We start from the raw sequence: 54,924 nt of genomic DNA, 5'->3' as shown, positions 1-54,924 counted from the left end.
CTCCACAGAAGAACTCTCGACCTCTATCAGAGTGACCATGGGGTTCTTGGTCATCTCGCTGACCAAGGCCCTTCTCCCCCGATTGCTCAGTTTGGCCAGGCGGCCAACTCTAGGAAGAGTCTTGGTGGTTCCAAACTTCTTCCATTTAAGAATGATGGAGGCCACTGTGTTCTTGGGGACTTCCAATGCTGCAGAAATGTTTTGGCATCCTTCCACAGATCTATGCCTCGACACAATCCTGTCTCAGAGCTCTACGGACAATTCCTTCGACCTCATGGCTTGGTTTTTGTTCTGACATGCACTGTCAACTGTGGGAACTTATATAGACAGCTGTGTGCCTTTCCAAATCATGTCCAATCAATTGAATTTACCACAGGTGGACTCCAATCAAGTCGTAGAAACATCTCAAGGATGATCAATGGAAACAGGATGCACCTGAGCTCAATTTCGTGTTTCATAGCAAAGGGTCTGAATACTGATGTAAATAAGGTATTTCTGTTGTTTTTTTATTCTTAAAACCTGTTTTTGCTTAGTCATTATGGGGTATTGTGTGTAGATTGCTAAGGAAAAACATGTATTTAATACATTTTAGAATAAGGCTGTAACATAACAAAATGTGGAAAAAGTCAAGGGGTCTGAATACTTTCCGAAGGCACTGTATGCACTGTGTGAATCTGATTCATAAGTTTTTGTTTAGCTATTCATCCCCACACTTCTCTTTTGTAAGTGTTTGTCTTTCTTATAGTAATTTACGGATGCAGTAATAAATGAACAATAATCCAATCCCACATGTATTACGGGGTATAGGTTAAACCATTTGATGCATTTCTCTGTCATTCATTCCAGTCATAAATGACAGACTTTAGATCACACTTCTGTGAAGGGTTAATAAAAGGGGAGGGTTTAATGTACAAACCAGAATCCCTTCATTATATTACATCATCCGCAAAATTTGTTTAGGAGCAAGGAAAATCTTCAATCATTAACTGTTTTTCTAACTTACTTTTTCAAATTTGGTTTAGATAGGATTCGAAGTTATGTTGCAAGGAATATTAAAGGTGAAAAATAGTCTTTAATCTTATCTCAATCCGAAATTGACAGGCCACGGTCGTCTGCGGCAGCGAATAGCCTAAGGTTTCGGGGCTCGACTCGCTCTTTCTTCAAGCAGTTTTGCGATCGGGAAAGCCCTTATAACTGCGATGCATCAGATAGGCTATAACCAGACTGCACCAGGCACCATATTTTGCAGCTGGGGAGTAAGCCTATTGCACGAGTAAGTATGACATTAACTTTGGCTTTTGTAGTTTTGTAGTTTATGCGTTTGTTCTTTAGTTCGTTACAATTCGTATTGTTTGTTTTCAAAACTAGATTTTTGATTGCAATAATAGGATAAGGAAGAAAGCATTTATTTATTGAAGTGGTTCCATGGATAAAAATGAAGCTGCTCACAGTATACATATTATGGCGCACAAAAGTAATTACACAATCAACACAAATCCTCTGATAGCCTATAGCACACATTAGATGGTATAATTCAAATAGATCATTATCAATATAAGTATATTCTTAAAAGTCAGAATACAGTGGTGAAAACGCTAATAGCCACATCCACAATACACTGTCTCAAATATTTGTCGCTGTTGTGTATATTATGTTTAGAAGAGGTCAATAAGTCTCGATGCAGATGCGCATAATTTCCCCACCTCTCCACAGATGATGCACCAGCACCTGTTGAACCCTGAAATGAAGACGGAAGAAACAGGATTGTGTCGTCAACAGGATTGTGTCGTCAACAGGATTGTGTCGTCAACAGGACTGTGTCGTCGGTGATCCCCAGTTTCCTTGCGTGGCATCATCCACCCGCCGTGTTGCTGCAAGGGAAATGCATTTCATTTATATTTCCCTCTGATCAAATGAAAATGAATAAGAGACCAGAGGAGATAGCATACGTGACAATCCAGAGTTGTATTATTTTTTATTTTTTTATTTCACCTTTATTTAACCAGGTAGGCCAGTTGAGAACAAGTTCTCATTTACAACTGCGACCTGGCCAAGATAAAGCAAAGCAGTGCGACACAAACAACAACACAGAGTTACACATGGAATTAACAAACGTACAGCCAATAACACAATAGAAAAGTATATTGTGTGCAAATGAAGTAAGATTAGGGAGGTAAGGCAAAAAAATAGGCCGTAGTGGCGAAATAATGACAATCTAGCAAAATAAACACAATACTAGATGTGCAGATGATGAATTGTATTAGCTGTAGTTGGCCTAGCCCAAGGGACTGAAAGAGATCATTAAGTGGTGATTGCCATCAAACCTATTGACTCTTATATTGCCTCTTATTGCAATATACTGGACTTGTCTGATTTAACTAGAATATGATCAAAAATGCATAGATCAGAAACCCGTGCGTTCTGATAATGGATAACAGTGCCCAGTGCATCCCAGACGTGTGCCTACTCAGTGCTGATACACCACCAGCCTGTCACGAGAAAGAGCAGGTGGACAAAATGGCTTTGCTGACGCAGGACTTCGTTGGAAATATACCCGAGATAACAGATCCAGACGAGAATCAAAACTTTGGGTACCAGTGTATTACGGAGACTAATGGACCACTTGTTGAAATGGACAATGGAGTGATGGGTCTTGGATTTTATAATGGTAGCCAACCAAGGGATGGCTCAGGAAATGCAAATGATGATCAAAAGCATATGTCATTAATACATTGTAATACCCCACAGCTCAACAAAGAGCAGCTCTGTTCAAAAGAGCGCGATGCGGTAGAGGAGAATTGCCGCGCACAGGCTGACGTGGCGCACAGCCTGGGATATTCCCCCTGCTGCCTGGATGACGAAACGCAAGCACAGAGCACCCCTCTCGTGTGTGAAGTCAGCGGAGGAGCTGTGAAATATCACTGTCTGATTGATAAAGCGAGTTCCCAGGTGGGGCATAAGGAGGGGAGCTCTGCGTCTGTCACCTATTGTATCGCTGCAGAAGCGCTGACAGTACATCAGCGCGGACAGCCAGGCAGTGCGGGACAGAATGATGTGTGGGGAGAAAGCGACCCAGACACTACACAGGGAAACTCAGCACTGCGGTCGAGGCAGGAAGGATGTGGATATGGAAACGGAGTCTTTGCTTCTAAAGAGGAGACGGATTTAGTGATTGAAGTGTCTGGAAAGAAACTTGAAGCGCATAAAGCCGTTTTGGCTGAGAAAAGTGACTATTTCAAGGCGCGGCAGTCCCGAGACGTATTGCGAGTGAAGGGGGTGAGTTTTAAGACTTTGACCATTTTGGTGGATTACATTTACTCATGCCGAATGGAGGTTAGTAAGGATAATATTGTAGAGGTCATCACCGGAGCTAAAATATTACAAATCCCCAGCGCGGTTCAAGCTGCTCTCGATACAATGTCGGAGCAGATTACCGCCGAGAACTGCTATGATATTTTGACAATAGCCAAAAAGCAACGTCTCAGCGAGTTGAAGGAAAAAGCCTACAAGTACATGAGTGACAATTTCTTGCAAATACTGCGGGATCCCGGTGTTTATGGGCGTTTGACCGGAGGGGAGAGAGAACTAATTATCACCAGGAGAATGGAGGGAAAGAGGGCGTTGATGGTGGCTGAAATCAACGAGGTGTATGACGGCGTCGGGAGCAGACCTACAAGTCGTGAGAACAGTCGCCCTCAGAGCCCTCTATCCATCGTGTCCCTGAATGAGAATCGTAAGATCTACTATTACAACAAGGAGACAAAGGACTGGAAAGTGCTGACGAAGATGCCAGATGAAATCAACACAAAGGGCTCTGGGATATGCACCATGTACAATTACCTATTCGTGGCAGGTGGAATCAAAAGGCAGGACGACAAAGGCAAAGTCTCGGACAAGGTGTTCTGCTACAACCCACTCACCGACAGCTGGAGCGAAATTCGACCGCTCACTGAGGGTCGGTCTCAGCTCAAGCTGGTGTCCATGGACGGCTACCTGTTTGCAATCGGAGGGGAATGTCTCTTTACGGTGGAGAAATATGACCCTCGCCTGGATAGATGGCGCCCAGTGGCGCCACTACCAAAAGGTGCTTTTGCTATTGCGCACGAGGCAACAACCTGTAATGGAGAGATGTTCGTGTCCGGAGGCTCTCTATTTTATCGTCTGCTAAGATATGACACTAAAAGAGACGACTGGGAGGAATGCCCGTTCAACAACAGCAGGAAGAAATCCACCGACATGGTGGCATTCAAAAACTTCGTCTACAGGTTTGATGTCAACCGTGATTACGGCGTCAACGTGTTCAAATACAACACCGTGGTAAAAATATGGCACAACAGTGCGTCCCTGGAGCAGACCAACCCCTTGCCCTTTCGCTGTGCTGTCATTGGCAACACCATTTACTGTGTGAACAAGTCCCAAACATTGCAGTTTGTTGTGGAAGAGGAGAATGAACAGTTTTTGCCTGAGGCACTGGCACTCAAAGCACCTGTAGAGGCAAAAGGTGCCCTTGTCCCATTTGTCCTGGCTCTGCCCAAGACAGCCTGAGACAAATGCACAATAATGACCTCTTTGGAGACTCAGTAAAAGTGGCCTCAGAATTGTCATATGAGGACAAAATATGTTGTGTTTGATAAAATACCCACAGTGCACACAACATAATTTCAACATGGATAATTGGGTAATATTTGGTTGAGAAGTTGACAAATGAGATTGCAACCCATATTCACCCACTCAAAAAGACAGCCAAAAGTGAGTTGAATTTCCAATGTGTTCTCACTCACTATGCTTTCAACCATCTAAAAGCACAACCAAATTCGAATGGAAAAACTATGATTTTTGGTTTCGTTGCCATCCAAATGGCTATCACTACGCTTTGAACCATTTAAAAGCACTGCAAAGTTAAAATGGGAATGCAATATCAGATATGTTGTTTATTTATACAACAGATGAATCTATTATCACTGTGCTTCATTCTAACAGCAGAACAAAAGTTGGATTGCAGTTGAAATGACATTAAAAGTACATGGTGCAAGTGATCAATGCCGTTCGATATTCTGCACAGATTATTATAGCAATTGGGAGGCTCTCCGCAGACCTGCAACAACCTACAGTATGCATGCTATCTTGAACATGCACGGTCTATATAATTAAATAAGAATACATTTATAGTTACAGTAACCTCAAATGTGGCCATGGATGAGTTACTCATTTTAAGGTTGAATGTTACATTGGTTTGTAAAATAGCCTTAACTTTAGGCTATTTACTGTATTTCAAAAGTAACATTTAAAGGATATTTATCTACTGCTTGGATAGTTCCATCCGAGCCACTTAATCCTATTCTTACATTTTAATTTAGGGTTTAGTTGAAGACGTGAATCCAACATGACATTTGTTTTCCTGTCAACAAGTTCATAGGCTATTTTTTGTAGTTCAAAGGTGATATTGATTTGTATTTGGATGTCAACGCAACCAAATAGCAACAGTTGAAGGAGATGTATCTTCTGCTTGCATAGTTCCATCAGTACCACTGACTAATCTGGCTTTATCCCAGTTTGTCAACAAATTAATAATTGATATGTTGGATTCACGTCTCCATCTCAACCAAAAATCAAATTTAAAGAGTAGGACTAAATCCAATCAAACTTTAAATGTACTTCAAATGAAGTTTTATTAGATTTAGTCCTATTCTTTAACTTAGATTTATGGTTCTGCCCAGCCTATAGTTTTTTTCTGATAGCAGATACATTATACTGATCAATTCATTTATATATTCATGATTAGTAGGTTATCTGTTTTAACAAACCTTTTTTATATTTGTACTTATGTATTGTGTATTGTTTGTGGTGTGGTTTTCATATAAACCCTTGGGCTTCCAACCACACATGCACACACACCAGTTGTTCTTTTTATTTGCTTTCATCTGTATATTTGTCTATTACTTGTTTTCTTTTGTGCAAATAAATAAATAAAATAAAGTTATAATGTTGAATATCTGACATTGTTTAAAGGTACAAATTCAACACATTTTATACAAGGTTTGTCTATGTTTAAATTTGGTTACCATAATGACATAATCCTGTGGTTGAAATTCCATCCTCAAAACCACAGTCGGTGACTTTTTTCAAATCCAATGCATTATCCACATACAGTGTTCCACATACAGTGTTCCACATACTGCTACAGTGCCTTCAGAAAGTATTTACACCCCCGAGTTTTTACACATGTTGTTGTGTTACAGCCTGCATTTAAAAGTTACACTTAGATTTGTTTTGCCACTGGCCTGCACACAATACCCCATAATGTCAAAGTGGAATGAATTTTTTACTAATTAATTCAAAATGAAAAGCTGAAATGTGTTGCGTGAATAAGTATTCAGCTCCTTTGTTATGGCAAGCCTAAATTGGTTCAGAAGTAAAAATGTGCTTAACAAGACTCATAATAAGTTGCATGGACTAACTATTTGCAATAATAGAGTTTACCACGATTTTTGAATGACTACCTCATGTCTATACCCCATACAGTTATCTGTAAGATCCCTCAGGCGGGCAGGGAATTTCAAATACACAGATTCAACCACAAAGGCCAGGTAAGTTTTCCAATGCCTCACAAAGAAGGGCACCAATACCTCTCACAAATAGAAGTAGTGATGAAGTCAATCTCTTCTCTCCTTTGAGCCAAGAGAGATTGACATGCATATTATTAACATGAGCTCTCTATGTACATCCAAGGGCCTGTTCTGAGCGAATTGCAATTTTCCTGAGTCCCTTTTTGTGGCACTTAACCACACGACTGGGCAGTAGTCCATGTGCGACAAAACAAGGGCCTGTAGGACCTGCCTTATTGATAGTGCTGTTAAGAAGGTAGAGCAGTGCTTTATTATGGACAGACTTCTCCCCATTTTAGCTACTGTTGTATCAATATGTTTTGACTATGACAGGGTTACTCCAAGCAGTTTAGTCACCTCAACTTGCTCAATTTCCATATTATTTATTACAATATTTAGTTTTGGGTTTAGTGAGTGATTTGTCCCAAATACAATGCTTTTCATTTTAGAAATATTTAGGACTAACTTATTCCTTGCCACCCACACTGAAACTAACTGCAGCTCTTTGTTAAGGGTTGCAGACATTTCAGTAGCTGTAGTAGCTGACGTGTATAGGGTTGAGTTATCCGCAAACATAGACACACTGGCTTTACACAAAGTCAGTGGCATGTCGTTAGTAAAGATTGAAAAAAGTAAGGGGCCTACATAGCTACCCTGGGGAATTCCTGATTCTACCTGGATTATGTTGGAGAGGCTTCCATTAAAGAACACCGTCTGTGTTCTGTTAGACAGGTAACGCTTTATCCACAATATAGCATGGGGTGTAAAGCCATAACACATACATTTTTCCAGTAGCGGATTATGATTGGTAATGTCAAAAGCCGCACTGAAGTCTAACAAAAACACTATTTTTTCCAAAAGGTTAGTAAGGGTTGGAAACAAGCTGATTGGTCAGCTATTTGAGCCAGTAAAGGGGGCATTACTATTCTTAGGTGGTGGAATTACTTTTGCTTCCCTCCAGGCCTGGGGGCACATACTTTCTAGTAGGTTTAAATTGAAAATATGGCAAATAGGAGTGGCAATATCATCCGCTATTATCCTCAGTAATTTTCCATCCAAGTTATCAGACTCCGGTGGCTTGTCATTGTTGATAGACAACAATACTTTTTTCACCTCTTCCACACTCACTTTACGGAATTCAAAATTACAATACTTGTCTTTTATAATTTGGTCAGACATTTTTTTGATTTAACTAGGCGAGTCAGTTAAGAACAAATTGTTATTTACAATGACGGCCTACCCCAATATATACTTGGATGTGTAGTGTCAGCGTTTGTTGCTGGGATGTCATGCCTAAATTTGCTAATCTTGCCAATTAAAAAAGCTTTATAGTTGGCAATATCAGTCGGTTTTGTGATGAATGAGCCATCTGATTCAATGAATGATTGAGCTGAGTTTGCCTTGCTTCACAAAATGTCATTTAAGGTGCTCCCAAGGTTTTTACTATTATTCTTTATGTAATTTATCTTTGTTTGATAGCGTAGTTTCTTCTTCTTTTTATTCAGTTTAGTCACATGATTTCTCAATTTGCAATAAGTTTGCCAATCAGTTGTGCAGCCAGACTTATTTGTCATTCCTTCTGCCTCATCCCTCTCAACCATACAATTTTTCAATTCCTCATCAATCCACGGAGATTTAACTGTTTTAACAGTCATTTTCTTAATGTGTGCATGCTTTTTACTAACTGGAATAAGCAATTTCATAAATATGTCAAGTTCCGCGTCTATTTGCTCCTCATTACACACCACGGACCAATAAATATTCTTTACATCAACAACATAGGAATCACTACAAAACTTATTGTATGACCTCTTATACACTATATTAGGCCCAGGCCTTTGGAACTGTTGGGGTAGGTTCCTTGTTCCTTGTCGAACATTGGCTTATTGGAAGCAATTGCAGACAGATGTTGACAACGGAAACACAGCATGCATGTTTCAGAGTAAATTCTTCAAAATAAAAAAGGTAAAAGTTGGTTTAATATGCTTGCAGTCAACCCCTAGTGATGTAACTGCCTATGTCAACACCTTCTACTCATGAGACCAAGCCCATGCATATACAGTTATACAAACTTGCAGGAGAGAACAGTAGTCCAGTGTTTTCTAAGGGCTCAGCAGTAATTTTCCATTCCAGTGTGGCTTACAGTGGTATGTCTGACTTGTCTCTTATCTATTTACTCCCCTGCAGGGTTCTGTGTCTATGTATCTCTTTTAGCCTTGAGGCGCTTTCTTACAGACACCCTGTTTTGACTGCAATAGCTCACACATCTCTCAGACCATTTCTTATAAGAGGCAGAGACTAGAAACTGAGACTAGAAACTGTGGAAGAGTATTAAACATTATAATGCGTATATTGCTAATCTGTGGTCCAGGACCCTATAAATGTAGTGGGGGAGGGTCTTATAGCCCTTCCCCTTCTATTAATACAACATAAGCATAATCAATTATTATAATACATCAATCATTTGGTGCAGCCCCTATCATGACCCCAAAGTGAACGCCATCATTCCCCCCTTTGAGACGAATTAGTCTCACAGCTTCATTCATAATATTCTCCTCTGAAATCAAACAGATTTGGCAAATCCCCTGGATCCATTTGATCCCAGCCTTCTAAAGGGAGAAACAACTCCTGAGGTTCCTGGAATGCTGGTGGGGTGAGTCTGTTTATATTCCCATTCCTCCTGAGTCCTGGGAAGAACCTCACGAGTTGGATGGACAATGGGATTAAGAGAAACCAGAAATGCACCAGTCTCACCTTCAGCACGATTTGTATCAGCTTGTTGATTTCGGGCTTAGGGAGGTCAGTATGGGATTGATGCTCAAGCTTCCATTTCCTAACAATTCTATCCACAGGTGCCTGCTGGGATAATTACACCGTACAGAGTGGGTAGTTCTTACCATGAAGACTGACTCACCTCTCCTGAGGTGAGTTCTAGGCCATAGAGGGATCAGCCTGCTTCCTTCTACCACATTAGGTAAGTTTGCTCCCTTCTTGTGACCACCCCAACATACATATGTCCCATGATCCCCAGCTAACCTCTCAGTTCTTCACCCAAAGAACAGTCCTGTGGTCTCCCTTCGCCTAGTAGGTTGTTTCTCATTACCTCTCTGCATAAAGTATAAAAACCCACATTCAAACTCCGTCCTTCTCATAGGCTCAACCTGACTCCCGGACAGCTCAGTGGTTGATGTAGGCTTTTTAAACACTCAAATCTGGGTTCCTGGCCTCTTAGTCTGATTTTCAATTTTTCTCACCATTTGTATCCATTTGTTGTTTTCCTCAGATCCCCCAGCGGGTCCCGTGGCTGCGCCAACAAGGAGACCCATGGAAAGGATGATGGGGAAAACAAACCACCACACCCGGTGTAGTCTCTGTTTCCTAGTTATAGAACCTGAGAGTGAAATGATGTCTCCTTCTTCTGCTCGTTGGCTAGAGCCTTCCTCATCTTTCTTTCCGGCCTTTTGGTCTGGGTCCTCTGCTTCTGTCCTTTGGCTAGGACCTTCTTCCTCTGTTAGATGTTCTCGGGGCCCTGCTCTCCCTCCCTCCAGTCGCTCATCCATGGCTTCCACTGGGAGGTGCTTGCAGTGGGAGAGATGATGCCAGCCCGACCTCTTCGCCACTAGCAGGGCTGTTGGTGTCACCATGGTTACCTGGAACGGACCCATCCATCGTGGTTGGTTCCATTTTTGTTTGTGGACTCTTGAGTTTCACCCAGTCTCCAACGTTTATGGGAAGCTTGTCAGGGTCTTCACCTGGGGGAACCTCATTTGCTTTCCTGTGGGAAGAGTGGAGAGACCTGACAATAGAGGTTAGTTCTTTCATGAACTCAATGTGATCACACTGTGCCTCAGTTATGTCTATCTGTCGGTCAGTCATAGGTCGAACACCTGGTGTGTTCATGGGTCGTCGTGTTAAGATCTCGTAAGGTGTACACCCAATGCCTTTGTTAAGGCTGCTGCACATTTTCATGAGGACAAGGGGCAAGCATTCCATCCAGCTAATTCTTGTGGAATGGCAGGCTTTTGCAAGCCCCCCTTTGATCGTTTGAATAGCCATCTCTGTAATCCCGTTACTCCGTGGGTGATAGATGGACACAAACTTCTGGTCAACACCCATCATTTTGGCCACATGGGCAACCACATCTCCTATGAGATGGGTGCCATTGTCTGCAGACAAAACCTCAGGCACTCAGAACCTGAGTATAATTTCCCTGACTAGCAATTTTGCAACTGTTCGCGCATCGCCGTTGGTGGTGGGAAATGCTTCTACACACCTGGTGAACCTGTCAATTATCACCAGGCAGCATCTCTTGCTTTCTTTTCGCTCTAACATATCTATGAAATCCATAGCAAGGTGGACTAAAAGTCCTTTTGGAGTGGGGAACTTCCCTGGTTGCAGTGGAGTTCCCTTGTCTATGTTATATAACAAACATGTCGCGCAACGGTAAATGAACTGTTTTACGTGCTGATTCAAATTTGGGCAAAACCATTGGGCTGAAACAAATTTGGGCAAAACCTTTGGGCGTAAATCTTCTCTACCATATCCCCCTTTGACGAATAGCTCACTCCATGAGCTAATCGGCAAACAGTAGAGATCATGGTTGATGGTAAACAGGGCATGCCAGACAAAATATGTAGCCATGAGCCAGACCTAGGACAGAGAGCACACCCTCCACACTTGGTGATTGAGAATAACAGCCTGCTGCTTGTTTCTCAAGATCAGTAGTTTCAGATGACACAAACGACTAAAAATAGAATGCATGTGTGTGACAACAGGAAGCAGCCAATTTGGCCGCCTCATCAGCTATGCTGTTACCAATACTAGCATAATCACTCCTGTATGCCTCAACCTTAACAATAGCCGATTTGTTAGATTTTCACATAGCTTCAATCAATTGTTCAACATAAGGTCTGTTTTTAATAGGTGTGCCTGTGGTATTAGTAAACCCTCTTGCTCTCCAAACCCCACACCAGGACAAACAATCCCCAATAGCATATGCTGAGTCTGAGTAGATAGTAAGGGCCTTCCCTTTCCCCAATTCACAAGCTGTTTTCAGAGCTAATAATTATAATTGTTGTACTAATAAATGTTCTGGTAGGGGCTGTATAACCTCAATATCACCTTCCACATATACAGTCGTGGCCAAAAGATTTGAGAATGACACAAATATTAATTTTCACAAAGTCTGCTCCCTCAGTTTGTATGATGGCAATTTGCATATACTCCAGAATGTTATGAAGAGTGATCAGATGAATTGCAATTAATTGCAAAGTCCCTCTTTGCCATGCAAATTAACTGAATCGCCCAAAAACATTTCCACTGCATTTCAACCCTGCCACAAAAGGACCAGCTGACATCATGTCAGTGATTCTCTCGTTAACACAGGTGTGAGTGTTGACGAGGACAAGGCTGGAGATCACTCTGTCATGCTGACTGAGTTAGAATAACAGACTGGAAGCTTCAAAAGGAGGGTGGTGCTTGGAATCATTGTTCTTCCTCTGTCAACCATGGTTACCTCCAAGGAAGCACGTGCTGTCATCATTGCTTTGCAACAAAAGGGCTTCACAGGCAAGGATATTGCTGCCAGTAAGGTTGCACCTAAATCAACCATTTATCAGATCGTCAAGAACTTCAAGGAGAGCGGTTCAATTGTTGTGAAGAAGGCTTCAGGGCGCCCAAGAAAGTCCAGCAAGCGCCAGGACCGTCTCCTAAAATTGATTCAGATGCGGGATCGGGGCACCACCAGTACAGAGCTTGCTCAGGAATGGCAGCAGGCAGGTGTGAGTGCATGTGCACGCACAGTGAGGCGAAGACTTTTAGAGGATGGCCTGGTGTCAAGAAGGGCAACAAAGAAGACACTTCTCTCCAGGAAAAACATCAGGGACAGACTGATACTCTGCAAAAGGTACAGGGATTGGACTGCTGAGGACTGGGGTAAAGTCATTTTCTCTGATGAATCCCCTTTCTAATTGTTTGGGGCATCCAGAAAAAAGCTTGTCCGGAGAAGACAAGGTGAGTGCTACCATCAGTCCTGTGTCATGCCAACAGTAAAGCATCCTGAGACCATTCATCTGTGGGGTTGCTTCTCAGCCAAGGGAGTGGGCTCACTCACAATTTTGCCTAAGAACACAGCCATGGATAAAGAGTGGTACCAACACATCCTCCGAGAGCAACTTCTCCCAACCATCCAGGAACAGTTTGGTGACGAACAATGCCTTTTCCAGCATGATGGAGCACCTTGCCATACGGCAAAAGTGATAACTAAGTGGCTCGGGGAACAAAACATTGATATTTTAGGTCCATGGCCAGGAAACTCCCCAGACCATAATCCCATTTAGATCTTGTGGTCAATCCTCAAGAGGCGGGTGGACAAACAAAACCTCCCAAATTCTGACAAACTCCAAGCATTGCTTATGCAAGAATGGGCTGCCATCAGTAAGGATGTGGCCCAGAGGTTAATTGACAGCATGCCAGGGCGAATTGCAGAGGTCTTGAAAAAGAAGGGTCAACACCGCAAATATTGACTCTTTGCATCAACTTCATGTAATTCTCAATAAAAGCCTGACACTTATGAAATGCTTGTAATTATACTTCAGTATTCCATAGTAACATCTGACAAAAATATCTAAAGACACTGAAGCAGCAAACTTTCTGTTGATTAATATTTGTGTCATTCTCATAACTTTTGGCCACGACTGTACTACAGCAAATCCTACATGCTTTTTTTAACCTGCACTTTGATCTATATAAGCAGAACCATCAACGAACAGCACCATGTCAGAGTCAAGCAGAGGTTCATCAAACAAGTTGTAAGGGGTGCGTAATCGGTGGCAGGGAAGTCAGACGCAGGAGAGCAGAACTTGGTAATAGCCGGAGCAGTTTAATAGCAAAACCCACAGCATAAAAATAACAAGATAAGTTGGGTACAAAAACCCGTCGCGCACCAAACAACACGTGCACAAGCACTTACAATAAACAATCCCACACAAAGACATGGGGGGAACAGAGGGTTAAATACACAACAAATGATTGAAGGAATTGAAACCAGGTGTGAGGAAAAACAAGACAAAACACATGGAAAATGAAAAGTGGATCGATGATGGCTAGAAGACCGGCGACGCCGACCGCCGAGCGCCGCCCGAACAAGGAGAGGACCCGACTTCGGCGGAAGTCGTGACACAAGTCTTTGTCCAGTACACATTTCTGTGCTGTCCCGATGCCCATGTTATTGTTACTGATGATTTGCTCAGGGACCCCGAACAACTTGTACAGGTTAGCCTAAACAGTGAGCTCCAGTATCTATTAGAAATGGTAGGCCATATCCATTAACATTAAGAGTAACCATTGGCTCTTCTCTTCTATCATTGAATTTGTACTGGGGACACATAATAGATGATTGTCGCTGAACCACCTCTTCAAAACAAAATAACTAGTATTTAACTCATAACCGGCCACCCCCGTACGATAGGGTAGCCTCAGACAGCCTCGTCAAGCCACCACTGCAAAATCATCCTACCACTCTGGAGTACTACATTTATCCATCAATCATTCATTCCATTCATCATATATTGACATCATGCATTTCACCAATAGCCAGTTAAGTAATTTCTCCAATCTAGAATTCGACTATGTCATATTCAAAGTGTATGTATATATTTTAGAGTGAGTGAGGTGCCACTTACTTGTTAGAGGGAAACCACACCAGTGAATGCCTATTAATTACAGACTTAGATTAAACAGGTGTCTGCTTACCTTGTTTAATTTGGAGCTCTGGCACCATGCTGTAGAATCTCCTCCAACTGGGGTGGACACTCACTCCTGGCTAGGTCGCCAAATGTTGGGGTAGGTTCCTTGTCAATCATTGGCTTATTGGTGAAATCAGCAATCAGACAATAGCTTCTTTAAGTAAATCAATCAAACCTTTATTAATGCAATTGCAGACAGAAGTTGACAACGGAAACACAGCACACATGTTTCAGAGTAAGTTCTGCAAAATAAAAAAGGTAAAAGTTGGTTTAACCTGTTATGGCTGCAAGGGGCAGTATTGAGTAGCCAGTTAAATCGTGCCCATTTCAAACGGCCTCGTACTCAATTCTTGCTCGTACAATATGCATATTATTATTACTATTGGATAGAAAACACTCTCTAGTTTCTAAAACCGTTTGAATTATTTCTCTGAGTGAAACAGAAGTCCAGGAAGTGGAATGTCAGAAATCGATGCTCTGTTCAACTTCCTGCCTATACATGGGCATGATACGTAAGAGTCTACATACACTTCATACACCTTCCCCTGGTTGTCAAGAAGCGGTGAGAGAAAGAATTTCGTGTTTATCTTGGTCTGAGGTGGAATTAAAGCTCTTTGTTTGACGTGACCGTCCACTTCCTGTTTCTGGAGCTCGCGAAAGAGGACTTGGATTTGCCTTCTGTTTTGCTCTCGTTATGGACGACTAACATCTCCGTCTTAGATTTTATTTGATACATGTGACCATATCATCGTAAAGTATGTTTTTTCAATATAGTTTAATCAGATTATTTAAATTTTTCCGGGAGTTTTGCCGTGTTCCGTTCTCTGACTTTGTTGACGTTGGAGAGATCCGTAGCACTTGGCAAGTGCCCATGCTAAATGAAGAGGGAAATTTGCCGTTCCAGATCCAAACAACGACTGTTCTGGACAAAGGACACCTTGTCCAACATTCTGACGGAAGATCACCAAAAGTAAGAAACATTTTATGATGCTATTTCTAATATCTGTCGTGCATGTGAACTGGTCGTCGGCGCCCAAGTGTTTCTGGCTATTGTGGCTATGCTAATATAACGCTACATTTTGTTTTCGCTGTAAAACATTTAATAAATCGGAAATATTGTCTGGAATCACAAGATGCCTGTCTTTCAATTGCTGTACACTATGTATTTTTCAGAAATGTTTTATGATGAGTAATTAGGTATTTGACGTTGGTGTCTGTAAATATTATGGCTGCTTTCGGTGCAATTTCTGATTGTAGCTGAAATGTAAACTATGATTTATACCTGAAATATGCACATTTTTCGAACAAAACATATGCTATACAATAAATATGTTATCAGACTGTCATCTGATGAAGTTGTTTCTTGGTTAGTGGCTATTTATATCTTTATTTGGTCGAATTTGTGATAGCTACTGATGGAGTAAAGAACTGATGGAGTAAGAAAAGTGGTGTCTTTTGCTAACGTGGTTAGCTAATAGATTTACATATTTTGTCTTCCCTGTAAAACATTTTAAAAATCGGACATGTTGGCTTGATTCACAAGATGTGTACCTTTCATATGCTGTATTGGACTTGTTAATGTGTGAAAGTTAAATATTAAAAAAAAAGATCTTTTGAATTTCGCGCCCTGCACTTGAGCTGGATGTTGTCATAAGTGTACCGGTGTCGGGCTGCACCCCAAAGAGGTTAATATGCTTTCAGTTAACCCCTAGTGATGTACCTGCCTACGTCAACACCTTCTACTCATGAGACCAAGCCCATGCATATACAGTTATACAAACTTGCAGGAGAGAACAGTAGTCCAGTGTTTTCTAAGGGCTCAGCAGTAATTTTCCATTCTCGTATGGCTTACAGTGGTATGTCTGACTTGTCTCTTTACTCCCCTGCAGGGTTATGTGTCTATGTATCTCTTTTAGTCTTGAGGCGCTTTCTCACAGACACCCTGTTTTGACTGCAATAACTCACACATCTCTCAGACCGTTTCTTTCAAGAGGCAGAGACTAGAAAAGAACTGTGGAACAGTATTAAAAACTTCTTATGGCTGAGATCCCGTTAACGGGATCGATATTACAACAGCCAGTGAAAGTGCAGGGCGGCAAATTCAAAACAACAGAAATCTCATAATTAAAATTCCTCAAACATATAAGTATTTTACACAATTTTAAAGATAAACTTGTTGTTAATCCCACCACAGTGTCCGATTTCAAAAAAGCTTTACGACGAATGCACACCAAACGATTATGTTAGGTCTGCACCTACTCACAGAAAAACACAGCCATTTTTCCAGCCAAAGAGAGGAGTCACAAAAAGCAGAAATAGAGATAAAATGAATCACTAACCTTTGATGATTTTCATCAGATGACACTCATAGGACTTCATGTTACACAATACATGTATGTTTTGTTCGATAAAGTGCATATTTATATCCAAAAATCTCAGTTTACATTGACGCGTTACGTTCAGTAATGTTTTGCTTCCAAAACATCCAGTGATTTTGCAGAGAGCCACATCAATTTACAGAAATAGTCATCATAAACTTTAATATAAGATACAAGTGTTATGCACAGAATTAGAGATATACTTCTCCTTAATGCAACCGCTGTCAGATTTCAAAAAAACTTTACGGAAAAAGCAAACCATGCAATAATCTGAGTACAGCGCTCAGACAACAAAACCAGCCATACAGATATCCGCCATGTTGGAGTCAACAGAAGTCAGAAATAGCGTTATATATATTCACTTACCTTTGATGATCTTCATCAGAATGCACTCCCAGGAATCCCAGTTCCACAATAAATGTTTGATTTGTTCGATAAAGTACATAATTTATGTCCAAATACCTCCTTTTTGTTCGCGCATTTAGCCCAGTAATCCAAATTCATGAGGCGCGAGCAGACGAAAAGTCCAAAAGTTCTGTTACAGTCCGTAGAAACATGTCAAACGATGTATAGACTCAATCTTTAGGATGTTTTTATCATAAATCTTCAATAATGTTTCAACCGGAGAATTCCTTTGTCTTCAGAAATGCAATGGAACGCAAGCAATGGAACGCGTGGTCAGCTCATGCCAGACTCCTGATTCAAAGAGCCCTCATTCCCCCCTCCTCACAGTAGAAGCATCAAACAAGGTTCTAAAGACTGTTGACATCTAGTGGAAACCTTAGGAAGTGCAATATGACCAATATCCCACTTCCTGGTTGGATTTTTTCTCTGGTTTTTGCCTGCCATATGAGTTCTGTTATACTCACAGACATCATTCAAACAGTTTTAGAAACTTCCGAGTGTTTTCTATCCAAATATACTAATAATATGCATATCTTAGCTTCTGGGACTGAGTAGCAGGCAGTTTACTCTGGGCACCTTATTCATCCAAGCTACTCAATACTGCCCCCAGCCATAAGAAGTTAAACCTTATAATGCGTATACTACTAATCTGTGGTCTAGGACCCTATAAATGTAGTGGGGGAGGGTCTTATAGCCCTTCCCCTTCTATTAATACAACATAAGCGTAATCAATTATTATAATACATCAATCATTTGGTGCAGCCCCTATCATGACCCCAAGGTGAACCCCATCAGAACTTTGGTTTTCTTATATATAGCTACTCTTTTGTGATCACTACATCCGATGGATCTGGATACTGCTTTCAAGCAAATTTCTGCAGCATTAGTAAAGATGTGATCAATACATGTTGATGATTTCATTCCTGTGCTGTTTGTAACTACATTGGTGGGTTGACTGATAACCTGAACCAGGATGCAGGCACTGGTTACAGTTTGAAGCTTTTTCTTGAGTGGGCAGCTTGATGAAAGTCAGTCGATATTTAAATCACCCAGAAATATACCTCTCTGTTGTTATCACATACATTATCAAGCATTTCACACATGTTATCCGGATACTGACTGTTAGTACTTTGTGGTCCATACAAGAATGGACTTTAGGTGAAGCAGATTAACCTGTAACCATATTACTTCAACAGTATTTAACATGAGATCCTCTCTAAGCTTTACAGGAATGTGGTTCTGAATATCTACAGCAACACGTCCACCATTGGCATTTCTGTCTTTTTTGTAAATGTTATAACCTACCACTGTATCATAAAAGGTATTATCTAAGTGAGTTTCAGAGATCTGTTACTAGCAAATTATTGATACCATGAACCTTGTTTCGTAAACTAATGTACATATGTTAACGTGGGCTATTTTGAGCACTTTTCTTGGATTCTTACTTGTTTTCATTGCTTTACTGGGAAGCTTAGCAGAAGTAAATATGCTCATGTTATTTATGTTAGTGCAGGGTGAGCTGCATCCAGTGGACTTCCTGCTAGGGCACACCACCTAGTTTTAGGTTTGGGGCAAATCCAATACAACACATAACTGACTACCACTCTCCATATTTTCAATTATAGTGGTGGCTGCATCATGTTATGGGTATGCTTGTAATAATTAAGTACTTGGGAGTTTTTCATGATAAAAAAGAAACGTAATGGAGCTAAGCAAAGGCAAAATCCCAGAGGAAAACCTGGTTCGGTCTGCTTTCCACCAAACACTGGGAGATGAATTCACCTATCAGCAGGACAATAACTTTAAAAAACAAGAGAAAATATACACTTGAGCAGTGGTGGAAAAGTACCCAATTGTCATACTTGAGTAAAAGTAAAGATACTTTCATAGAAAATGACTCAAGTAAAAGTGAAAGTCGCCCAGTAAATATTAAGCAAACCAGACGGCACAATTTTCTAGAAGATTTTTAAATTTACAGATAGCCAGGGGCACACTCAAACACTCAGACATAATTTACAAACAAAGCATTTGTGTTTAGTGAGTCCTCCAGATCAGAGGCAGTAGGGATAATCAGGGATGTTCTCTTGATAAGTGTGTGAATTGGACCATAATGGACATATACTTTTGGGTGTCAGGGAAAATGTATGGAGTAAAAAGTACATACTTTTCCTTACGAATGCAGTGAAGTAAAAGTTAAAATTTGTCAAAAATATGAATAGTAAAGTACAGATACCCAAATAAACTACTTAAGTAGTACTCGAGTTAACTACCGAGAAGTTTCCTGAGAGGCCGAGTTACAGTTTTGAGTTAAATCTGCTTGAAAATCTATGGCAACACCTGAACATAGTTGTCTAGCAATGACCAACAACCACTTTGACAGAGCTTGAAGAGTTTTGAATAGAGTAATGGGCAAATGTTGCACAATCCAGGTGTGAAAAGCGTTTAGAGATTTACCCAGAAAGTTTCACAGCTGTAATCCCTGCCAATGGTGCTTCGACAAATGGGTGTGAACACCTATGTAAAGGAGATATTTCTGTATTTCATTTTCAATGAATTTGCTAAAATGTCTTAAACATGTTTTCACTTTGTCATTATGGGGTATTGTGTGTAGATCCTCCTCATTAGGAGGACCCAAGATCCAAGATGGCATAGCAGTCAGACGTCCTTTGTCCTCGTCTTGTCGTGTCCCGTGTATATATATATTTAAATATTTTCTTCGCATATCTTTTTATATATATCTTTTTTTTCTTTCTAAAAACAACTTCAAAACACTCTCCTGCAACCCGCCTCACCAATAAAAAGAAAAAAAAGAAAAAGTATTATTCACCTCAAATCTGAAATCCACAACAGAAGCTAGCCAGAAGCTAGCCAGTTCACTGGCTAACGTTAGTATTCAGCTAACCACGGTTGGCGGTCATCAGCTATCCTTTAGCTCGAAAAGCTATCGCCAGTTTTGTACAACGCGACCAGAACATACCGGACCTATTTTCTCTCTATATCACCGGATTTCTACCGCAAGCTCTGGACATTTACACCTGGATCTTGCAGCAAGCTAGCTGCTATCCGAGTGACTTTTGGCTAACGTCGGTCCCGGACCAAACATCAATTATTCCGGAGCTAGCTAGATGAAGAGTTCCAGCAGCCACTCCTGGGCTACAATCATCTATCCGGACCCGTTTTACTGCCAATGCGGAGCCCCACCGGGCCTTCACGACTGGACTACCGACGTTATCTGCCCGAGGGAGTTATCCAACTGGCCCCTCCTTTGCGACGTACTTGAACGCCCATCTGCGGCCCGCTAATCGTTAGCTGTCTTATCGGCTGCTATCTGAATAGGTCTATCGGACAATTTTCTTGGCCCACTATAACTATATCTATTTTGCCAATTGAAAATGTCCCCTCTACCACACGGAACCCCACTAATCTACTGACGAAAACGCACGAGGTGACCTCCATCCTTTGCCAGCTTGCTACCCATGGCCCGGTTAGCTGTCTGAATCGCCGTGACCCCACCAACCTCACGACTCACTGGACCCTTAAGATCACTCGGCTAAGCATGCCTCTCCTTAATGTCAATATGCCTTGTCCATTGCTGTTCTGGTTAGTGTTTATTGGCATATTTCACTGTAGAGCCTCTAGCCCTGCTCATTATACCTTATCCAACCTTTCAGTTCCACCACCCACACATGCGATGACATCACTTGGTTTCAATGATGTTTCTAGAGACAATATCTCTCTCATCATCACTCAATGCCTAGGTTTACCTCCACTGTATTCACATCCTACCATACCTTTGTCTGTACATTATTATCGCCCCCAGAAACCTGCTCCTTTTACTCTCTGTTCCGGACGTCCTAGACGACCAATTCTCATAGCTTTTAGCCGTACCCTTATCCTACTCCTCCTCTGTTCCTCTGGTGATGTAGAGGTGAATCCAGGCCCTGCAGTGCATAGCTCCACTCCTATTCCCCAGGCGCTCTCTTTTGATGACTTCTGTAACCGTAATAGCCTTGGTTTCATGCATGTTAACATTAGAAGCCTCCTCCCTAAGTTTGTTTTATTCACTGCTTTAGCACACTCTGCCAACCAGGATGTCCTAGCCGTGTCTGAATCCTGGCTTAGGAAGACCACCAAAAACTCTGAAATCTCCATCCCTAACTACAACATTTTCAGACAAGATAGAACGGCCAAAGGGGGCGGTGTTGCAATCTACTGCAGAGATAGCCTGCAGAGTTCTGTCCTACTATCCAGGTCTGTACCCAAACAATTTGAACTTCTACTTTTAAAAACCCACCTCTCTAAAAACAAGTCTCTCACCGTTGCCGCCTGCTATAGACCACCCTCTGCCCCCAGCTGTGCTCTGGACACCATATGTGAACTGATTGCCCCCCATCTATCTTCAGAGCTCGTGCTGCTAGGTGACCTAAACTGGGACATGCTTAACACCCCAGCCATCCTACAATCTAAGCTTGATGCCCTCAATCTCACACAAATTATCAATGAACCTACCAGGTACCACCCCAAAGCCGTAAACACGGGCACCCTCATAGATATCATCCTAACCAACTTGCCCTCTAAATACACCTCTGCTGTTTTCAACCAAGATCTCAGCGATCACTGCCTCATTGCCTGCATCCGTAATGGGTCAGCGGTCAAACGACCTCCACTCATCACTCTCAAACGCTCCCTGAAACAATTCAGCGAGCAGGCCTTTCTAATCGACCTGGCCCGGGTATCCTGGAAGGATATTGACCTCATCCCGTCAGTAGAGGATGCCTGGTTATTTTTTTTAAATGCCTTCCTCACCATCTTAAATAAGCATGCCCCATTGAAGAAATTTAGAACCAGGAACAGATATAGCCCTTGGTTCTCTCCAGACCTGACTGCCCGTAACCAACACAAAAACATCCTATGGCGTTCTGCATTAGCATCGAACAGCCCCCGTGATATGCAACTTTTCAGGGAAGTTAGAAACCAATATACACAGTCAGAAAACCTAGAAAAGCCAAGGCTAGGTTTTTCAAGCAGAAATTTACTTCCTGTAACACAAACTCAAAAAAGTTCTGGGACACTGTAAAGTCCATGGAGAATAAGAACACCTCCTTCCAGCTGCCCACTGCACTGAGGATAGGAAACTCTGTCACCACCGATAAATCCACTATAATTGAGAATTTCAGTAAGCATTTTTCTACGGCTGGCCATGCTTTCCACCTGGCTACCCCTACCCCGGTCAACAGCACTGCACCCAAGCATTCCCCATTTCTCCTTCTCCCAAATCCAGTCAGCTGATGTTCTGAAAGAGCTGCAAAATCTGGACCCCTACAAATCAGCCGGGCTAGACAATCTGGACCCTTTCTTTCTAAAATTATCTGCCGAAATTGTTGCAACCCCTATTACTAGCCTGTTCCATCTCTCTTTCGTGTCGTCTGAGGTTCCCAAAGATTGGAAAACAGCTGCGGTCATCCCCCTCTTCAAAGGGGGGGACACTCTTGACCCAAACTGCTACAGACCTCTGTATCTATCCTACCCTGTCTTTCTAAGGTCTTCGAAAGCCAAGTCAACAAACAGATTACCGACCATTTCGAATTCCACCGCACCTTCTCCGCTATGCAATCTGGTTTCAAGCTGGTCATGGGTGCAACTTAGCCACGCTCATGGTCCTAAACGATATCTTAACCACCATCGATAAGAAACAATACTGTGCAGCCGTATTCATTTACCTGGCCAAGGCTTTCGACTCTGTCAATCACCACATCCTCATCGGCAGACTCGATAGCCTTGGTTTCTCAAATGATTGCCTCGCCTGGTTCACCAACTACTTCTCTGATAGAGTTCAGTGTGTCAAATCGGAGGGCCTGTTGTCCGGGCCTCTGGCAGTCTCTATGGGGGTGCCACAGGGTTCAATTCTTGGGCCGACTCTCTTCTCTGTATACATCAATGATGTCGGTCTTGCTGCTGGTGAGTCTCTGATCCACCTTTACGCAGACGACACCATTCTGTATACTTCTGGCCCTTCTTTGGACACTGTGTTAACAGCCCTCCAGACGAGCTTCAATGCCATACAACTCTCCTTCCGTGGCCTCCAACTGCTCTTAAATACAAGTAAAACTAAATGCATGCTCTTCAACCGATCGCTGCCTGCACCTGCCCGCCCGTCCAGCATCACTACTCTGGACGGTTCTGACTAGAATATGTGGACAACTACAAATACCTAGGTGTCTGGTTAGACTGTAAACTCTCCTTCCAGACTCACATCAAACATCTCCAATCCAAAGTTAAATCTAGAATTGGCTTCCTATTCTGCAACAAAGCATTCTTCATTCATGCTGCCAAACATACCTTCGTAAACCTGACCATCCTACTGATCCTCGACTTCGGTGATGTCATTTACAAAATAGCCTCCAATACCCTACTCAATAAATTGGATGCAGGCTATCAAAGTGCCATCCGTTTTGTCACCAAAGCCCCATATACTACCCACCATTGCGACCTGTACTTGGCTGGCCCTCGCTTCATACTCGTTGCCAAACCCACTGGCTCCAGGTCATCTACAAGACCTTGCTAGGTAAAGTCCCCCCTTATCTCAGCTCGCTGGTCACCATAGCAGCACCCACCTGTGGCACGCGCTCCAGCAGGTATATCTCTCTGGTCACCCCCAAAGCCAATTCCCCCATTAGCCGCCTCTCCTTCCAGTTCTCTACTGCCAATGACTGGAACGAACTACAAAAATCTCTGAAACTGGAAACACTTATCTCCCTCACTAGCTTTAAGCACCAGCTGTCAAAGCAGCTCTCAGATTACTGCACCTGTACATAGCCCATCTATAATTTAGCCCAAACAACTACCTCTTCCCCTACTGTATTTATTTATTTATTTATTCTGCTCCTTTCTTTCTAAAATGTTTTCTATTTCTACTTTGCACATTCTTCCACTGCAAATCTACCATTCCAGTGTTTTACTTGCTATATTGTATTTACTTCACCACTATGGCCTTTTTGTTGCCTTTACCTCCCTTATCTCACCTCATTTGCTCACATTATATATAGACTTATTTTTCTACTGTATTATTGACTGTATGTTTGTTTTACTCCAGGTGTAACTCTGTGTTGTTATATGCGTCGAACTGCTTTGCTTTATCTTGGCCAGGTCGCAATTGTAAATGAGAACTTGTTCTCAACTTGTCTACCTGGTTAAATAAAGGTGAAATAAAATAAATAAAATAAAAGATGGGTGAGAATTTTTTTTAAATCCATTTTTAATTCAGGCTGTAACACAAATGTGGAATAAGTCAAGGGGTATGAATACTTTATGTAGGCACTGTAGATTCCACGCCACAATAAGTTGACAAATTACATTAAAACAACGTTGATTTAACCTGTTTGTGCCCAGTTGGTACTGTGATGAGAATGACAAATGAAATCATATTTTTCCATTTTCATAAACAGTATTTGTAACTCCAACCAGAGGTGATTGGCTTCTCTTATCTTGCTTCTATGGCTGTACAGCTCTACAGAAACAATGCAAATTGTAGGCTTACGTGCCATCAACAGGTAGAATGTTTGCATCAAAAGCACTGCCAAAGCAAAATTAATTCCCAAGCATTTAAATCAGCACAACTATCGCATGATTATGACCTAATTGTTAGACCTAAGTGGATATGTTATAATGTTCTTTCTTAGAATGGGAATGTAACTTGCTGCAAAGCAGCTGTTGCCAAAGGCAGGCGAGATACAAACAATGTAATACAATTGGACTTGAGAATACAAATGTATTCACATTCGATATAACCTATTACGACTATTACATAGGGTGTTATTGCACAGTGAATGATAGAACACCCCACAGTATGGTAAATGATTTGCAGCAACAAGAAACTGATTTGAATCTGTAACAAAATTCTGGTGGCCAGATAATAACAGATGTTTGTTTCACATTATTGAAAGTATATGGCATCCTGAGCAACTCTTTAGCTTGACTGTCTTCTCCTGGCGAAACCCTCTCAGCCCTGATGCCCAGAAGCCCTAACCACAGTAGGACAGGCTCATTCTAGAGCTGGCCGTATTGACTGATAATGCCACTCTCCAAAATGCGCTGAGTTAGGCACTAAACATATATATATATATATTTTGGCAGTGCTACTAGATGTGTTAGTGCTTTCTTACACTTTTAGTGACACCCTTGCTTACCGAAATTGTGCAATAGGTTATGAATCAATCCATCAATGTACAGCAGTTTTTGAAACGAATGTACTTGCCAGCAGGTTGTGAAATTCACAGTTGGGATTAGTCGCTGTTGCTGCACAGCTTCCTTTTGTAGTGCCTGGAAACAGGGCTGAGGCTGTTTACAGCAGTGCCAGGGCTTTGCTCTAATGTGTGTTTTGCTTTGTCACCCAGTCCAGCCAGCAGGGACAAAGAGAGGGTAATTTACTTAGACCTCAAGGGGAATGGCTAGCTGTGAAATGAGAATATGACCCTGTCTGCTAATGAATGAAAATGCAATGTTCACACACACACACACACACACACACACACACACACACACACACACACACACACACACACACACACACACACACACACACACACACACACACACACACACACACACACACACACACACACACACACACACACACACACACACACACACACACAGTGTGAGGCCTGTGACTTACTGGCACATCTTGGCAGGCCCATATGCTGATGGTCTGTGCCCTTAGGTCTGCCATGTCTACTTAATGTAGGACTCTAAGCTCTAACAATAGTATCAAACATCCCCTCTCAGTCATATAAGATCCTGTTTCAAAGTGAATGACATCCAAAGACATATGAAGTCACTCTTACAGTATGTTGTCATTTTGTCATATTCAGTGAAGAGTGCAAACATAGCTGCTTTTCCGCGCCACACCCATTGCTGAGGGCAAGGCAAGGTTTTAATGTAACTCCAAGACCTACAGTATAATTCCTCTGTCCTTTAGGCTGTGTCTTACTGCAATAAAAATGTTTTTTCACCTGTACTATCTTTGATTGTGAGGATCATTCGTGTTTGCATTTACATGGAATAATGTAAGATCAACATTTTGAAGGGGCATTGTGCTTCAATGACAAAGATCCCGCCGCTGAACTTGAAGTCCTTCAAAGGTCTATATTCAGCTTGGGGTTGGGTCTAACCAAAAGTCTTTATGAATGAGCATGCTGTGTGAGTTACATTTGTGTGGACCACGGCAGTCGAATTGCTGGATGAATGGCAAAATGCTGATCATTCTAATGCAAGGCTCGTAAGCTTGTGAGTGATGGCGTTGGGTTTTTCAGTACGATTGAATTGCTGTAATAAAACGATTCTTTGGACCTCTCGTCTGCTCACTGGCTGTTTATTTCCCGTTTATGAATCGACAGCTTCAATTGTTTTCAACACCAGTGTGCAAGGGAATCACACAAAGTATGTGCTGCATGACAGCCTGTCAACTCCAAACCAACCGTGTTCAATACTACACTGGTTTACATGACATTCTCAATGCAATGATGTATGGTGTGCGTGTGCTTCATTTCAGTGTGCCTTATTTTCTACCTCATTTAAGCATGTGGGGTTCATGCAGGCAAAGAATGTACTGTATGTCTGCAATGCCACTGCAGCAGAATGTTAATGTGTTAAGTGTGTGACCTACATTGAAAAGCAATATAGGCCAAAGCGCTTTTCTTACTGTCATTGTCTACAGCTCTTCAGTTGCTCTGGCGTTTCAGTTCTTAATGTTTTCTCGCAAAAAATGTGTCTGTTATTGTACACTTAACAAAACATAAATAGTTACTGATTTAATTTGATCTGGATTGGTTGCTAATGGGAAGTCGGATGGCAGTGGCTGTGTTGTCTCTTGTCCTACTGGTTAAACCAGACTGAGCGCTGCACTAGTAACAGCATTCCGTCTGGTTTAACCAGGCAAGCAGGAGCCACTCTCCTTTGTCCTATTGACATACTTGGCTCCTTATAGACTCCGTATTCATAGATTGATGTGGGATTCTGCCCTCAAAGTCTCTGCCTGACAAACTATTAAAAGAAGTGTATTCAATTAGAGGCCCCAAGTAGATGTATGTGGTACTGCCTTGGGGGTGTCATTACGCTTAATTGGTCTTGGAAACTGACACAAGTTATTGCCATGGGAACAGACGGCGAGGTTTTTTGCCCAACACAATCTCACACCCTTGTGGCTTGGGTGGTGGTGTGACCAGCGGCAGGAGACACAATATTTTGACATGCCAGTGAAATAAATGACTGTGTGTGTTCCCAAAACAGACCTTTGTCTAAGGAAAAGCACTAACAACATGCTACAGCATGTACTGTACATCTACACTGTACTCGTGAGCCGTTTGCCATGTCTGAAACCCAGATTTGAATATATTGTCCCGAACCTTATGTCAGTACACACTTTAAAGGGGCAGTCTGCAAATCCTACATCCATTTTTGGACTTAATTATATATAAATTATAAAGTAATTATATACACCCATTGATTCTTGAAGAATATACAGTAACTTATAAATGCCGCATGAGCTTAGTTCAACTGTTGGTCCCCATTAGAGTCCAAAATGTAAGCTTGTTTTACTCCAAAGTTGTTTATATACAACGTAAATGTAAACAAACACTGTATAGCCTCAAAACATGGTTAAAACTATAATTTTGATATCATTGATTGTCTGTCGTTGCATCCATAGCTCAGTCTATGCATTTGAGAGTAGTTACATTTCTCCCGCTCCATCCCTCAGCTTTTTACGAAAACAGTGGTGGGGTACTGCTTTGTTATTGTTTCAACTCCAGATTTCCGCTTTAAGAAATGAATATAAGCCATAAAAAAGTATTGATTTATTTTGTCAATGAAAATTATTACACAGACATGAACCACAATTGTGCATTAACCAAAGACAGAACTGCATAAAAGCAACAACCGATACATCTTTCATATTCAACAGTAAACAGCAAACAGGAACAGTAATATTATCATTTCAATAAAGATTTTATTTTTTATTTTACATCGATTATTCCTCCCTAATAGTATTAATTAAATAAAGATGCCTGAAAGACTACACATTTTGCTTCCTTAAAACGAAATCAAAGCATTGATTATATTATATTTTTTTCCTTCCGATCTAGACAACCTACTCTAAATTAAAAAGTGAAGAAAGAAAATGATAGAATATTTTCCAAATTAATAAAAAACAAAAATAAAGATGTCTCGATTGCATTTGTCTTCACACCCCATTGCTATTTGTTGGAAGCACCTTTGGCAGCCATTTTTTAAATTTAACTAGGCAAGTCACTTAAGAACAAATTCTTATTTACAATGATAGCCTAGGAACAGTGGGTTAACTGCCTTGTTCAGGGGCAGAATGACAGATTTTTTACCTTGTCAGCTTGGGTATTCAATCTAGCAACCTTTCGGTTACTGGCCCAATGCTCTAACCACTAGGCTACCTGCCGCCCCATTACAGCTGTGAATCATTTTGAATAAGATTCTACCAACTTTGCACAACTCTTAGGAAACATATACTGTATACATTGTTTTTGTCAAAACTGCGCAAACTCAGTGATGGACAGCAATATTTAAAGGCCCAGTGCAGTTAAAAATGAGCTTTTCCTGTGTTTTATACTGTATATACTTCCACACTTTGAGGTTGGAATAATACTGTGAAATTGTAAAAATTATGATAATGCCCTTTTAGTGTAAGAGCTGTTTGAAAAGACCTGACATTTCAGCCTGTTTTGGTGGGTTGGAGTTTTGGCCTTCCATGGTGACATCACCAGGCGGTAAATGAGTTAATAGACCAATAAGAAAGAGTTCCAAACCTTTCTGCCAATAACAGCTAGGCTGAATCCCAAATGACTCCCTTCCCCTCGCCCCTCCTCGGCCCACCATTTGCGCGTTCACGCACGCCTCCACCATATGCAGAAGTTCCCCAAACTGACGGAGTTGAAATGATTGAGGCTGTTGTGGCTTCAGAGCATAGTGCTATCCTGACGCGCACCGCCATATGTTTGGAGTTTGTTCAATGTTATACAACATAATGGAGAGGTGTGACTAATTATCTGCCATGTGCATTTGTTTATGTCTGATTTCGAGACTTGATACATATAACAGATGAAATGAATCCTAAATTAAATGTTTAACTGTTACTGAGGTTTATATTTTGTAAAACGACAGGGGGAACCATGAAGTGGAACATGAATTGCATAATTCAAGTCACAAGTCTGTCCTGAAGTTGATGGGTTTATTGCTCTCCTCGTCACTCTCTGGAAGTCATCCTCTGAGGTTCGTCAGCAACAAGTGACAAGAGAGGGCCCTCCGAGCGATTTGGTAGGGACGAGGTGGTGGTTTGGTAGCAAAATACTAGCAAAATACTTGCTTTAGAAATGTCTCTATGCTAAGAAGCTATTTTTGTTTCTTTTTGACGATTTTAATTGAAAACAATCACACTAAGGTACTTAATTGTTCCCCAGAAATGATTTGATATTGAGATAAAAATGGCTGCATTGTACATTTAAACCTGTCTCTGATTCTTGATCCAATTTAAGTCAGGACTGAGATTGTTATGTGAAGTGAATACAATGTTGTGTATCCTCTTTATTTTCAAGTGTTGTGGTGGCAGCATCATGTTATGGGTATGCTTATCACTGCCAGGAACTGGGGAGTTTTTCAGGATCAAAAGAACAATGAAAGGACCAAAGCCAAGCCTCAGTCTTCTGAAAACCTAACCCTAGGATAGAGTTTTTATTTTTCAGTGGGACAATTACACAAGTTTTATAAAACGAAAGACACACCAGAATGGCATTCAAAGAGGTGTTACGTGTTCATGAATGGTCCAGTCTCAGTCTTGACTTAAATCTGCTTGAAAATCAGAGACAAGGTTTGAATATTGCGATCAATGATTCCCAACCAAATGTAATGAATTGAGCAATTTTGACAAAATGGCCTAAACTCACTAAAGGCGAGCGTGCGAGGCGTGTGTGTGAATTTATAATGTTTTGAATTATAATGACTCAACTGAAGCCGGGCAGACGGGTTGACCGCTTTGACAACTTACTCAATTATAACGTGTCTTTATTTTATTTTTTTATCACTGGAGCTGTAGTCTCACAAAACAATAAAAATGTTATTATTCACCTATTTCAAGCTCATTTGAAATTGGAAGAGGTAACTAAGGGTTGAAGCTTTAAATCTAAATGCTAAATTATACCAATTTATCCATTTATGGAAACACAAAATTGCTATCAGCAAAGATGATTGGAGATATGTACTATCCTGCTGGCATATAGTCAGTGCTCTGCCTGTCTCGTCCTTTCCACCTGCCTCACTCTGCTTACTCCACCTGCCACTTCTGAGTTTTTCACTTAGAGTTATGCAAAGTTGGTAGAATCTTATTCAAAATGATTCACAGCTGTAATGGCTGCCAAATGTGATTTCACCAAGTATTACCTCTGGGGTGTTTTTTTTTATGTTCTAAAATTGGTATTTTTCTTTGAAAATGTGGAATAGGTTGTGTAGATCAGTAGGAAAAATGCTTATCTAATCCCTTTCCCAGATTTAATTTGAAGGCAGCAAATTGTGAAGACTGTGCAAGGAATGTGTAGACTTTCACCTAGACATTGGTAAATGAAACAGACTTCGCTAGGGTTCTAAGCAACAGCAGTCTCCAACACAGGGTCTCCTCCTCACATGGTGAAAGAGGATGCGTTGTCGGTAGAGGATCCGTCCACAGACCTGCGGGCGGTGGAGACGTAGATCTCGGACTTGACCTTGGAGAAGCGTCGGACGTTCATGACCCTCTTCCCCACGCACCACACATCCTCCACAATCTTCTTGAAGTGGTTCCTGAACCTCACCCCGATGAAGGCATACAGCACCGGGTTAAGGCAGCAGTGCAGGTAGGCCACCGTCTCCGTCACCGTCTTGGCCACTTGGGTGGTGTCCATCTCCCCGCAAAACTGGGGGTTGAACATGTGGACCGTGTCGTAGAGCAGGGCAGCGTTATAGGGCAGATGACAGGCAATGAACACCACCACAACGGCCAGCACCACGCGCACTGCCTTATGTCTCTGGAAGTTCTTGACGCGCAGCAGGGTGATGATGACGCTGGCGTAGCAGAATCCCATGACCAACAGAGGCAAGAGGAAGCCCACCGCCATCTGGGTGCTGGGGACCAGGACCTTCATCTGGCGGGCCGTGGCAATGTCCGGGAACCTGAAGTTGCAAATCACAGAGTCCTCTTCTGACTCTGAGGATATAGGGTTCTTCAGACCAACAGGTGTCATAGCATTGCTGTAATCATAGAATCCATTCTCACTTACATTGTAGAAGCTGTGTGCAGGCACATAACGCTCGTAGTAGACAAAGGTGGGGACAGAGAGGAGCAGGGCCAGGCACCAGACTGTAGCACAGATGATGCGGCTGTAGAGGAGAGTGAAGGAGCGGAGCCTGAAGGAGCGGCGGGCCTGGACAATAGCGATGTACCGGTCGGTGCTAATACAGGCTAAAAGCAGCATACCACTGTACAGGTTGACACTGTAGGCCCCTCTGAGAATCTTACAGGCCACCATCCCCATGGCCCAGTCACTCTGCTCATTGTAGATGATCAGGGGCAGAGCCGCCACAAACAATATGTCGGCTATGGCCACGTTCAGAAGGTAAACGTCCGTCATGGACTTGGCCTTCTTGTAGAAGGCGTAGGTGACGATCACCAGGATGTTGCCCAGTAAACCCAGGATGCAGATGACAGAGTGGATGTAGAGTCGCACCACTCTCTCTACACTGTTGTTTTTTGTCATTTGACATGGCTCCACATAATCCATCTCACCATAGTCCTCTGTAATGACATTTGTTGACTCACTATAATCTGTACCATCCATTTTCTCCTATTCAGAGAGAGAGAGAGAGAGAGAGAGAGAACTCAGAGAAGAATAGGCCTTTAATTTACCACACTTGGAATTTGACCGAAATTATCATTTATTTTCAACATACAGTACTGTATGTACTCTAACTAAATGACATACTTAAATCTATTCTATCAATTTCAACTACTGTATACATCAATTATTCTAATTACAAAGCCTTTGGACTTTTGCAAAGATCTGAGTGTAGTTAATTAACATCCTTACGAAAGTGTGACTATAAAGTAAACTGGGGTTGAATGTGGTTAGCGATGCTGTGTGGTGTGATACAGAGATTGGAAATTTTCAGAGAAACCAGGTTATATAACCGCGACACTGAGTGACCCAATTCCCTCTGTAAATGCATGAGAGTGTGATTAAGTATCTCAAGTGAAAAAAAGTGATTTAAATTTTGTGTTCAATGACACACAATACTTTATCGCAGTAAGTTGGTAATTTTAAATATCTATGTGTTTTGAATATGAAAATGGCACAATGTTATTGACAAAGAAATAAAAGTTGTTGTTCCACCTTTGACTCTTATTACTATTCTTCCCTTCCGCATGGTGACTGTTCTCAAAGCATATCTCAAATCCAATCAGGAATTGTATATATTTTTTTTTACAAATCTTCATTTACAGTTGAAGTCGGAAGTTTACATACACTTAGGTTGGAGTCATTAAAACTTGTTTTTCAACCACTCCACAATTATCTTGTTAATAAACTATAGTTTTGGCAAGTCGGTTAGGACATCTACTTTGTGCATGACACAAGTAATTTTTCCAACAATTGTTTACAGACAGATTATTTCACTTATAATTCACTGCATCACAATTCCAGTGGGTCAGAAGTTTACATACACTAAGTTGACTGTGCCTTTAAACAGCTTGGAAAATTCCAGAAAATGATGTCAATGCTTTAGAAGCTTCTGATAGACTAATTGACAACATTTCAGTCAATTGGAGGTGTACCTGTGGATGTATTTCAAGGCCTACCTTCAAACTCAGTGCCTCTTTGCTGGACATCATGGGAAAATCAAAAGAAATCAGCCTAGACCTCAGAAAAAAATTGTAGACCTCCACAAAGTCTGGTTCATCCTTGGGAGCAATTTCAAAATGCCTGTACAAACAATAGTACGCAAGTATAAACACCATGGGACCACGCAGCCGTCATACCGCTCAGGAAGGAGACGCGTTCTGTTTCCTAGAGATGAACGTACTTTGGTGCAAAAAGTGCAAATCAATCCCAGAACAACAGCAAAGGTCCTTGTGAAGATGCTGGAGATAACAGGTACAAAAGTATCTATATCCACAGTAAAACGAGTCCTATATCGACATAACCTGAAAGCCCACTCAGCAAGGAAGATGCCACTGCTCCAAAACAGCCATAAAAAAGTCAGACTACATTTTGCAACTGAACATGGGGACAAAGATTGTACTTTTTGGAGAAATGTCCTCTGGTCTGATGAAACAAAAATAGAACTGCTTGGCCATAATGACCATCGTAATGTTTGGAGGAAAAAGGGGGAAGCTTGCAAGCCGAAGAACACCATCCCAACCGTGAAGCACGGGGGTGGGGAGCATCATGTTGTAGGGGTGCTTTGCTGCAGGAGGGACTGGTGCACATCACAAAATAGATGGCATCATGAGGAGGAAAATTATGCAGACATATTGAAGCAACATCTCAAGACATCAGTCAGGAAGTTAAAGCTTGGTCGCAAATGGGTCTTCCAAATGGACAATGACCCCAAGCATACTTCCAAAGTTGTGGCAAAATGGCTTAAGGACTACAAAGTCAAGGTATTGGAGTGGCCATCACAAAGCCCTGACCTCAATCCTATAGAAAATTTGTGGGCAGAACTAAAAAATGCATGTGCGAGCAAGGAAGCCTACAATCCTGACCCAGTTACACCAGCTCTGTCAGGAGGAATGGGCCAAAATTCACCCAATTTATTGTGAGAAGCTTGTGGAAGGCTACCCAAAACGTTTGACCCAAGTTAAACAATTTAAAGCAATGCTACCAAATACTAATTGAGTGTATGTAAACTTCTGACCGACTGGGAATGTGATGAAATAAATAAAAGCTGAAATAAATCATTCTCTCTACTATTATTCTGACATTTCACATTCTTAAAATAAAGTGGGGATCCTAACTGACCTAAAACAGGGAATTCTTACTAGGATTAAATGTCAGGAATTGTGAAAAACTGAGTTTAAATGAATTTGGTTAAGGTGTATGTAAGCTTCCGACTTCAACTGTATGTTAGATTTCTCAAACATACTGTATTTTTCCTGCATATTTTGTCTTCAATCTTATAATATACCTTTTTACCTGACAAAAGAAGTTAAGCCATATATTCACTTCCTGAATGTACCAAGGTTATTATAGTTTTGTGTTTTAATATTCGTTTTTATTTCTATTCGTTTTTCAATTTTAATTAGAAAATCAGTTTAGTGTCAGGTTTAAATTATGAAGTCAATCTCAATGTGACTTCGATTTCAGATGAATAGCGCAGACTGTTGTAAAATAGTATGGTGGAATGAAACGCTCTCTCTCCAATGTTTACACCCATCCAGTGCTTTTTAACTTGGCCAGGCTGCGGATCCGTAGGTAATCGCCCCGCCGACCCCCTTTTCCCCAGAGTTGAAGATCCGAATCTAGTTCAACACACATTTTTGTTGTCGCCCTTCCGTCACATTTCTTACTATCAGTTGTGGATGATAATTCTACACATTTAGCGGTGAAACTGCCATGCAGCATCTGATACCAACCGTTATCTCAGTCAATTTATTAATGCGGATATGCATTTAGATTTTCTTGAGTTATAGTGTTGTTCAGAAGTAGCTTAGTGTTGTTTTGAATTATGTAGCATTTTAGAGCAGATGAGACGGCGTTAAACTCTAGCATAGCCTACCTGTTTAGTTTAAATCATTAAATCAAAGCACATATTTTGCCGAGTGGCTCGTACTGTTGAGTTTTGGCATCATGAGATAAAAATGCAGCCCATTCGCAAAAAAATTAGAATTAGAAATTAGATGGTGTTTTTTTGTCTTACAGTAACGTTATACCATGCTATTATATTTGGTTATGTATAATACTATCATTAGCCCTTGTTATCGTGCAGACATTGATTCAGTTTTGATGTAACTTTATTAAACGAGCACCATTCGCCAGTAACGTTACGCTTCGAACACACCGACTGCGTCATTGCATCACTGCTGCATAACATTTTGCGCAGCTAGGCAACTATACTGATGCAGGTACCTTTTGCAAATGGTCGCATGCGGTTGGACACATGGAGGAGAGAATCATTTTCGCAGTATCCTCAAAACCGTGTCTTTTTGACACAACTGCTGACAGCTACAGGGACATAAACACAAAAAAATGCTGCTTGGAGACAAGTGTCCACGATAGTAGGATTGCCAGGTCAGTTTAGTAGTGAGCTTGTGCTAGATGTGGCTAGTTAGCGTTAGCTAGCTAGCTAACCTAGCCAATGAGGTGTGTGTGAAAGAAATAGTCATACCACCTTCCTCAACGTTGGTCTCATTGTTGAAAGAGCCTACTCTGCCTATCTTGACTATTTATTATTGCATTTCGCTCCAAAACTGCATTTGAGGGAAATTATATTATAGGCTCTCACAATTAATTTGAGGATGTCATCGAATAAATAATATACTTGGCAAATAAATAAATAAAAAATGTAAAGAAATTATGCAATCAAACTGTTTTTATGTAATCCCAAATTTTTACTGAATGTGTGCAAAAAATAAAATCTACATTCATATTTTGCTACTTTCTGTCAAGTCCACTCATACAATTTGATGCATACGTTCGATTTATCGAACGTATGCACCACACAGAACGCACTGCAACTGCCTCTGCAACGCAATGCTGCAAGGCAAATGCAGCGTTCCATTGGAAATGAATGTACTTCTGGTGTATCGAAACGAAATGACGCAGTCGGTGTGTTCGAAGCGTTATTAGCCTGTTCTCGCAGAGCCTGCGTAACGTAGCTAATCCCCCACAAGCGCACAAGCTTCAGGATCTTTAGCTGTCAAAAAAGTCCGAACAGCAGTCACTCTGTTTTAACTTTAGTCATCTAAATATAAAACCCATTTGTTTCAATTTTTCCTTTATTTTCTGAGCTATTGGTGATGGTGGGCTAATACAGACAGCTTAGTCAAAGGATTTTGAATAGGTTATGTTGTACAATATGTTTTGTGAGACATTACTTATTATTTGCATAGAGTGGGCATTTCCTTAGCTTCCCTAGCTGCAGAGTTCATGCATATTTGATTGGATATGATACATTCCAGCAAGATCCCGAGGGGATTTTTTTTCTTCAGGTAATGTGAGTTCAGACTGCATAATAAACGTAAACAAACAAAAAAAAGCTGCCTCAAGTAGCATGAATCTATTGCACACAACTATTATGATAAAAGTGTTTCTGTGAAAATAATGAAGGGTAATAAAATGGTACAAAGTGCATCAATGCAGACAATACAATGTCAGACAAGACAGTCAAAAGTAGAATTTAAATTATGTCCAAATGGTGCAGCTGTGTCAATTTCAGGTAGGGCATGATTTAGAAATCAACAGATTTGTTTACAATAGATACAATATAATCCACAGTAAAATATTTTTTACATACATTACCACTATGTTTCCAAATAAACATTTAAGTGCATATTGAACATATTTAACCCAGCAGTTTTTCCTCTTACAATATTACAGTAAAATATATTTTTTAGAAACATGCTAAGATTGCCTAGGTCACATATAATTCCATTTGTTGTGCGAGAGGACTTACCAGAATAACGGAGTAATAAAGTTTTACAAAATACTCTTGGGACTTTTCTAAGCCAAGTTTTAAGAAGTGAAGCTGTGAACCTCAGCGATTACAGTATGTCTGTTTTGTCTGATCAGCAAGGACGAAGTAAAGTTTTTGTCCGTTTGATCAACCTACGTGTGTGTGGCCAAGCAGTGTCGCTGCAAGTTCTCAAAACCTCAGTTGGCAGCCTGACACCTACATAACCACAAGATAAAGCATAGGAACTCAAGAAATATGCTTTCAGTTTATTTGGTACACCACCCTGTTCACAAAAATGCTTCACAGGGCAGTGAGTCACGTGGCCATGGCTTGCTATAATAAAGCAGGCAGACAGGCGTCGAGGCATTCAGTTAGTGTTTGATTGAATGTTAGAATGGGCAAAACGAGTGACCTAAGCAACTTTGAGAGTGGTATGATCGAAAAAAAATCTCACAACATGCTCAAACCTGAGGTATATTGCACTAGTATGGTTGTACAGACATGCTTTATGTGGGGGATACTGTTTTAATAAAAGGTTAAAAAAAAAATGATTTAGCAGAACAATATCACTGAAGAGTTATGAATAAAGCTATTTAATGTACTTACATACCATAGTTGTCATTATCTACTATGATTAATAACATGGTTGTCTACATCCTCTGCATACAATTTAAAGTTATACAGACAGGTATGAAAAGTTTGACATTTCACTAGATGTAACTAAGTATGGAAGCATTTTGCAGTGGTCTGCCAGTAGGATGACATCTAAACAGCCAACCAACTGCGGGTACTGTAATTGGCACAGCACAAATTACAGTAAGCTCCCCACATTGCGGGTTTCAGATTGACATAAAATGTCCTTGATGTCTCAACATGTCACCCATCAGATCCTTTACAGTCATCTCTATACTAAACCCCCCCCCCCCCCCCAAACAAAAGCACAATTAAAACCCTGCTCAAGAACAATCTCGGTGACAGTGGTAATTTTATTCGATCCATGAACACAAATGTACACAAATTATGTGCACACATAACATAAATAATAGTTAACGTAGTAGAAATGGTCTTTGTGGTGTAAGGCTGATGGGATTGTCATGCCACCTCTTCCATGTAGTCAGCTCCTTGACTCTGGCTGAGCTGAGATACGCTGAGGTCCTGAGTGATCTCATCAAACTGGGGGCGGTATTGAGGGCGAAGAGGAGAGAATAGAAAGGGTGAGTGTGTGAGATAAGGTAATATAGAAATACCACCAAAGACACCTACTAACATAAAATTCATATTTATTAGACCTATTTATGTACGGCATGATTATAGGGAACATGTCAAATTTAGCTAATAGAATGTGCTGAAAGAGCATATAAACGGTCAATTACATTTTGATTCCTATCCCCACCCTATACTGGAATATGCCTTTATGTAAAACTCAACCTAAAACTGTGGTAACTACAAGGGCCCACTGCTGACTAGCTTTACACATATGTAGGGTTGACTGCCTGTTGCCCTTCCTATGACACACAGGCACCGATGACGTGGACGTCAATTAAGGCAGCTCCTTGCGCCGCTCTGATTCAGAGGCGTTGACTTAAATGAGGAAGATACATTTTGGTTTAATGCATTCAGCTGTGAAACTGACTAGGTATCCCCCCCTCCCACACACACCTACCTTATCGCTGTTGTCGGGTCCCTCGATGGAAACCTCCTCGATCTCTTCTCCGATGCTCACCTCACTCTTGGAGATATCCGATCGATGGCTGGTGGCGGTAAACAAGAAACGTGCAGAGAAGGGAAACCCTTTAGATTTATATCTCTCATGGCACAGATAGGGCATAAAACTGAACGAGCACTGAGCAGCATCTAAAAATAGCTAGTGAGATCTAGGGAAGACACAGTACAACGCCCTACATTACCTGTTAAAGTCATCGCCATAGTCGTCATCTGGCAAAACAAAGAGGGGTATATCAGGATGATACTCTATATATACAAAAGTATGTGGACACCCCTTCAAATTAGTGGATTTGGCTATTTCAGCCACACCCGTTGCTGACAGGTGTATAAAATTGAGCACACAGCCATGCATGTGCAATCTCCAAAGACAAACATTGGCAGTAGAATGGCCTCACTGAAGAGCTCAGTTACTTTTGACGTGGCACCATCATAGGATTCCAGCTTTCCAACAAGTCAGTTCATCAAATTTCTGCCATGGTCAACTGTAAGTGCTGTAATTGTGAAGTGGAAACGTCTAGGAAAAACAACAACTCTCCCGCGAAGTGGTAGGCCACACAAGCTCACAGAACGGGACCGCCAAGTGCTGAAGTGCGTAAAAATCGTATCTACTCGGTTCCAAACTGCCTCTGGAAGCAATGTCAGCACAATAACTGTTCGCCGGGAACTTAATTCAAATGGATTTCCATGGCCGAGCAGCTGCACACAAGCCTAAGATCACCATGCGCAATGCCAAGCGTCTCTGGAGTGATGAATCACGCTTTACCATCAGGCAGTCCGACGGACGAATCTGGGTTTGGCGGATGCCAGGAGAACGCTACCTGCCCCGATGAGTATTGCCAACTGTAAAGTTTGTTGGAGGAATAATGGTCTGGGGCAGTTTTTCCATGGTCGGGCTAGGCCCCTTAGTTCCAGTGAAGGGAAATCTTGACCCTACAGCGTACAATGATATTCTACACGATTCTGTGCTTCCAACTTTGTGTAAACAGTTTGTGGAAGGCCCTTTCCTGTTTCAGCATGATAATGCCGCCGTGCACAAAGCAAGGTCTACACAGAAAATGGTTTGTCGAGATCGGTGTGTAAGAACTTGACTGGCCTGCTCTTGACCTCAACCCCATTGAACACCTTTGGGATGAATTGGAACGACAACAGCGAGCCAGGCCTAATAGCCCAACATCAGTGCCGACCTCACTAATGTTCCAACATCTAGTGGAAAGCCTTCCTGGAAGAGTGGAGGCTGTTACAGCAGCAAAGGGGGGACCAACTACATATTAATGCCCATGACTTTGGAATGAGATGTTCGACGAGCAGGTGTCCACATACTTTTGATATTGTGGTGTATATGAAATAAATACAATTCAAATATGTAACCCACCAAAAACAGCATAATATAAAGAAATAAAACCCGGAATTGGGTTAAGATCATACCCTGCACAGAAGATCCGGTTTTATCATTTATAATTTTCAAGTCTTTGAATCCTTCCTCTCTGGGGTTAGAAGTACCTAGAAAAAGCATTCGAAGGATTTACTCAAGAACCAAAGAATCCAGAGTAATAGTCAGGCACGTGCACAGATAGAGCCCTATAAAAAAAAGTGCCCATTTGATTGGTGCAACAACTGCAGTTCGACTTTGCCAGTAGCAGAACAAATTGAAATAAGTAAAGACTAGTTAGCTTGTTTTGACAGCATAGCCTAAGAGCAACAAGGCAGGTAATGCATATACTAGCTAATTTATTGAGCCTACAATAGCGATGATCAGCTGGTATAGCCTACCCCAGTAGTTGTTTTAGCAAAGACACTTTTAACAAACTTCCTCTCATCTGTGGTTCTAACATGCTTAGACTGCATTGTGTGATGAGCGAGTGTGTTTTTGCAGAGAATTAAGGCCTATGTTAAAAAATAAAATTATTTGGCTAGAGGAGCAGTAGAAGTCTATGACTGGATTTCAGGTTGATTTATTCATGGGATTAAAACCTCTTAAATCCCACGATCACACCGGCGTGATTTAGTGCTTCTAACCCCTTTTAAGCGGTGTGTGTTTGAGCTAAAGAGTTCTGGATTTCTTGCATTAGATTCGTCTACTGCTTCTGCCGGAGCTAGAGCCTTGTTCGTGAAAACAGTTCTTCTCACAAAAACGTCTGTAAAGCCTGAACGGTTTCAGCTACAGACTAATGACCCCACTATGAAAAGCCACACAATAGTCGTTAGAAGGTAAAGGGTTCTTCTACATAGAAAATCATAGGAAAACCCTGGACATATTGTCTATAATACTGTAATAAACTCCAAACAGTGGTCACTGACTAGTTGGATATTAATTTCCCATTGAGCAAACAATTTCTGTACTTACAGAAATGCTTATGAATGCATTTTTTCTTTAAATCAGGTGTTTGCTTGCCAGATCTTATTTGTTTATTGACATTTGTCATGAATGCAACTGTTAATGTCAAATTGTTTTGTGTTCCACTTGTAGCCCTGGTTGTCCTGAAAAGAAAATGGTAAAACACTTCAATGCGAGGCTGAGCAAGCAGATGAAAGTAGCACATTTCAGCTTTTTGCCTGTGGGAGGCCATGGACCAATGAAGTTAATGGGGGGGTAGCACCTGCCCTGCTCTGTGCACGGCCCTGGTAATAGTACTTAACAAAAGTGCATCATTCTGGAGATAAAAGCATCTACTCAACTCACAAACTCATGTTAAAATTAGTCTATACAACCCGTGCTACAGTTCATAACGCGCACACACCACTGCTCTCACCGTTCTTGCTGCCTGAGAGGTCTCTGTGATGGGGGGTTCCACTCAGGAGAAGCCCATCTGCAGCACTCCTCTGTGGGGCCGGGTCCGAATCTGCTGCTCTCCTGGTGGAAAAACAAAAGAAGCAAGGCCTAAGGCTGGAGGCCAAAAACACATTCAACTCATATTCATTGACTGAGGCAGAGGAGACAGGCATGTCATATAAGAGATACTAAGGAGTGTGGCACTGCACAGCACAGAGAGAAAGAGAGGGGGAACAGAGGGGATGGGGTACAAAAGAGAGCGAGAGAGGGTGAGAGAGAAAGAAGATGCCTGCTGTGAAAGAGAAGCCTGCAGCTCACCTGTGCTCCAAGCAGCTCCGTTTATTATCATAGTCAGAAAAGAGCTCGTCCCCATCGCCCTCTGTGTCACTACCCAGAGCAGACAGGCTGAGCCCAGAGAGAGAGAGAGAGAGAGTGGAGAGGAGAGACAGGACACACACAGGAGCATAGTGAAGGAAGTACACTCACACAACACACACAGAAATACACGACAAAAAAAACGCACACACATGCAAAGAAAAAGTGGAAAAGTACAAGACCATGAACACCGTATTAGTATAGGTTATTATTTAGAGGTCAATGCCAATGTTACAAACGTTCATTGTTGGTTTCGAGGCAGCAGGCAAATGGTCAGACTTTTCACGGCTTTATCCCTCCGCTAATGGAGGAGTGATACACCAGCACCATGCACACTCACTCATTGAGGCTAGTGCCCCTCCTCATTGGGTTAAAGGAGCGCCCTGAGAGGCTCTCCTCCCTCAGAGAGCGGACGAAGCTGCTTGGGGAGGGAGGAAAGGACACACAGATAAACAGAAAAGAAGAAAGGAACAGGATAGAAAAAAAAGCTGGGCAGGCAGAGGAGAAACCCGAGGGGGGAAAAAAAGACAAGTGACAGCAGAGCAGAGACAGACAGCACAGTGCTCCTAAGTGGAACCAAACTACCCACCACTCCCACACACGCTGGTCCATGTTTCTAAGCCACTTCAGTCATCTTAACAAACACCTCCTTTGTACTTTCAATATGAGTACAGAATACTAAGCTAACAAGGATATCTATTTGCGATTACCTGCTATAGATAGAACAGGGCCGTGTTCATTAGGCACCAACAAACTACCTGGAATTGTCCAATAAGAAACCCGTGTTTTGGTTTTCCATTGCAAAATGTTTTGTTATGGTGTGCCCTAATGAACACGGCCCTGCATTTCAAACTATTATGAGTCACTGTAGCCTAACTCATTGAGTTTACAGTGAAGACATACTTACTCTTTCTGACCGTTTCTCTTTTCAGAGAGACTGGCCCCTGAATGACTCTTAGCCAGGGGAAGGCTACTACTTCCATACGCAGCATGACAGAGAGCGAGAGAAAATACAGTGAGCAGAGCGGCGACAGAGCTGCACTTCTCTTCACACAATACTTCCTAATGTTGGGTTCTAGCTTCAAATATATTTACTCCTGCTACTATATTAGAGGAACTTTGTGCATGGAATGTTACTGTGAAAGGGGAACAATGTACACTACAGTACCAAAAGTATGTGGACACCTGCTTGAACATCTCATTCCAAAATCATGGCCATTAATATGGGGTTGGTCCCCTTTGCTGCTATAACAGCCTCCACTCTTCTGGAAAGGCTTTCCACAATATGTTGGAACATTGCTGTGGGGGCTTGCTTCCATTCAGCCACGAGCATTAGTGAGGTCAGACACTGCTGTTGGGCGATTAGGCCTGTTCAATGTAGTTGAGGTCACAGTTCTCGGCTTGCCAGTCAAGTTCTTCCACACAGATCTCGACAAGCCATTTCTGTATGGGCCTCGCTTTGTACACAGGGGCATTGTCATGCTGAAACAGGAAAGGGCCTTCCCCAAACTGTTGCCACAAAGCTGGAAGCACAGAATAGTCTAGAATGTCATTGTATGCTGTAGCGCAGTGTTGTGTTCGAGAGCACCTAAAACGAGACCGATTCAAGACCAAGACCAGAGTAAATATAGTCAGAGTCAAGACCAGAAGGGGGGGGCGAGACCGAGTCAAGACTGAGTCAAGACCGAGACCAGGTGGGGGACAAGGGGTCCGAGACCAGAAGAATTCAAGTCCAATTCAAGACCATGATTGTAATTTTGTCAAATCACCACCATAAGAGTTCAAAACGTCCAGTATTTCTGTGTTCTTATTTCAGAACAGCATATGGATTCTTTAAACATTCTGAATAATGAATAAATGCATGTTGAGGGAAAACAGAGTCACTCTACAAATGATTACTAACCCAAACACAGTGGGGAACAATGGGCCTTCCACGCCTTCAGAGAAGGGCTAAGGATTTATAAAATAATTATCATTATTTTCAATGATGTTCTGATTTAATCTCTTCAGATTTTGTTGGAAAGGAAAAAGGGTTAACACTGAAGACTTTTCTGGTCTCTGGGGAATAAATCTAGGTAGCTAAGTCAGCCGGCTGCAGAAGATATATAAAGGCATCTGCCATTCAACTGTATAAGTGCAACATTTTGGAGTGATAGTCGAATCAACCAATCACATTTTGACTTAATGGGTGGGACCTTTATTACAAAAACATGTATGGAAACATCTGCCTTATCAAAGGCCAACAGGTCACTGCGCAATAGCGAGCAGTAGTTTTCCCACGGTCTAGCTAGCTAGCTTTTGTTGTTGGCTAGTTTGCAGTGGCTGCAGCAGGTGTTATCAAAGAGGATATTGTTGCTAATTTGTTAGCTTCTCCCTTTTCAAGAATAACTGTCAACAATAAGTTACATTTTCAAATGATAAGTCATCTGGGATGAGAGGAACTGTTTTATTTTTTTTTAATTGCAGCTAGCTTGCTGATGTTAGCCATCTCTTTGAAAATAACTTGTGTGTGAAATATTGTTGGATTTAAAGTAGAACTGACCACATTTTAGCAACATGAAATCTTATTAAAATCTGTTTATGTACACCCCCAGAATCTATAACACTTAGATAAGGTAATTTTCATGTTTTCATAAATCCTTAAAATGTTTGGGAATTAAGTATTGTAATTTGTGAAAACTCTATAGTAATATTTAGTGGGAAAGCGGCAATGCGTTTGTACAATTATTAGACACTGCAGCAAATAAAACCAAATAAAAAACACCTGTCTTGTCCAGGACCGGAGTCTACAGTCGTGGCCAAAAGTTTTGAGAATGACACAAATATTAATTTTCACAAAGTCTGCAGCCACAGTTTGTATGATGGCAATTTGCATATACTCCAGAATGTTATGAAGAGTGATTGATGAATTGCATCGATGGCCTGGTGTCAAGAAGGGCAGCAAAGAAGACACTTCTCTCCAGGAAAAACATCAGGGACAGACTGATATTCTGCAAAAGGTACAGGGATTGGACTGCTGAGGACTGGGGTAAAGTCATTTTCTCTGATGAATCCCCTTTCTAATTGTTTGGGGCATCCGGGAAAAAGCTTGTCCGGAGAAGACAAGGTGAGCGCTACCATCAGTCCTGTGTCATGCCAACAGTAAAGCATCCTGAGACCATTCATGTGTGGGGTTGCTTCTCAGCCAAGGGAGTGGGCTCACTCACAATTTTGCCTAAGAACACAGCCATGAATAAAGAATGGTACCAACACATCCTCCGAGAGCAACTTCTCCCAACCATCCAGGAACAGTTTGGTGACGAACAATGCCTTTTCCAGCATGATGGAGCACCTTGCCATAAGGCAAAAGTGATAACTAAGTGGCTCGGGGAACAAAACATCGATATTTTGGGTCCATGGCCAGGAAACGCCCCAGACCTTAATCCCATTGAGAACTTGTGGTCAATCCTCAAGATGCAGGTGGACAAACAAAAACCCACAAATTCTGACATACTCCAACTCCATTGATTATGCAAGAATGGGCTGCCATCAGTCAGGATGTGGCCCAGAAGTTAATTGACAGCATGCCAGGGCGGATTGCAGGTCTTGAAAAAGAAGGGTCAACACTGCAAATATTGACTCTTTGCATCAACTTCATGTACCGGTAATTGTCAATAAAAGCCTGACACTTATGAAATGCTTGTAATTATACTTCAGTATTCCATAGTAACATCTGACAAAAAATATCTAAAGACACTGAAGCAGCAAACTTTGTGGAAATTAATATTTGTGTCATTCTCAAAACTTTTGGCCACGACTGTACACAGACCTGAGCTATAGCCAATCAAAGCTACAGTAGGCCTTTATACAAACAAGCCATTTGCCAAACGGGACTGCCATCATTCACTTTGAACTGGATTGTGTGTTTACAGGCAGTTGCAACAGCGTGACTTTACATCATTAGCACGCGTTCGCCAAAAGCCTTAAAATACACCTGAATGTATTTCTGCAAATATGTAAACACCACGGGAGTCCTCTTACATTTAGGAACTTTATAGTCCTATTGATCAAACAACCATGAAAAGGTAGGCCTAATCCCTCAGTTATGCATAACAACAACAAGATCAACAACTAAATGCTAGCCAGAGCAAGCATAGCAAAAATGTAACGAAGGATCATCAGATAAACCCTAACACGTTTTCTGCTAGTTGGCCGTCAAAATTTAACTGATAATCAATGGGGAATTGTAGCCTCCTCGTCCTTCTGCAGCTTGCCTGCCAATGCATGCTTGTCCAAACCACGCACCCGAGCTAACTGGCTAGCTAGCTACTTCCAGACACAAATGAGAGAACACCTCTCGGACAATTTTACTCGCTGTAGCAACGCTGGTTAGGCTGTTTACATGTCATCTAGAGCGTTCTTGATTAACTATAACTTTTTGGACACCGGTCATATTCAGCGGGTGATGTGCGTTCGTATATTCATCAGTTGTTCTGCGCTTTGGCACACTCAGATGAGAGTGTTCTAAAATCGGAGCAGATAGCATATCTCTTGCGTTCGCAAATTCACAGTCATTCAAGTTCTTGCTAGCTAAGCAAATGACACCTGCATCTCTAGCTGTGTAGCCACCAAAAAAACGATATGAGAGGAAAAAGTCAGTCAGTCACTCACCCATGCTAGCTAGCTAACATTAGGCTCTGTGTTTATAGCTTACTACATAAATAGATATGCTAGCATATTAGCCACGTTATCACTGACTTGTGATAATTGCCCTGGCTAGTTTGATTGCATTGACATTCCCAGCCTTAGTTACATTCGTCCGTTTTTGTCCAGAATATTGAGTCATTGAAACTGTTCATCCTAAATGGAGGCAGCAAACAATGTACCAGGCCAGCTGTGATTTACAACCTGATAGCAATATCTTTTGGACTACCAAAAAATGTATCGGTGAATTATATGAATTATGCATTTAATAACTGCATCCATCTATTTTGCCAACAATGTCTTAGTGTACGTCATGGAACAGTGAGTCAAATAGCAAAAAAACAGTATATGATTTCCTATGGGTTTTTTTTAACGAGTTTTCCTATAGATTTTTCAGATTCACTCTCAAAATAACAATATTTTTTTTGCCGAAAAAATACCCAGATTGTGCCCCTGTGCATTCAGGCCCATCCAAGTCTACCCACCTGATGCAAACAGTGCATGATGACAATTGCGCATCACATATAGCCTAATAACCAACACTTCAGATTCAACTTTTTTAATACCTGGTTTGCATTCCCATTGTTGCCTTGGTTAGCATTTACTGGTAGATATAAGCTGAAACGTCTTCCCTACCCTACCGGCTAGCGATGTCATTCCTCTGTGAGCTGCTCCATGACAAAACCAGATGAGAGCTGCACACAGTTGCTGCTTGCAAATGATATTCCACTGATACTAGGCTGTGTGTGTAAATACATTTAATGAGCTTTGACATTGTGTAGGCTACTTTGTGCATGATTTCTCTATTGTACTACATAATTGATAAGTCGCATACCTCCACTACACTACTTTGATATGCATCAGTAGGGATTAAGAAGTTAATAAACGCAATGCCCACGAAAACAAAAGTGCGTATGCGGCTTATACCCTCCACTAAATCACTGGCCCTTTGTGTTTTACAAAAAGTGCTCTCTCCTACATGAGTGACCTGGTATTACGGTTGCTGTCCTTTCAGCATCACCAACCTGTCACACACTGAAGACCTATAGGTTCACCACTGTACTAACCTGTCACACACTGAAGACCTATAGGTTCACCACTGTACTAACCTGTCACACACTGAAGACCTATAGGTTCACCACTGTACTAACCTGTCACACACTGAAGACCTATAGGTTCACCACTGTACTAACCTGTCACACACTGAAGACCTATAGGTTCACCACTGTACTAACCTGTCACACACTGAAGACCTATAGGTTCACCACTGTACTAACCTGTCACACACTGAAGACATATAGGTTCACCACTGTACTAACCTGTCACACACTGAAGACCTATAGGTTCACCACTGTACTAACCTGTCACACACTGAAGACCTATAGGTTCACCACTGTACTAACCTGTCACATACTGAAGACCTATAGGTTCACCACTATACTAACATGTCTATAATAGATATAAAGGCTGTTAAGATATGAATATTTCAAGAAAGGAGTGGATATATTTGGCCTGGCGAAGCAGTTTTATGAGCTGACAATGGAAGCTGATAAATATTAGTTTTTTACTCCGCTGGTCTTGGGAAGAAATTACGAGTCCTCACTGTCCGAGACAAGACCCAGGAGAACAAATGCATCCGACACCAAGACAAGACACTCAATATGTGGTCTCGAGACCAGACTCGAGTACTACAACCCTGCTGTAGCGTTAAGATTTCCCTTCAAGATCACGAAAGTAAATAATGTGTCCGTAAAATGATTGCTCGTCCACCAAACTGTACAGTTAGCACTATGCATTGGGGCAGGTAGCGTTCTCCTGGCAACCGCAAAACCCAGATTAATCAGTTGGACTACCAGATGTTGAAGCGTGATCACTCCAGAGAACGAGTTTCTACTGCTCCAGAGTCCAATGGCGGCGAGCTTTACACCACTCCAGCCGATGCTTGGCATTGCGCATGGTGATCTTAGGCTTGTGTGCGGCTGCTCGGCCATGGAAACCCATTTCATGAAGGGGGGGGGGGGGTGTGTGTAAAAGTCCCAGTGGGGTTAAAGCCCCAGCTGCGGTGGCCGTGAGACCATAGATCTATGTGCAATAGGGGTAAGGGTAGGTCCCGTAGTAGGATAGGTCCCTAGTGGGGATGTGACCCATGCAAGATCCCTAGGTGGCGGGTAGGTAGGGTAGGTTCCGAGTGGGGGTGCAAATCCCTCAGCTGGGTTTAAGACCTGTGTGTTACTATATGGAGAAGTTGGCACATCTATATGCTAGCATGGTAGGTTACAGAGAGGTAGTCCATGTAGAAGGACTAAGGCAGGATGTGTGCCTGGTGGAGAATAGGAGGTATATGGGGATATCAGAGATGCAACATTGTCAGTAAGTGGTAACGTGTATGGTGATAGAAAGTTTTCTGAGAGGCAGGCCATCTCCATGGTTGAAAAAGCGAAAGGATATCAGCACATTGTTTGAAAGTGATCCATGTGCATTAGCAGTAGCAATAATGAGAGCGGTTGGTTTATGCCCTATTGGGGCGGGGAACCGTGACCGATTATGTGAAATTAGGTGGACAACTGAGTAACCTCGGTAACAAGTGTTGTCGGGAACAATGGTATTTACGGTGAGAGATAGACTAAAAACCCTTCCTGTATTACACATTAGTCTTCCTCCTGTGGCCCTAGCACAAACTCTGTTTGTTCAGAACCTAACAATCATAAATATGTACTGTAGCTCGACTTTCTCCACATAGACCCAGCCCATCAGAGTTGATTAACGCCCCTGTATTTTAAGATTCTTAAGATATTCTGTTGCACCATTAGCCATGATCAATTTCTATGCTAATATTAACAGCATCCATGTTTTACATTTATCGCTATTACGCATGACTTAAGTGATGGATCATGGAGCAGCACACATGTTCAATAGCGTGTATGACAATCAATCCCCGTTCTCACCAGCCGTAGGTTTTCTGTGGTTTAGGCAGAGGGTCGTCAAAGAACGAGTCGTCCTCGTCTAGGTCCTCCTCCACCTCCAGGTCCAGCCCCTTCTTCAGGCTCGCCGTGGGGTCGTTGTCCCCGGACGCCTCGCTGTGCCTTGACGTCACGTGACCCTGCCCTTTGCCCTTTAGAGAGCCAAAGCGCAGGCTGGTGTCACTGTGGCTGTGACTGACTTCCACGCCCTGTGGGGTACATGTAGGAACAAGACAACACAAATAACAAAAACACACGTTTAAAGTCGCTTCTGTGTATTTGAGCGGGTGCAGCTAGCATTTAGTTGCAAATGGTTAGAGGATTGAAGCGACAGGGAGAGTTAGTAGTGGCACTGAAATATTAGCTATAGGAAAGATATTTTGAGAACTATCCGGCACAAGTAAAGGTCTTGTTAGAGGTTTGGCTAATGGCTTAGCTACGTTAGTCGTACCTACTCTATGAACCATTAAGACTGTGAAGTTGAGCAATTAGTAAAACACATGCACACATGCACACAGCACAGTCAGATTTTCAATCAAAACTGGAAAACACTCATCATTCATTAGAATCAGTCTGGTGATAAGAGCACATTTGAGAGGCTGCGCTGAGATACTGCCAACCTATCTTCCCTGCGCTAATGGTGACACCATACCAAGTAAACCATGGGTTAACAGAAGACTATGGTACAGACATGCCTTTGAAATCAGAACTTCCCTTGGATGAGTTGGTATGAGCCTACCCACTGGGCAGACGTCAATTTAAAGTCTATTCCATGTTGGTTCCACGTCCTTTCATTGAAATTACGTGCAAACAACGTTCATTCAACCAGTGTGTGCCCATGGGTACGGTACACCTGGGTTGTGTTCATTACAGCAAACCAAATGAAAATGAGTGTTCCATACTAGTCCAGCAAGTCCCTCTCTGTTTCAGTAGATTTTCTTATGTTTGGTGCCGAATGAGCACAACCCTTTTCCAGCCTTGCAGTTTACCTTGGCGTCAGCCTTCTCCGCCTGTGCACCTTTAAACCTGGGGATCTGTGCATGAGAACACAGCTATCAGCCTTCTCACACACTCACTGCCTCACTAACATGATAGATACTGGGTAGGCCCTAAAGGTGGCTACATTTAGGGAGAATCACATACAGTTTAGTCTACTGACCTCTTCGTCCTTCCGAAAAGAAAGCGGAAAAACAGAGGCTTTGTTTTAACAATCAACATTCTCTTAAAATATCCATGTCATGTATACCCTATGCTCACATCCTGCAAATACAAAGCTAGGTCTCTTAGTTATGATTTCATGTTATGTTATTTTAAAGGCAAGTTCCATAGAAATGAATTGATTCACAAGAAAGCTGTTATGACAACAGTTCACACAAACAGGTATTAAAAGGAATGCAATATTACCGTTGAACAAAGTAAGAAAAAAGAGATCCTACGAGAAACCACTACAACATACACTGCACCATTGTTTGAATAGTGCCAATGTACCTTACTAGCCGGTGTAGTGCTTTTCTTCTCCTCAATAAGTTGACTGGGATTGTGAATTACATCACTGGTGTCATGGGTGACCTGGAAGGGAAGGACACATTTAACATTGTGTTTCATCGTAAGAAACAGTTCATACGAAGTTCAATCTATGGCACAATCTAAAAAGGAACTCCAAGAGAGTAAAGGTGTCTTACCACACTTCGACACTGACTGAAGAAGCGCTTGTACAAGCCCAGAAACTCCTGGAAGTCTATAGCTACAGAGACAGAGGTGAGACAAAGCATTAGAGCAGATGACGACATTTTCCACGGCTTTGTGTTGCCATGCTTGTAACTATAGCAACCAACACTTTTCAGTTCGCTGCAGCTAGCGACTGGAACGAGCTGCAAAAAACTATCAAACTGGACAGTTTAATCTCCATCTCTTCATTCATGGACACTCTTATTGACGGTTGTGGCTGATTCACGTGATGTATTGTTGTCTCTACCTTCTTGCCTTTGTGCTGTTGTCTGTGCCCAATAATGTTTGTAACATGTTTTGTGCTGCTGCCATGTTGTGCTGCTGCCATGTTGTTGTCATGTGTTGCTGCCGTGCTATGTCGTCGTCTTAGGTCTCTCTTTATGTAGTGTCTCTTGTCGTGATGTGTGTTTTGTCCTATATTTTTAATCCAAGCCCCTGTAGGAGTTCCTTTTGTTGGGCTGTCATTGTAAATATGAATTTGTTCTTAACTGACTTGCCTAGTTAAATAAGGGTTAAATTAAGAATGTCACTTCATTTCAGTCATTTCATCTCAGAACACTTACATTTACTGGAGGCCTTGTCTCCAACTCTATGTTCATCAGTGACAAACTTCTCCAGCATGTTCCTGTTATCGGACACACAGACTACTTGTTAAGGAAACTGGATAAGCTGTAGATTCACGTCACAAATAGCATTGTCGTGTCAGCTTTGCAGTCAGGGTAGGTTTCCCCAGACACAGATTAAGTCTCTTCCTGAATGACAAAGCACTTTCAATGTAAATGCATGCTTTTTAGTTCAGGAGTGGGCTTTCCTGTGTCTAGGGAACGAGCCCTCAGTGTTTTGTCATTTTGCTTGAATGACACGGCCCAAACATACTTGTTGAAGTTGGGAAAAACATCTCCAAACACAACTTTCAAGTCCTCTTTGCGTATCCCACCAGTTCTGGCCTGTGAAGCGGAAAGTTTAAACAGAGTAAAAGGCAGGATCTTGGAAGAATCTTGGACATTTAAACACCTTCACAAGGTAATCAATGGCAATGGAGAACTTATGAGGATGACCAAAATGAGCACATCTACAAAAAATGATCACCTTGTCATAACAATCAAACTTCTTCCGGGCGTCTGCTATTTGCCTGGGGGATAGTTCCTAAAAAGAGAAAAAAGGAAGAACATTGATATCAGACCGAGAAATCTCTTTACATTTGAAGTTGCATCCTCTTGGGATCAATACAGGTGATCAAAACAAACATGAAATTGTGAGCTTGATGGTTTTATATGTTATATGCTAGTTCTTCATGTGCACCTTCATGGCCCACAGTTCTCTGTATGAATGGGCGAATAGGATAGCTACGTGAGCGCATTCTGCTGATTTGAGCAGAGTATTAAACATGACTAAGAAAGTGGGACAAACTTGTTATGTCAGAATCTCGCTGAACAACAGGAAAACCATTTTCTCTCTCTCAAACGTCTGGGTACATTTACACTAATCGCAAGCTGCCTTCTTTTGACCCAGATAATATTATAATTAGGTCGTCACGGCAAAATGACAACTATGAGTGATACAGTTTATTTTCTCTCTGGCAGCTCAGGTCCATTGACAAAATACTTGAAATGTTGTTGTATGAAGGATTACATCTCAATGTGGTCATGTTTGTAGGCTATGTATAATACCTGATTATGAAACAGTTGGTGCTCATTCATAACATTATATATAGATGTACATGTACCCAAGTGAGTGAGAAGGAAGGCAATGAAGATCATAAGAATTACTACCTTGGGGATGTTTGTGGCTTTGTCCCCCTTACATCAGATAACAGCAGGCCAGAGCAGGGAAATCAGTAGAGCAAGAAAGCAGTCCATTATAATCACAAGTGGGACACTCCATTCAGAAGAAAATACTTTTTAAAGGAAGGACAGCCATTCAAGAGCGTAATCAAATCAGGTAGACTTCAGGGCAGGGGTGATGTTGTGAATGTTTGTATGTTGTTGTTTGTATGTGTATGTTTTGGACTTAATTTTTTTAAATTGATTTTAAATATATATATTAAATACACATATATTAAATACAATCTTACAATAAAAAAAACTAATCAGGGAGGCTTCAGGTTTGGACAACTGCTAATGTCAGAAGCTCTTTTCTCCACTAGGAGCTTAAGGGAATACGCTAATGTAGTGAATGACTAAACCCATGTATGTGAAATGGCAAGCCCTGTGCAGTGGAGTGTCTTTACCTCTGAGAAGATGGAGGCCTTCTCCTTGTGTCTGCCCCTCTTGACGAGCTCCAGCAGGAGAGGAGTGTTCCTGTTCATATCAGTCTCGGTGATATCCAGCTCACAAGAGACCTGCTCACGGCTGTCTAGGCCATTTAGCTGAGAATAGGAGACACGCGCGCAATAAATTGCATGCCATAATGGTGAATGTAACACTGACAATTCCAAGTTATTTGACCAAATGCCGGGCCAGCCCTATCCACTGGGAGTAAAACACTCACTGAGTTTATCTCTGGCTGGAAGACAGCAAGCGTGAAGTCCAGGTGAAAGACCTGTAGAAAGTCTATGATGAGGCTGGCCACCAGGCGTCCTGTAAAAAGGGAAGGATATGATCAGCCTCATCATGGAAAGAATGAATCATTGTAATGCATGTTGATTATTATGGGATTAGCAGACTATTGTTCAGACAATCACAGTGGATAATACAACCCTTACCATCCTTTGTATTAAGACATTTCTTCAGGTTTTCATTGACAAGTGGAGTTTTATTCTGGGGGAATGATAATGGGTGGTAGCAGAGGTTATGCAGATGTCAGTGCAGCGTATGATTTACATCCCAAAAAATGTAAAGTCATTAATAAGAGAAGCAATAAGTAAGCCTAACGTTACACTATCAGGATTCATTGAAAATGCACATAAGTCAGCTATCGTCTTACCTCCACTTTATCCTGTTCATCCATAGCCAGGAAGACAGCAGCGCGCATTTCTGCCTACCGAATAAGAGAAGAGCAAAAGAGGGTGTTAGCCAAGCAAGAGGGCCTCAAACTGGCCTGAACTACCTAACTAACGTTAGCTATGTAACAGTACTTGCTAAGTACCTACAAATGCATTGCTTGTAAAATAGTTCGCTATCTAGCTAACGTTAGCTGTTGGTTATCCAATGTTAGAAGGTACAGTAGCTAGCTAGCTATCCCACGACACTAGATCTCATGATGATAAGTCGGTGACTTTCCGGAGTCCAGCTAGTTACAGTACTGTAGCTAGCTAACGTTAGCTAGCTAGCTAGCTACAAGCGGCAACAACAACATTTTCAGTCTTTGAACAGTCCTTCGACATATGACTTTACAGTATTAGTAGTTACGTGCCTTTAGTTTGTTCAAGACCCCACTGTTTTCTAGGTTTTGGATCAAAAGATCCCGCAACTCAGTGTCGTCCTCCGTGGCAGACATCTTTCTTTTAGCTAGTCGGCAACCAAGACAACCAAAACAAACACTGGCAGCTAGCTATTTGCTAATTCAGCAACGCAGATTCCAGGAAAAGGTTAAACAACAAACCAGCGCGCGCGATTTGCACCATTCACCAGCATCGTGCCACACGCAATCTTGTCCCTCTTTAGTTCAACACGGAGGGAGTGATGTCAAAATAGTTTGGTGCTGTATCAATTGGTGGATTAGGTTCAAATCATGCAAGTTCTGTATCAAAATCTGAGTCATGTATAGAGAGATATCAGACATGTTAAACATATCAGATATTTTGATCAAAGTTGCTTTTGATTTGCTGATCTGTGTCATGAGCCATTTTTGACTCATGTCTCTTATCATTTGTGTTTGTGTATATTT

The 54,924-nt window shown here is 41.7% G+C and overlaps 3 protein-coding genes across 5 annotated transcripts; 1 reads left to right on the top strand and 2 right to left on the bottom strand.

Moving 5' to 3' along the window:
- Positions 1 to 2,121: 2,121 nt before the first annotated feature.
- LOC120024456 (kelch repeat and BTB domain-containing protein 11-like) lies at positions 2,122 to 5,997 on the top strand. Its single transcript, XM_038968704.1, has one exon. It carries the CDS (start codon positions 2,428 to 2,430, stop codon positions 4,543 to 4,545), a length of 2,118 nt encoding a protein of 705 aa, XP_038824632.1. The 5' UTR covers positions 2,122 to 2,427; the 3' UTR covers positions 4,546 to 5,997.
- A 24,833-nt stretch (positions 5,998 to 30,830) lies between these two features.
- On the bottom strand, positions 30,831 to 32,024 carry LOC120023898 (C-C chemokine receptor type 6-like). Its single transcript, XM_038967999.1, has one exon. The coding sequence runs from the start codon at positions 32,022 to 32,024 to the stop codon at positions 30,831 to 30,833; it is 1,194 nt and encodes a 397-aa protein (XP_038823927.1).
- Positions 32,025 to 37,811: 5,787 nt separating this feature from the next.
- On the bottom strand, positions 37,812 to 54,561 carry cep43 (centrosomal protein 43). Of its 3 annotated transcripts, XM_038968604.1 has the most exons (18): positions 54,451 to 54,561; positions 54,022 to 54,075; positions 53,801 to 53,855; positions 53,587 to 53,675; positions 53,327 to 53,464; positions 52,869 to 52,895; positions 52,186 to 52,242; positions 51,973 to 52,043; positions 51,660 to 51,721; positions 51,051 to 51,112; positions 50,857 to 50,937; positions 50,358 to 50,402; positions 49,354 to 49,577; positions 41,331 to 41,431; positions 40,006 to 40,080; positions 38,763 to 38,790; positions 38,519 to 38,606; positions 37,812 to 38,028 (listed from the first exon to the last, which is right to left on the bottom strand). In XM_038968604.1, exons 1-18 carry the CDS (start codon positions 54,532 to 54,534, stop codon positions 37,948 to 37,950), a joined length of 1,422 nt encoding a protein of 473 aa, XP_038824532.1. In that variant the 5' UTR covers positions 54,535 to 54,561; the 3' UTR covers positions 37,812 to 37,947. The 3 variants fall into 3 exon arrangements, with proteins under 3 accessions (XP_038824532.1, XP_038824534.1, XP_038824533.1); XM_038968606.1 differs by lacking the exon at positions 50,358 to 50,402; XM_038968605.1 differs by lacking the exon at positions 52,869 to 52,895.
- Between the last annotated feature and the right edge of the window lie 363 nt (positions 54,562 to 54,924).

Source organism: Salvelinus namaycush, chromosome 29, assembly GCF_016432855.1.
Source record: "Salvelinus namaycush isolate Seneca chromosome 29, SaNama_1.0, whole genome shotgun sequence".
Taxonomy (NCBI): Eukaryota; Metazoa; Chordata; class Actinopteri; order Salmoniformes; family Salmonidae; genus Salvelinus; species Salvelinus namaycush.
The sequence above is the reverse complement of the archived record's forward strand: the minus strand, read 5'-3'. Positions and strand labels throughout refer to the sequence as shown.

Coding starts and splice junctions, on each gene's coding strand:
- LOC120024456 (XM_038968704.1), top strand. CDS start 2,428: ATGGATAACAGTGCCCAGTGCATCCCAGACGTGTGCCTACTCAGTGCT.
- LOC120023898 (XM_038967999.1), bottom strand. CDS start 32,024: ATGGATGGTACAGATTATAGTGAGTCAACAAATGTCATTACAGAGGAC.
- cep43 (XM_038968604.1), bottom strand. CDS start 54,534: ATGTCTGCCACGGAGGACGACACTGAGTTGCGGGATCTTTTGATCCAA. Junction 51,113..51,659: donor AGACAAGGCCTCCAGTAAAT/GTAAGTGTTCTG, acceptor CTGTCTCTGTAG/CTATAGACTTCCAGGAGTTT. Junction 40,081..41,330: donor CCTCTCAGGCAGCAAGAACG/GTGAGAGCAGTG, acceptor TGCTTTTTCTAG/GTACTTCTAACCCCAGAGAG.